The sequence below is a fragment of the Zea mays genome, chromosome 1 (genome assembly GCF_902167145.1).
Source record: "Zea mays cultivar B73 chromosome 1, Zm-B73-REFERENCE-NAM-5.0, whole genome shotgun sequence".
In the NCBI taxonomy this organism is placed as follows: domain Eukaryota; kingdom Viridiplantae; phylum Streptophyta; class Magnoliopsida; order Poales; family Poaceae; genus Zea; species Zea mays.
In genome coordinates this window covers 216,957,396-217,028,742 of record NC_050096.1, presented here as the reverse complement: position 1 = coordinate 217,028,742, position 71,347 = coordinate 216,957,396, and the positions used below count along the sequence as shown (strand labels likewise).

The 71,347-nt window shown below is 44.6% G+C and overlaps 4 protein-coding genes across 16 annotated transcripts; 3 read left to right on the top strand and 1 right to left on the bottom strand.

Moving 5' to 3' along the window:
- The first annotated feature begins 8,652 nt into the window (after nt 1-8,652).
- LOC100283419 (DCN1-like protein 4) lies at nt 8,653-13,474 on the top strand. Of its 13 annotated transcripts, none has more exons than XR_564985.4 (11): nt 8,653-8,994; nt 10,111-10,191; nt 10,694-10,778; nt 11,527-11,601; nt 11,676-11,712; nt 11,827-11,910; nt 12,089-12,149; nt 12,238-12,344; nt 12,439-12,504; nt 12,644-12,793; nt 13,206-13,474. XR_564985.4 is itself a non-coding variant. In XM_020551988.3 (10 exons), exons 1-10 carry the CDS (start codon nt 8,943-8,945, stop codon nt 12,737-12,739), a joined length of 669 nt encoding a protein of 222 aa, XP_020407577.1. In that variant the 5' UTR covers nt 8,715-8,942; the 3' UTR covers nt 12,740-12,999. The 13 variants fall into 13 exon arrangements, 7 of the variants coding, with proteins under 7 accessions (XP_020407577.1, XP_008677383.1, XP_008677385.1 ...); XR_004857883.1 differs by having other exon boundaries at nt 8,715-8,994; nt 12,238-12,317; nt 13,206-13,469; XR_004857885.1 differs by lacking the exon at nt 10,111-10,191 and having other exon boundaries at nt 8,715-8,994; nt 12,238-12,317; nt 13,206-13,469.
- A 23,546-nt stretch (nt 13,475-37,020) lies between these two features.
- LOC100275190 (uncharacterized) lies at nt 37,021-38,648 on the top strand. The gene has a single exon (NM_001149339.2). The coding sequence runs from the start codon at nt 37,196-37,198 to the stop codon at nt 38,408-38,410; it is 1,215 nt and encodes a 404-aa protein (NP_001142811.2). The 5' UTR covers nt 37,021-37,195; the 3' UTR covers nt 38,411-38,648.
- Nucleotides 38,649-39,796: 1,148 nt separating this feature from the next.
- On the top strand, nt 39,797-43,392 carry LOC103643268 (uncharacterized). The gene is made up of 4 exons (XM_008666429.3): nt 39,797-40,582; nt 40,738-41,235; nt 41,318-42,894; nt 42,965-43,392. Exons 1-4 carry the CDS (start codon nt 40,358-40,360, stop codon nt 43,173-43,175), a joined length of 2,511 nt encoding a protein of 836 aa, XP_008664651.2. The 5' UTR covers nt 39,797-40,357; the 3' UTR covers nt 43,176-43,392.
- Nucleotides 43,393-44,101: 709 nt separating this feature from the next.
- LOC103643267 (uncharacterized) lies at nt 44,102-45,844 on the bottom strand. Its single transcript, XM_008666428.2, has 3 exons — nt 45,467-45,844; nt 44,847-45,053; nt 44,102-44,754 (listed from the first exon to the last, which is right to left on the bottom strand). Exons 2-3 carry the CDS (start codon nt 45,024-45,026, stop codon nt 44,368-44,370), a joined length of 567 nt encoding a protein of 188 aa, XP_008664650.1. The 5' UTR covers nt 45,027-45,053; nt 45,467-45,844; the 3' UTR covers nt 44,102-44,367.
- Nucleotides 45,845-71,347: the final 25,503 nt, after the last annotated feature.

The window sequence follows — 71,347 nt, the reverse complement described above, 5'->3', positions numbered from 1 at the left end:
ACTTGGGGAATCTCCACCCCTTATGCACTGTGCTAGGGTTTTCCTTGGATGAGTTGAACCCAAGCCCCCTTCTTCCATTGTTGGGCTTAAGGGACTTGTACTTGGGTTCAACTTTCTTTAACCCATCATTGCTAGAGCATATTTTCAAAATTTCTTTGACCTTCACCTGTGGGCTATGCTTCCTTGCATGGTTAGTTAGACAACAAGAAGCATGATATTTGGCACAATGCTTGCAAGAATCATCATTAGAGCTAGACTTAGATTCAAATACTAAAGAGGGGGCATTGATGTTCTTGCAATTTTCAAGTTGCACTTGAAGTTCTTGATTTTGAACATTCAAGCTTAACATGCTTGATTCAAGTGCATTCTTTTCATTTGCAAGATTATCAATAGAGGTTTTCATGTTAATTACTTCTTTATCTTTATTGTGAATCAACTCTTGAAGCTCTAGGTTTCTTTCCTTTTCAAGGATAAGCAAGTCTTCTTGAGCATCAAGAGTTGCTTTTCTTTTATCTAGCTTTTCCATTAATTTGGTGATAACATTGTATCCATTTAAGCCAAATTCTTTAATCATTTTATTTTTCATAGCAATTTGATCATCATCATCATCATTTGAAAAATCATTACTAAATAAGGTTACCTTATCTCCCTTTGCCATGAGGCAAGTTTGAGTGTAGGAGTCGTCTTGAAGGTTGGTGAAGAGTTGTGCGCTTGATGTAGATTGGATGGCCACATTTGCCACCACTTCCTCTTCCTCGGAGCTAGAACTCTCTTCATCGGAGTTCCATTCTTCACCAATATGAGCTTGACCATACTTCTTCTTCTTGAAGTATCCCTTGGTCTTGCCTCCCTTTTTAAACTTGTCCTTCTTGTATTCCTTCTTGGCTTCTTGTTCCTTCTTGTTAGGACAATCCGCTATGAAATGACCGGTTTGGCCACATTCATAGCATGCCCTCTTCTTTCCTTTCCTTTGGAACTTGTCATTCTTCCTTACAAATTTCTTGAATGTTTTGATGAACATAGTTGTGTCTTCATCACTTGAGCTATCTTCATCACTTGAGGTCTCGACCACTTTCTTTGCTTTGTGGTCTTTGTTCTTCTTGAGGTTGTCTTGTTCATTTGTGATCAAGGCATGAGAGTCTCTTGTCTTGATGGGGGCTTCTTCGGACTCGTGTTGTTGAATTTTTGCAAATAATTGATGAGGCATCATATCCTCATAGTCATCACGATCCCTTATCATCCTTGCAAGACTTTTATCCTTCTCTTTATAGGCTCTCATGAACAATCTTGTGACCTTGGAGTCACTCCAATCTTCACTCCCAAGAACTCTTATTTTGTTGACCAATACCATCAACCGATCAAAGAGTGATTGGAGCGACTCACCCTTTGTCCAATCATATCTTGCAAGCTCACTTTCCAAAGCTTCAACTCTATGTCTTTTAGCTTTGGGATCTCCTTCATGTGACATTTTAAGAATATTCCAAATGTCACGGGCATCTTCTCTTCCTTGAACTTTCCGGTATTCTTCCGGACAAAGACTTCCTTTAATTATGCTCACTGCTTGAGCATTTCGATGAACCTCTTGCATCATTTCCGGAGTCATCTCTTCTCCTTGGGCGGGCTTATACATACCTACATTAACAATCTCCCAAAGACTAGGATGCACACCGATTAAATGCGGCTTCATCTTGTCGGCCCACTCATCATAGTTTAACTCACTAAGAGTTGGTAACTTTCCGAGTGGGGCGGAAGAGAAGTTGGGAATATAATTTCTAGAGTAATCGAATTGAACTTTGCTAAAGTCATTACCTTTGCTTTTGGTAGATGATCCTTCGGTATTGAGACTTACCTTGCTCAATACCTTAGACACCAAAAGGTCCACTAGATCGTCATTATAATCAAATGTTCCCTTACCTTTATCTTCTTCGGCCTTTCTTCTTGATTCTTCTTCTTCGGCCTTTTTCTTTGCATCTTCCTCTTTCATTTTGAGGAACATTCTCTCGGCAATCTTCATGGCGAGGTCGAGGACCTTGGGGTCCACTTCCTCACCGGAAGATGTGACGGGGATTTCCTCGAGGAGAGGATCCACATGGTCCCGTTGTGTAGACATGATCGTTTCCTCACGCGGTTAAGCGTAGAACGAGGCACGTAGTTCTGATACCAATTGAAAGTAGCCTAGAGGGGGGGGGGTGAATAGGCTACACCTGAAAATTTTCACTAAAAACTTCGAAATAGGTTAAATTAAAGTTGCACAGGTGCAAACCGGTTCAGTCGATTTTAATCACAACTGAACAAGTTTGAACCCGCTCAACTTAAATTTGATAATCTATTGAACAAATGCGAAGTAGTGAAGAATATAGCTAAAGATTTGTCCTACACAAAAAAACTACTTAAATGAGTAATATGAACCAACCACAGAATGTAAAGCGCTTGACAAGAGCACACAAGAACACGCGATATAACCCGAGGTTCGGCAACCACCACAAAGGTGTCCTACTCCTCGTTGAGGAACCCACAAAGGGCCGGGTCTTTTCCAACCCTAATCCTCCATAAGCCGACCACAAAGGTCAAGGCAATCTCTTCTCAAATCAGCTCAAGGAGCGGGTGATACAAACTTCTTGGGGTCGTCCACAAATTTGGAGACTCCCAAGCAACCTCTAACCGTTAAGGAACACGAGGTTCCAAGAGTAACAAATCCGCACACGGTTAAGTTTGCAACGAGCTCAAGAACAAGAGAATGGGAGAATCGAGATGAAATTGACAGCGAGTTCGATCGAGTTCACCTCACACCAAGGGTCCTTCAAATGATTGAAGGAGATGCGATTGCGGGTGTGAAAGGTGAAGTGAATGCTCTTGTTTGAAGGTTGGTCAGCCAAGGATTCGTGGGAGAGGCAGGAGTTAATGAGAGAGAGAGTGTGAGGGGGTATATAAAGGATCCCCCAAAAGCTGGCAGCCGTTGGGAGAAAATGGCCAAAAACCGGTTGAACCGGTTTTCAAACCGGTTGAACCGGTTTCTGCCAGGGGGATCCCGGTCCACTGATCTACTCAGCCGGACACTCGACCGGTTTCAAAACCGGCTGAGTAGGTACAAAATTCGGCTCAACCGGTTTCTGAAAAATATCTGCTGCGACTTTCTCTGACAGCTCTGACTGTCAGATAGGTCAGAGCAGAGGTGGCAGGTGAACAGTACTGAAACCGGTTGAACCGGTTTCAGGACCGGTTGAACCGGTTTTGGGGGCTGAAACCAAACTTTGAGAATTTTGAAAAGAACAAAAGGGGAGTCTTTGTGAGAAGTAAAATTTGTTTTTCTCAAGGGCATTCATGATCTGGGAAAATGATCTCCAAGGAGTTTTAAAAGATTTTGAACTTGGCTCGTTTCACAACTTACTTAACCGTCGCGGATCCCTCTTAATTGTACGGCGATTCCTATGACTCAAGAATTATAAATTTAGCACCGTCGTTGTTTCTTAGCACTTGGAGCACGCCATTTGATGTGGAATTTTAAATCCGCTGTGCTTTATACTTTTATGCTTGTAAGATCTGTGCTTCTCCTGTCTGTAGAAATACTGTGTACATACTAGGAGCAAACTTGTTAGAATCTTAGTTTGTTTTGTCATTAATCACCAAAACCCTCAATTAGGGTTGATTGCACTTACACGTCGCCCGTGCGGTGGATGGACAACCACGCCCTGTCCAAGCGGCAGGAGGCAGCGCCGGAGGCGGCACCAAAGCCACCCAGGCTGAGGAGCCAGACACGCGGCAGCTGACGGCGCCGCAGACGATCGACCCCGCGTACCCGGAGTTTGCCTCCTTCGCAAGGCTAGCGAACGCCCTTCTCCCCCGAATGCTAGAGGAAGAAGCGGGCCTCCAACCCACGCGGAAGGCGGAACCCCAACTCGGCTCGCCCTCCTCCCCAGCGCGGATGATGAACATCCTTGAAGCTGAGGGCAAGGGGAGGCCGCAGCCCGGCTCACTTGTCTCCACCACAAGGCTGGTAGTCATCCTTGTGGATGACCACCGGCCGGAGGTTGCGACCGGGCTACGTGATGAAAATCCTTGAAGCCGAAGGATGATGGAAGAGCGCCAACCCCCGTGAGGTTGCACTCCTCCAACAGCAGCAAGAAGAAGACAAGATCGGCGACACCACCACGAGCGCAAGCTCTCCGGTGGTGAGGTCACCGGAAGGGATGACCTTGACGCGAATCCCTCCAGAGAACACCGGCGCACCCCATCTGGAGGCTCAGAAGGCGGAAGGACGCGATGGTCGCAGGAGAAGCGAGGCATGTCTACTGCCCGGGAGATTGACTCCTTTTTAAAGGTAGATCTCCCCACTCGCGCCCTCGAAGCGTCACGGGCAAAGTCTCCCCCAACGTGTACCAAGGTTCCCACCTTGTGACACGGGGGCCAGGCCCCACATGTCGTACAGACTGACCCGAAGAAGGAGCGTGCAACTGCCCCGCGGTTACGCGCCCCTTCATTTTCGGGGCAATCAGCGGTCAGGAAGGCGAACCGCCGCGCAAGAGGCATGCAACCGCCCCACGGTTAAGCGCCCCTTCATCTTCGCCATAACCAGCGGCCAAAGGGGCGAACCGCCGCGCAAGAAGCGTACAACCGCCCCGCGGCTGTGCGCCCTCTCAGCTTCGCTGTAACCGGCGGTCCAACAGGGGGGCCCAGGCCCACATGTCATGCAACCGGCGTGCTGGTTACCGGGTGCAAAAAAACTACACCGCCGCTTGCGCCAATGCCATGTCTTCTCGGGGCCGTCACAGAAGTCTGAAAAGGTAAATTTTTCAGAACCAGTGCAGCGACTCGAGGCACCCCCGCGCATGGGCCAATAGTGACATTAAGTACGATGGTCACGGGTAAGTTAGCCGTGGGAATAGGCGTAGCAGTTGGCATGACCATAGGCGGGCCGGCAGTAATTGCATCAACAGGCGCGCAGGAGCAGCAGCCCAACCACCAATCAGACTCTGGTCCCACCTGTAGGCTCGCATCCTCCCCTGAGGCGGGCCCGGGGGCCACTGTCGGTACCCTAAATAAGGGGTACCCTCTTCTACGGTATGAAGGCGCTGCACCCGTGCGACACCCCCAGGTCACACGAAGAGCAGCACCCGACCCCACCACATGGGCAGGTCTAGGAAGCACCACGTGGCAAGGAAAGATAATACTCCCCAGGGTGCATTGATAGGTCCGGACCTCCGTACAAGTCCGAAGCTCTCAAGAGGGCATGCCGGGTCCCTCGGGTAAGCCCCAGGTCCCTCCGAGTAAGGTCCGGGCCTTGGCAAGGTCCCGGGACCAGGATGACCCCGACACGAGTAGGGGTCCGATGCCGGCACGTGTCTAGTCCTTGCCCTACGCTTCCCGCTCAAGCAGAGACCCGCTGCTGCCGTTTGGCTTGTGGCCCGTGACATAAGCCAACGGGTCGAGCCTGACGTAAGGCCCATACAGCCGTGCAGCCTCTGCATTTATTGCGGAGAGGGTGCGCCGCCTGACACCATGCTGACAGGCGACGTGCCCTCTCGGCATTTAATGCGCCCTGTCCAATCCGCTGGCAGTCGGCGTCAGAGTCGTCCAGCAGACGGCGCGCCTGACCAGTCTGTTGGCGAACAGTGCGCCTGTGCCGAGCGGCGCACTGTGCTCATCATCCCTTCTACAAGAAGCTTCCCCTGCACGCCGAGGATACGCAGATCTTGGGCGTCAGGACGCAAGAAGATTGCCCCAGCAGCAAACATTTGTGGCTCCAAGTGCTATATTCTTTATGTCCCTGGGCCCACATGTCGAAGCCCAGTACCTTTGTGCATGCCCCACTTCAGCTATAAAAGGGGAGGCATGCGACGTTACATACAAGCTCAACTTTTAGATCCAACCTTAGACTCGCAAGCTCATCCAAGCTCACAAGCAATACATCACACAGTGGAGTAGGGTGTTACGCTCCGGTGGCTCGAACCACTCTAAATCCTTGTGTGTTCTTGTGTTCTTCCGGTTTTCCAAACTAACAAGCAAAACGCCTAAGCCCCTCCTCATCTAGGATTTAGGGAGGGTGCAGTCCGCCACCCGGTCGGAGATTTCCTCTCCGACAGTACTCATATTGGTTTTTGCCAAAACGCTCACTGATCAACCCACCAAATTCAGACCATGTGAGGCTGGGTAATTTGTGCTCTATAGACTGGAGCCAGCGAGCGGCTAAACCCGAAAAATGCATAGTAGCGACTTGGATCCAGACCATGGGGTCAACTCCGTACATGGCAAAATATTTTTCACATCTAGATTGCCAAAGTTTGGGAAATTCGCCATCAAATGCAGGGAAGTTGAGCTGTGGAAGTTTTCCTAAATGGGCTATAAACTGGGTACCGAATGCTCTACCCCCAAAAGCTGTATGAGGAGGTGGATAAGTGGACCCATGAAACTGGGTTCCAACATGGTACTGAGGTTGCTCAAATTCATGATGAGGAAAAGTACCGGGTGGCATACCATTGGTCGGGAGAAGGTTATGGGGATAGAAACCCCCAAAACCCTGCTCCCGGTTGTAGTTGTCGAAGTGGTGCCCGTACAGGCCGTCGGCGTGTGGAGCAGCAGCGTGGAATTGGTCCAGCGCTGTCCACTGGTGCCCTTGGATGCCCGGTGGTTGTTGTGGGTCAGTGGGAACGCCGCGCTCGAGCAACTGGGACACCTTGGCCAACTCCTCGCGCATGGTGGTGATGGAATCCTGGACGCCCTCGACCGAGCGCTCGATCCGAGGTCGCCAGGACTCGAAGAAGGAAGTCACACTCTCCAGGGCCGCTACTCGCGTGGAGGCGTCGACGACGATTGATCCGATCCGCTCCCGCGCGACCTCCTCGAACGCCACCGTCTGCGACGCGAGGTGCGCGTCGAGGTTGCGGCTGAGATCTTCACGGTCGCGATCCAGTCGGTGATGAATCGAGTTGATATCCTCGGTGTTGTTGGCGACAGACTGCTTCAAGGAACCCCACTGGAGATCCTGAGCTTCGAGTCGATCGCAGAGTTGTTGGAGCAGCTTGGACTGCGCTGCCAGATGCTTGGATTGGGATTCGATTTGCTTGGATTGAGCGACGAGAGCCGTGGATACGCGGGGATCTGATGCCCCAGCCATCTTCGTCGCTCGCGTGAAGTATGGAGCGCTGTCCGCCTCCAGGATCGGTTGTTCTGATACCAGTTGTTAGGGTCCGGCACCAGGGGAGACTCCGATAGAGGTAGGAGACGATACGATACGATACTATTACCAGTAGCGTATTTCTTACAGCCTGAGTATCTCTTACAATTTCGTTCCTTAAGTATTCACACCCACTCTGGGCCCGTGTATCTTACATTGGGCTTCTTCCATCGCCGGCCCAACACCGGAGCTTCCAGCGGAGGTGTATCTGTTGCCGCGGCGTAGTTCTTGTGCTCTCTGTCATGCTGAATGCTGACACTCAAGCACCTACGCACCAGAGACAACAGGAGCCAACGCTGATTTACAACCATCTACAGACCGTGGAAGCAGAAGGCCCAACAGGCGCTACGCCGACCGAGAATGGGTGCAGTAACCCTGGCCCATGCGGCTTGTAATAGGATATGAGGTACTCCCTCCGTCCCAGGATATAAGGCGTAACCACCTCTGGTTCAAAGACCAAGAAATGCATTTAATTGTCTCTATACCACTGCATCGATATACGTATGCATAGAGAGAGCACGCCTTATATTGTGGGACAAGAATAAAAAGTAGTTACGCCTTATATCCTGGGACGGAGGGAGTAGAAGCGAGAGAGGAATTGAGCTCAGCGAATAACAGAACTGCGGTACTCTCCCTGTAACCTCTCCTTCTTCCTTCTCCCTTACCCAAGTTTGCGGCGGCTGCTAACACGACGACGATGACCAGTGGTGAAGGACAAAATAATAGTAAGATATGGCTGAAGAAGGACAAAAAAGAGAAAAACATGATGTAGCACAAAGGACTTGAACCTGAAACATGTTGATTAAAAATAATATGAACTTACCACTACACTAAACATGATTTTTAGGTATGGCTCAAGCCATAATATTCTATAATGGGTGCTCCGCCACTTACGATGACGTCGCTGGCCCCCGCTGTGGGTACGAATTGGGCACTGACGACGAAGTGGAGGCTGCCGGAAAGACCAGGGAGAGGCAGTGGTACTTCTTCGTGCTGCGCGACCTCAAGGGCGGCAGCTGTGGGCGGCCGATCGAACCGAAGGACGGAGCACAGGTTCTGGAAAGCCATCCGTACCTCTGTCGACGCCGAGTAGCTAGCTGATCGGGCTGAAGAAGACGCTCGTCTTCTACTAGCGCCGTTCCTTGCGCGACGCCAAGACGGACGGGACGGACTGGCCGAGTACGAGTTTCGAGAAAGCAACAACAACATGTATTTTGGTCCAGCCACAACTATTAATCTTGTGTTAAGTTATTCGATGCTATGCGTTCAAAGCATGACCTTATTATAATGTTATTTTTTAATTGACGTATGAAATCCTTTCTTACGGGTTCCATGGCTGTTAAAAAATTTGGGTGCCGGGGATACGAGCGGCAAGGCTTGTATAGAGGACGAAGGGTCGGTGAAAGACCGAAAGGAATGAATAGGTAAGTTGTGTAAGTGATAAACAGTAGGTATTTTTTTAACTCTACGAATCTTATTTTCGGTGCATCTTTGGAAAAAATTAACTAATTATGGAAGTGGATGACAATTTTCTTCTGGCCCCATGGCTATGGTGTGAGTGACACAAATTAAATAGGTGCTATAGTAGAGTGGCAAAAAAATAAAATCGAATGCCCCTCCGTCTTCCTCCCCTTTTGTTCTCCCACAACGAACTCGGGGCTCGCACCCAGAAGGGAGAGAACTCGTCGCGACGAGGAGAGAAGAACCTGAGGTGGTCCCGAATCAGACGCGGAAGAGGGTGGGTTCAGGAGCAAGCCAGCCTGCCGCCACCATGAGGCGCGCCTCGAAGAAATCCTTGTCGTCTGCCGCGACCGCTAGCGCTGGTACCGCCCCCACCGCTGGGCCACTCCCTTCTTCCCTTAGTTCCTTGATCGCGCTCACTAGTTCCCAGGCAGTGCGGATGGGTTCCTGTTTCTCCAGATTGGATGCTGGTGTTATTTCCTCTGGAAGATCTGTGCTGGAGCGCACTCGATTGGTCAATATTTCGATTGTCGAATTCGGTATATGGGAGCTATGCATCGTCTTTTTCGTGATTGGAAGGGTGTGGAGGTTTTTTTTTGGCGATTTGGCGTTGTGGTCGTAAAGAGAAGTGTGTTTGAATCTTGGACTGAATTTGATGTGGAATCTGCTGTGGATTCCTTCATCTGATGATAACAGATTTGTCTTCGTTGTAAAGAGGATGCAATCTGCAGGTCTATTCTTTGCCAACCTAGGTGAATTTTATTTGTATGTGAAGATAAAGAGCAAAAAATTGCACTAATGGCCCAATTTACTGTGTCTCTTGTGATATCTGGACTACGAGTACCATAGATCACTGTTTTAGGTGTGAGTTGTATGCTTTTTTTTTCTCAACTTAAGAACGTATGTGTTAGTTGATATCACTGTGGTAGCCATATAACCTCCTATTGATAGGTTGATAACTGCAGGAAGTTAAATTTCATGATTGAGTCTTACATCTCTCTGTAATTTTGTGTCGTGGTAAGGGACCATCAGAATGGCCTTCTTTCCATAATTATGATTAACCTAATTTGTATTTGATTGCAATTAACACTAGCTCGACATTGTGCTCTCTTTTTTTTGTGTTTCACTTAATTATGCCCCTTATGCTGGCTCCTCTCCCAATTGGCTACTTTTGTTTTTCCCATTGTGCATGGGCATTTAATTAGCTCTCATGATTTTAAAGGGACTTTCTCCATGAATCCTTGAATTCGAGAAGCTTAATCGAGCTCTTATCATGTAAATACAAATTATTTAATTAATTCGACTAATCTACCCATCGGCTGATCTTGTGTATTGGGTAGTTTTAATTTCAATTTTATTTGTACTAGATTTACCATTACAGCATACTGTTTTTCAAATGCATTGGGGTAGGGAATCCTGTGCTCTCTATTTTAGGGTATGAATATATGAATGAATACTAAGCAAACAATTATATTTAGGTGCGGAACAAGTAAATGAAAAACAAAACAGAAAAAGAAAAGGAGTCAGTACAAACCTGACCAGCAGGAAAGCACAACGTGGTGAGCTGCACTGATTTCTTTTCTTCAATTAATTTTCAAATTGCTTGTGCTTATCTGTCCTAGTGTCCTAACAGTGTGCATGTTTGTATTTCTACATGCATGGATTTGTGTGTCCCTACAAAAGATGACCAGATCCATTGTTGTGTTCCTATTTCCATGTTATGTTCTTAGGTTAACCTTAAGCCATTACACAGTGCTATAATGTCTTCTAGCCAAATTGACCCCACAAATACACTGTGCACATGACTAAAAAAATGATATTGCTTTGTTTTATTGTTTGGCAATGGATGTATGGGATCTAATATGATATTTAAAATCTTGGACTGTTATTTCATTTATGTCAAGCTGTTACTTTCTTTCTGCAATCTCTGTTTCTTTCATGAGCTGTCATCTATAAACTGGAATTGTCTAATGTACATATTACTGCCATCAACTTAATTTTGTCATCTATATTTGTGCTTTCTATTTAGCTGTTTGTGAACATTTTCACTATTATTTGCAGGCCCTACTAAAGCAGTTTCCAAGGAAGTAGAACGGATTGATCAATTTTTCTATACTTATGCCGATAACTCATCTGTCATGATTGAGTAAGTTTTTGTCTAGTGATTCTCAATGCTCTGCCACTTTATGTTTGCTGCTCATGAATATCCTTTTTTTATCATATGGGTGATGTGTGGGTTCTTTTTCTCGTTAATGAGCTTAGCTAATAGCTCCGATTTTGTGGCAACCATATTGTTCCAAATGTTTACACTACAGAAACATTGAAATGATTTTTGATATTGTACCATGCACCAAATTTGGCAAATCAAGATAGAGTTTGCATATTTGTTCGCAATTATAAAGTAAACCCAACAGAGAAGCTTTAACTATGATTCTACTGTAGGAAGGGCCACATTGTGGTGTGTACTAAGTTGTCAATCAAGGGCAGTACCCTGTTGGTCAGTTAACTATTGGCTTCGGAGTTCTAGCTGGTAGTACTTCTTGTGTTCATATGATAATTGTATTCAGATCCATCATGCCAACCAGTTGGAGGTGTTGTCTACCAAAGTAGCACATAGTGGTTGTCTTCTATAGGCTCATTTATATAGCAATCTATGTCCTTGATAGATATCACAAGATCGATGTGTTTTTTGCAAGCAATTAGATATGTTGTTTTTTCAAGTCCTATATGCTGTCTGACCTCCCCCCTCCCTCGCCCCCTCATTGCTCACTTCATACAACTGCCTGCCCTTAAAGTTGCATGCAGCCATGCGCTACAGAGTTTGGAGAGGCATGTCTATTATACTAAATTACTAATGCAACCTTACTGGTCGTATTTTTCTCCTGCTGGGACAGCCCAGAAGGCATTGAAACACTCTGTTCTCACCTTGAAGTTCCCCACACCGACGTTAGGATTCTAATGTTAGCATGGTATGTCATCTGTTTTCTGAAATTTCCAATTTTGTTTATTTCTTTCACAAATATCTAACAAATCCTATTTACAGGAAAATGGGCTGTGAGAAGCAAGGTTATTTTACCTTGGTATGCATTGCATACTGTTATTCAAGTGTTCATTTAAGAACTTGTTTTAGTTCTAATAGTAAAGGTTTGTTCTATGCTTTCAAGTGTTGACTAATACATGTTTTATGTTACCAGGATGAATGGAGAGCTGGTTTGAAAGCTCTTCGAGCAGACAGCATCAGTAAACTGAAGAAAGCATTTCCTGAACTGGTTCAAGAGGTGATTCTGTCTCCCCAAATAATATCTTATGTTCAAGTGAGCTATGCATGTCAGATTTAATTTATGGAGTGAAGAATTTACTTTGTAATCAAGAACTTCCATCTAACATTAACTGTTGATATTTTTTTATGTTCAAGTGTAACCTTGCTTACCACTTTCATGTGTTCTATAAATCCAGGTTACAAGGCCGTCAAATTTCCAGGATTTCTACATATATGCATTTCGTTATTGCCTCACAGGTATTGTTGCATGCTATTGTATGTTGTAACTCCAAAGCAAAGTGATTAAGGTGGCTGCTTTTCATAACTAATGATTATGTTTCCTCAGAGGATAAGAAGAAGTGTATAGAAATACCAGTTGCTTGTGAGTTGCTGAATCTAGTATTAGGCTTGCAGTTCCGCCCTCAGGTTGACAAGCTTAGTAATTACCTCAAGGCAATGGATTCTACTTTTTTATGTGGTTCTACTCATCCTTTCTTCATGAAGACTCGGTGCTCAATTGACATGCTATATTTGGACTGTGTTTCAGTACCAAAATGACTACAAGGTGATAAACATGGATCAGTGGATGGGATTTATGCGGTTCTGTAATGAGGTCATGTTTTAAATATTACATATGTTGCAGCATTTCATTTGTTTTAAATTTAAAACAATAGCTCAACCTTGTAATCCTCTTTGCAATATTTAATATTTTTTTATTCTGTCATTGACACTTGGCATTTGCTTTTTCGCAGATAAACTTCCCATCACTTGACAATTATGATTCAGACCTTGCTTGGCCTTTGATTCTAGACAATTTTGTTGAGTGGCTAAGAGAAAATAAAAGCTAGATCTTCTATTCATGTGGTGGTGAAGTTGTCATTCAAAATGTAATATTCAAGAATGTAGGTGACTATATATATCATTGTTTACATTTGTAAGACCATTTTTTGCCCACCTACTTGTATATACTGTCAGTAATGCAAACTTAGGCTCCAATAAACCTACTATTTCACCTCTTATTTTAATCTCCACTCTGTAAATAGTGTACAGTGCAAAACAATATTTTGTACAATCATATGCATGATCTGGTGAGCACGGTCTTACTGAATTATGTGTTTAGTAGCAGTTTTGGCAGCCACCGAGCCACGTTCCATTCCACTTGACTGTTCAAGAGTTTTAGCCTGATTTACAATTATGTCAACTAGTAAAAAACAACTTAAGTTTGCAAGCATGCATAGTATGAACGGGGAATTCTCCTTTTCTTTCTTTCTATGTAGAAATTCTCTATGCTCATTACGATTTGCTATGCTGTAGTTTCTGCACCCTGGAGGATGCCGATTCGGCTTGTTTCCGGTTGCTTCGGTGGAGGCTGCTCCCAGAAAATTTAAAGCCTTCTCATGTCATCTTTTGATTTTGCATATTTTTAAAACTGGAAACGGTCTGCATCTGTCTGTAAAATTTGTATCAGGATGCTATATTTAATGGCCATGTCATGTTAATCAGTCTTGGTAGAGTTTTAAGATCTTGCAAGTTGCAAATATTTCCATAGATTATAAATAAAAAGAAATTAACTGGCGAGTTCATCCATCTTGTGTTGTGCATTGGTACATGCTGATTGTTAGGGTTCGAAGCAGAATGGGTATTCCAAGCTGAACATGGACTGGAGCTTCGCTTTGGCATTATTTCAAACGATGGAAACTCTAGTGCCTCAAAAAAAGTGTCACAAATTTGAGTATTGCACGCACAGCTTTTCCCGGGCCAGGGCCAGCACACAAAAGCCCTTAGTGGAAACTAAATAAGCAGGGCTAACTCTTTCCGTTATTTTTTGAGCGAAAAAATGAATTGTAACCCTAGAAAACAAACCAAATGTAGGGGTGTTTAGAACTAACTGCTCATCTCCTTGTTTTCTACTCTTACTCTACAAACAAACCAAATGTAGGGGTGTTTAGAACTGCTCCTCTCGTTTTCTACTCCACAATGTGGAGTTGAGACCAACTCCACTAATTTAGACATTTAGTGGAGCAACAAAATAGGTGCTCTAGAAATTATTGTTCACGTGGAGTTGAGGGATAATTACCCGTATGTGCCATCAATTGCATAAAAACGGTTCGCTTTGTATTTTATTTCCTTCTGGGTGTTGGCCAAGCTATCACTCCCCTCTTCCTTGTGCCCCGAAGTGTGAGGGCGATGGACCTCACACTATGCTACATGGTGGGCACATCCCAAGGAGAGCTCTTGAGGCCACTACAGCCGGAGCGCGGCACCGTCGAGGTTGATAGTCACCTAGAGGGGATAAATAAGTGATGCCTAAAATTCACAACTTTAAAACAAACTTGATCTAAATTAGATGTTAGCACAAAAATATAGATCGCGTTAGAGTGAGAAGAAACAAAGTTCTTGCACTTGATTGCTCTTTAGCATGCGGAAATATAACTACAACAACAACACAAGTGAAGATCAAGAACTTAGAATAAGAGAGGAAAAATAAATCACAATAGATCAAACACACATGGCATGATGATTTTAACGTGGTTTGGTCAAGCCTCAAATGCTTTCCTATTCCACATTGTGGTGTCCCAAAGGATGAGGATTACACTCAACCCTTCTCAAGTGATCTAATGATCAACTTGAGGCCACAGTTCTTCCTTATAGTTTCTTCTCGCAAGGATCTCCACAGATCAGAGTCTCTTGCAGCCGTACACAATTGACGGGAGTTACAACTCTAAAGAACAGAAAGAGGGAGGAGTAGAACACACACAAGAGCAAAACACAGCAACACAACACAAGATAGATCTAAAAAACACACACACTAGAATGACTAACACAGCTCATATCAGTGCTCAGATCTCTCTAGAATGGAATCGGGGTGTTGCGCAGGAGTATGAGAATGATCACTAGCTCTTGTGATGCTTGGGTACTAGTAGAGGCCGGCTAGGGGCTCTATTTATAGCCCAAATGGCCAAAAGATTCGTTGCTTGATTGCTGAAAGCTGCCATCTGCGGTCGCACTGGACTAGGAATAGTAGCAGACACTCTGGGATCTTGATTGGGCCCTTCCATCTTAGGCTGGCACCAAACCGCCATGTGTCTCCTGAACGTTGAAGTAGTCGTTACGTGCCTGAAGTAGCTGTTATTGTGAGGTCTGGTGCACCATCGGACCACTACTTTGAAGGTCCAAGGATTTTTAGAGTAAAATCCTGAGAGTAGCTTCTTCCCTGTAGCCGAGGTCCGATGCATCGGCCCAGGGTCTGATGTGCTAGCTGTCGAGCCAGCCTGAAGAGCTCTTTGGTAAAGTAGGTCGTTGCACCACCTGACCGATCTAGTGCCCAGGCCACCCAGACTGCTCTGTAGGGCTCTCTCGTAAACTGGTCGAGTGCCCCACCAGACTGGTCCGATGACTGCTAGAGAGCTGAGCTTAAGTGCTTTTCAACCAAAACTTCTTCTCTTTGAATTGGCTAGTCTTGGGAGCTTTTCTATGACATTGGCAAACATATTTAAAGTATGTTTGACATGGCTAAGTCATAGATACATACCTTTTAGCTCATATCCCTTTTAGATTTCCTGTTTCAACTTAAATACAAGTCTAAAAACAATATTTGCTAGAAACTGAGTTAGAGAGAAAATCAAAGTGCTAGAAACATTCTAATTTCTAATAGGTGTCTTCTGAGCTAGATGTATCATATCTCACTGCTACTCTCTGGACTCTTTATTTTGATGGATCAGTTTGCAATGAAGGGCAAGGGATTGACATCGTGCTTGTTTCACCAAGGAATGCCACTTTTGACTTCTCTAGTCGATTAAAAACTCATTGCACTAACAATCAAGCCGAATAGGAAGCTCTCTTATCCAACTTAGAACTTTTGAGTTACATGGGAGTGACACATGTAAAGATATTCGATGATTCTTAGCTAGTTGTCCAACAAATTTTGGGAGACTGTCAATGCTTAGACAATATGCTAAATGATTACTTTGAGAGATGTTGGGACATAATACACTCTTTTAACGAATTTGGCATTCAGTATATATAGCGCAAAAATCCTCAGGTTATCGGATAACACGAGGGAAATTTCATATTTTTGAAAATTTGATAATTAGAGATGCGTTGACTTCCTAGGTCGCGGACCGTCCGCAATAGCGTCGGACTGTCTAGCCCTAAGTCACGGACCATTCGACGCCAGCAGGGACATCTCCCTAATCGATTTGGTTAATGACACAGTCAATACAGTTGATTGGAGGACACCTTTAATTACATACCTGCGTGACCCATGTGTCAAGACAGATAGGGGTGTTCGACGGACGACCCTTAAGTACGTTCTTATCGATGATGAACTGTATCACCGAACTCCTAGTGATATTTTGCTAAGTGGTTGGGCCCTGATGATGCTACATTAGCTATGGCCGAAGTACATGAAGGCATGTGTGGTACCCACCAGTCGGCTCCTAAGACGAAGTGGCTTCTAAGAAGGTCTGGCTTCTATTGTCCTGACATGATAGCCGATTGTTTTAAGTACTACAAAGGTTGTCAAGTATGTCAAAAATTCGGTGATCTATAGCTAGCCTACCGCCGAACTGCACCCTATTATTAAACTTTGGCTTTTTAGTGGGTGGGGTTTAGACTTTATCGGAGAGATCCATCCTTCATCATCAAAAGGGCATCGGTTTGTGCTAGTTGCCACAGACTATTTCACTAAATGGATGGAAGTTGTTGCTCTGAAAACATGACACACAAAATGGTAATTGAGTTTGTGACTGAGCATAATATTCATATATTTGGCATTCCCCATACTCTGACCACAGATCAAGGAATTTCTTTCATGTCAAAAGAGGTACGTGAGTTTGCTCAATTCTTCTCCATATTACTCTCAGGCCAATGGTCAGGCCGAGTCGAGTAATAGGACGTTGATCAACCTTATTAGAAGAAAGATAGCCGACCATCCTAGACACTGGCACATGGTGTTATCTGAGGCTTTGTGGGCCCATAGAATATCTAAACACCGTGCTAACTAAGCATCTCCTTTTGAGCTTGTACATGGATAGGAAGTAGTTTTGTTTGTGGAGATAAGCCTAAACACTATCAGATTTGCTAGGCCGAATGATCTAGTTGTTCGTGACTATCACGATCTAATGATGGACAACATCAATGAGGTGATCGATAAGATGGTGGTGGCTATGAGGGAGAACGAGAGGGACAATGTCATAGTCACCAAAGCATACAACAAGAAGGTGAAAGCTAAGTCATTCTAAGTCGGAGACCTTGTTTGGAAAACAATCTTGCCACTAAGGAGCAGGGACCGGAGGTTTGGCGAGTGGTCCCCAAGCTGGGAAGGGCCTTACAGAATCACACAGGTAATATCTGCTAATGCATATATGTTGCAGACTTTGCAAGGTGATGAACTACCTAAAGCATTAAATGGTCGTTTCCTAAAGCGTTATCATCCAAGTGTGTGGCAGGATGCTTAGAGAATCGATGTTTACACATCAGGATGCTAATGCCTTGTACTAGGTGTTTTTGGTTCGCTAACTTTCCCAAAAGGCAGGGGCATGCGTTGAGCACCATATCTGCCACCTGGAAAAGGTCGAATAGTCCAGCTCTGTGCCCGGACAGTCCAGGTCACAGATGGTCCGCCCCTAGGCACGAACGGTCTACGAGTTCATTAGATCAGGCGTGATTAACCCCCTTTCTGTGCGTGTTTATCCATCTAAACTCAGATTCTGTTGGAGGGCACCTAAGAACGGGTCCAGACCACCCCCTTATATATATGAAGGTGTATGGCCAATTGTAGGCACCAACAATCGAACCAAATCAATATATCTTCAGTTCCTTTACATTTTGTCATAGGAGTAGCCAGTAACGTAGCCTTCTTCATCTCAATCTTCACCTCTCTTCAACTCTACATCATCTGGAGGCGTCTTACCGATCTGTCACACCCACGTTTTGGGGGCACCAAGACCCGAGCGCGAACTTAATCATCAGGTGTGCTAGGACCAAGTCTTACACATATGATGACTCATGGTACAGAAACAAATGTCACAACATTAATATATAATGGAGTTCTGTATAAAATAGTTAAATAATTGCATCATATGAAGACAACGATCTAGCAACCCAAAGTTGACTGGGAGACGACGGTCTAGACCACTCATGAACTCATCACAGTGTCCTTCATGCGCCTCATCCTGCGGTACCTATTCTTGACCTATGGGGATGTGAGACAGCAAGGGTGATCTCACATTCGTTCATCACTCAACAAGTTGTGGGGAATAATGTGCATGAACTCACCAAAGGTGGGAGCTCATGTGAAGTGTAAGGCTTACCAAAGAGGATGGTTGAAGCTAAGCATTGCTTTTAAAGTTGGTCAAACTTTTATTAGCAGTTACTAAGTATAAATAGATACCAACCCAAATAAGTAATAGATCAAAATTAATAACAACACCCGCGATGCAATGCATATGAAAAATTAAGTTTAGCTCCATAAATTAATCATGTGAGGGTCCGAGCCGCTCATGACCGTGAACACGGCTGATATACCAATTTTACACTCTGTAGAGGTTACATATCTTTACCCACAAGTCATGTTACCCATCTGCCAAGGGGTCATGAATCCCATACACCTCTGCCGAGGAGGCGAGGCAGGGTGACACTACGAGGCCTTTACAAAGTTCCACTAGCTTCAGAAAACTCGCTACAATTTCTAGGAAGCTTCAATGCAGGGATCCCTCGCCTAACCGCCATCGCAGCAAAGCCAACCCAAGGACCTCCCTACACTGACCATTCCCCTACTGCCCTTGCTCCTTTCGGGTAAGGTAGTCCTCCACTAGCTTTCCTAATTAGTTAGCCAAGGGTGTCCCATACCACCCTTGTGGTAGCACTGTTTTCTCGGGTGGTCGCTCCATGTTCCAATTAACAATATGATCTTATCATGAATAATAAATAAACAACAACATAATTGGAATAGGATCATAATAAAACATTAGCTTCCCAAAACCAGGTAGAGCAATAGCAAAGCTACCCAGTTATTCATCTGCTTGCAAGGTGAGGGATAAACAATGCTAGGGGAAACCTATTAGGTCCCATCAAATTAACCTGAGCATATCACAGTGATTAACATCGAACATTATTAGGTAAAAAGGAGTGATCAAGGGCACAACTTGTCTGGGACTCAAGATTTTAGGTACCAACTTGCTCTTCAGGTGACTCGTGACCTCATTGCTAAACGTAGCAATACAAACAAACATGGTATAGGCAAAATTAACATCACACCAAACATAAGTACAAACCATATGATAATAATCTACGCGTCGTAATGAGATCGTAGGTTTGAGAACCACTAAGATCGGAGTTACGGTTAAGGAGTTATGATTTATGGAAGATCTATGATTAAATAAGTAAAACTAGACCTCAGATCGATTCTATAAATCATGTGAGATATACCTTAAGGATTGACTTTAATATGGGTCCTATCTTAGTTAAAGTTCATCACATTATAATTATGAACATATTACTTTAATTAGATAGATTAATCTACCATACATAGGTTAAACGATTTTCCCATTATAAAAGTATGGGATATGGCATAAATCAGTGTTATATTACATAGACAAAATTATTATGGATCTAGTGCAATTTGAACGGATCAAATCGGAGTTAAAATAAGGGAGTTATGAATTTTACAAGTTTCTGGACATATAAATATTATTTTTATTCCTAAAATAGTTTCCAGGGGCTAAACTGAAAAAACCCAGGGACTTGTTTGTAATTTAAACATTAAATAGAGAGCCCTACTATACCATATAGGACGACAGGTGGAATAGGGACAAAGTCAGGGGTCTTTTGCACTAATCTGAGGCCGAAGGGGTATCGGTGATCCCAGGTCGCCCAATCTGATCTCAAGGGTCCAGATTAGACTGATCCTTTTAAGCGAACCGATATCAGATGATGGTCGCTGGATCGAGATCCGTCGGTCTGAATCTAATCGACTGAAATGGTATCCAAAATCTAATCTCGACCGCTCCTATAGGGATCAATGGTCCACGACAAACCGTTACGCTACGCCCTAATCGTAGCCACACGCATGGAGATCTACGGTCCAGATCGCTCTTCCCTACGCCAATGCAGAGCAACGGCGGTGCCGCCCGTAAGCGACGGTGATGGCATGCCATAGCTCCACACCGCGAAGCCCCAGTGACCACGTCGAACTACCCCGTGCAAAATGTAATTGGAATATGGGCGGAATAGAGGAGGTATCCCATACCAGCTATGATGAAGTCGCGGAGGCCGACCACGGTGGGGGATGGTTTAACGGTGGGGCTCCAACTCTAGTGATGATTTGTCGAACCCACCGCCGATGTCCTTGCCAGTAAGAGCACGCCCGCGCTCGATGATCACCGACGAAGTCCCCCGATTACCCAGCACGGCCAAAATGTTGGTGCAATCCGAGATTCCACCACGGTGGCAGATCTCCTTGCCTTTCTCCCCTTCTCCACGATGAAGCAGCTTCCGCGGCGTGGTGCAAGCGTGAAGGTCACGGGGCACCAGGCACACGCTTTTATAGTCCTGCGAAGTCGACCCCAGGCTCCCGAGATTCGCGGCAACAAGTACGCCCCATTCGTGCGACGGGGAATTCTGCCGAGGTAGATGATGACCCTGACTACCTGGACCCACGTGTAGGTGAGTCAGGCGGGAACACGCGAGGTGCGGAGGAGGTGGTTGCCGGGGTCCCACTCATCAGTGGTGGCGTGAGGTAGGTAGGCCACTGGACGAGCGGGCCCGAGCGTCAGCGTCTGGTGCTCCCAACCTGAGCCGATGGTGAGAAGTGGGACGACGGCTCGCGCGGCCCATGAAGACAAGGTAAAGTCTGGTGCGCGCGTAATGGGCTGGTGGAGGAGAGAAGAATGGCCTAGCGCGAGGTTTGTTCTCTCTTTTTTTTTCTTTTTTTTCAAATTCAAACATTCAAATCAAACTCAATTTTATACTCCTGTTTTAAATTTCAGATTTTTCGATTGTCTCAATTGAAATCCAAATGTGAATATAAACCATATTATTTTAAATATTACTATTTTATCCTTCCATATTTGACTCTAACAATAATTGACTTTATTACAAATTTCTTTTCTCATTCCCTAATTCCTAAAGCACTATAATAACTATATTTGTTTATTTATTTTATTATTATTAACATTTTTTCTACCAATTTTTGGGCTTTACACGATCCCAAGATAAACCCTAGGATCACTCCTCCCAGATAGGGTCCCTCTCAAGAGGCGAGATCCAGGTGCTGTTGGTGAATGTCGTCGCCCCTGCGCACACGCGAATTGTCCGGCTCGATGCAAGGAAATCCGCTCCTGCTGCCAGGTCACGGACTGTTCAGCCCTAGGCCGCGGACCGCCCGCGTCGCCGTAGAGAGCCCGACAAGCGCAATAACTCCTAGTGATTGACGTCCAGATCCGCGCCAACACCATGTTTGCTTTGCATCGGTTGTATCAATCATGCATTGGCTTCACCAACCTGGTGTTGTCCATGGCTATCCCTGTTGTAGCCTACAGCTTAGCTTGACTGCATCAGTGCCTCCTAGAGCTCACCCTAAAGCTTTAGGGGCACCCTAAAGCGGAAGCGAAGGTCCCTAAAAACACCTTAGTGCTTGTTTGGGAGTAAGGGTAATAGAGGGGATTGGAGGGGTTAGAATCCCCCACTATTTAATTTTAAATAGTGAGGAATTATAGCTCACTCAATCCCCTTTATTTCATTTGCTCCCAAACAAGCCCTTAAATTTAGGGGTAGGTTCTTCCACCCTAATCTAGGGTATTCTCTCTTTTTCCCTCTAAATATTTATACTTTAAATTATGAATTAAACACATAATTAATATGCAGTACCATTTAGACAACGAATGATGTAGAAAAAACTAATTTAAAATATATTCGGCATGCGATGTATTATCTATAGAGGATAAATTTAGACGGAACGGTTGTGAGAGCTGGGATTTTGATGAAATATTTTAGAGGTTGATGATAAAGTCAAATCTAGGAGATGAATAGAGAGAAGCTCCACAGATAGTCTTAGGGCCTATTTGAAAGCACCCACTTTCTAAAAATCTGGTTTATAGAAACTAAAGTTATTCTAAATATATCAATTTATGTTCTAATTTATAGGAACTGGACTCCTAGTTTCTTAAAAACCAAGAAGCTAGCCTTTCCTAGTTAAAACCAGTTTCTGTCCATTTAATTGCGTCATATTTTTATTAATTTCGTAGAATTTACATCTATTGCTACCACTTTTAAAGATAAAGGAAGAGTAGACTAGTCACTGTGTATTAAAAAAACTAGAAACTGATTTGTTATAAACCAGGCTCCAAACACCCTCACATAGTTTTTTTATAATCCAATTTTTAGAAAACTGGAGATAGAAACTGTTTCATTAAAAATTACATTGCTTCCAAACGGTGCCTTAGGCTGCCCGCAGTGGGGCACTGCACGTAGCACCCTATCGAGATAGCGTAAGAAAATATTCTGCAGCGGCGTACTGTAAAGGCTACTCTATTTTAACGTTCAGGTTTGGCAACGGTAAATCGAGCGCTCGTACGGCCACATACGCTATGCACTGTGTCGGGGTTAAATCGAGCGCTCGTTCGGGTTTGGCAACTCGCACGCTCACTGGCAGCAGTGAAGTGAAAAAAAATATTGATAAAAAATGTGGTGGTTTGTATAGAGTTGAGATATAGAGTAGTTATGGATGCGGAAGTTTGGCGACTGTATTTCAAAATGTTGATGACTAAGATGGAATATTCTTTTTAGAGTAGAAATTTAGAGTAGTATGAGTGCGGATAGCCTTAGACCCGGATCTACCGCTCTGTTGATGCATATGGTGGCTCAACGAATGGAAAGGTCGAGCTCCTCGTTGTGGCTGAGGTCATCCCATCTTTGCAGCAGCAAAGCTCCGCGGCTCATACCCTCATACGTAGTGCTCGAAATTGAGCTGGCTCCATCGTGCTTCGTGTCAAACGGGTTCGGATCAGGAAAGCTCAACAAACTTTTGGGCCATTCCGTGCCAGCCCAAAGTGCAAAAACAGTGGCCCAGCCTGGCCCTAAACCACGTCGTGCCTTCGTTGGGCCGTATCGGCCAAGCCCGGCCCGAATATTTGACCGCATAATATCAAAATATTACAACCACATGAAGTACATAACTTACTAAATTAAAGATATTAAACAATCCTAACATCATTTGACCACATAAAGTCCAAATATCACAACAATATAAAGTCGATATCTTACTAAATTAAACAAATTAAACAAATTGGGTCGTATCGGCCTAAGCCCGGCCCATCTGTGTGGGCCATGCTGGGGGCCCGACGAGTCGGAATTTGAGGCTCGGCCCAGACCCGCCTTCGGGCCGTGCTAGCCCAGCCCATATTATTTCATGCCGGGCCGTGCTTTGGGCTCCTGTTTTCGGACTGTGCTCGTGCTGGCCCAAAAAGCGCGTCCCATATTCCCAGCACTACTCATACGGTTCCACATTGTGCGTTACAGTGGCTAAGGCCACCATTGCCTTCTGTCCTGCTTTCTGTGCCCCGAGTTATTTCTATTTCATATGAATAGGATAAGATTAGAAAAAATTAATTCTTTTTGACTCATTAGAGATTTAAACCTACTTAATCATGTCCAATACTCATATTTTGAGATTAAAACGAATAAATCCTAAGTGGGATCATATGGTCCTAAAATGGAGACATACCCATCCCAAACCAAATGTAAAATTGTAAACTAAAACACCGCGGTGCTAATTATTAATCAACTAAATTTCTGCTCTAGCTCACTAAGCACGGAGCTAATAAATTGGCTCATTTGTTAGTTAACTTTATATCTAGATACTCCCTCTGCATAGCTGACTTTTTTTAAAAGAAATACAATCATTCGTCTTATTCAAAAAAATTATAAGTTATGATCTAATTTTTGTTATTTGTTTTATCGTTAAGATTAGTTTGAGCATGTATTGTATAAACTTTTTGAATAAGACGAGTGATCGAAGTTTTGAAAAAAAAAAGTGAACCATGTTGAGTTAAATAAAAAAGAAGAAGGTAGTAAAGAAGAAGGTAGTATTAGCTAACTAGTTAGTGAACCCACAATTTAAGCTAGTTTTTACCTCTACTGTGTTCCTGGAAAAAAATGCAGTTTTAGTAGCTTTAACTATAAGATATAATAAAATAAATCTTATTAAGTTAATTACAAAATATATTTTCATAAAAAAGCTGATTCGGAGTATAAATGTAAATACTATTTGGTAGAAATTTAATCAATCGTGAACTGTTTTAATTGGCACGTAACATATAGCTATATATTTTTTAACAGAGGGACTAAACTAGCTCATCAAATATACCCGGACATTGTCCTCTCACATGGCATTTTCTGTGCTGGGTACGCGGCTCACTTCAAATTTATGAGCGCAATCAGTAGGGGGTCTGGCAAAGTGGCCTCCACTGGTCAAAGATGATGCAGAATGGCCAGCAGCACTCATCCTGTCAATCCATCTCGTCAGGCAGCCTGGCTAGGCTGGGCCTGGCCCACGGGCATTGAAACGCCTGGATCTGCCGTCCGTCAGCCAGGCACGTCACGTACGACCGGCGCAAGCGCAACCCGATGTGTTCGATCGCATCTTACCTGCCTCGCTGCGCCCCACGGCGTACGCGCGTTTATGCCCGTGCCGGTCGCCTGCCGGCAGCGGGGCACCAGTGCACCACCCCCACCACTCGGCTGCTGCCCCAGCTCCTCGTTTTGCAGCAAGCCGCTACTCGGCTCGAGGATCCTTGTGAATCGAAGACTCCGTCGAATAGAATGTGTTTGTGGGGTCCCGTCCCTTTCTACTTTTGGCCGTCAAGGCTGTCAAAAAGGGTCGGAGGCACGGTCGCGTCGCCGGCCGGTCGATCAACCTCGATCCCGGTCTCGGCACCAACCAACTTTGACCGCGGGTCGTCGTTTAATCGTGCCCGTGCCGCGATGGCTCGATCGTGACATGGACATGCCGGTCCTCGGTCACCATTTCAAAGATCGCCTGCTGTCCACCTCACGCGCATACAGGCCGCAAAGTTTGGAGTTCGTACGGTATTGTCCGAAACAATCCATGATTTTTTTATGGTTTGTTTGAGGAATGAGATGGAGAGAGCGTTACATTTTTGTATTTACCTTAATCCACATGTATTGTGATATATTGGAGTAGAACTTAAATTAATTTACACTCTAATACACCTCAATACATGTGGATTGAGGTGAATACGAGAGTATCCAAACAAGGACTTATTATTAAAATATTTTAGTCCCTTCAATTTAAAATAGTAAGGGCTTGTTCCGTTAGGGGCGGATTAAGAGGATTAGCGGAGGTTAAATCCCTTGCTATTCAAAATTAAATAGGAGATGATTTAATCCCCTTCAATCCTCTCAAATCCCCATGCAACTGAACAAGTCTAAAGGCTAGTTTGGTGACCAGGAAATTGGAGAGTATTAATGGGGAGAAATGTTCTTGCTATTGGTTTGGAGACCAAGAAATCGGAGATTATCCATGGGGAGATCTCCTTCCTATTTAATTTGAATAGCAAGGAGAGGATCCATTGTTGGATTACGGGGAGGCTACACTAGCGCAAAACAAAATTTTCAACCCCATAATACCAAGAACTACTGCGGTTATAGGTCATAGAATTACCACTAGACGCGCAGAGCAGCGGAAGACGTCTCGATGTAGACGAACGCGTCGAGCAGTGCCGTGCAGTCGTCGGCGTCCTTCATGTCCTCGCACGGTTCGTCCTAGTGCTCCAGATGTAGCACCTCCGAGGTATCCACACGTACAGGGAGGAAGCGCCGCGTACCGAACTGCTAGGTTCGCGACGGCGGCTTGGCGAGGGCGGGAGGCGAGCGGTTACTCGTTTGCTGGTGGCGAATTAGGTTAAGCCTAACTGCGCCCCTGCCCCTCATTATATAGGCGTTATGGTGGGCTTCTGACACCGAGGCCCATCAGTAACCCTAAAGCCCAGTCTAATCTCGGATCTAATCCGAGTTAGGCTTCCTTCCGCTTAAGTGTGTGACCCTATAGGTTCACGTATAAATAGACATAGCCCGAGTACTATTACTTGGCCCAATAATTGACAGCGGCCTCTAGCAAGACATGTCAACTCCTATGCGCACGTAAAGATCATATCAGACGAACCATTGCAACATTACGTACATGCTGTTCCCTTTGTCTCACGATATTTGGTCTGCCTCTAAGCTGACCTCTCTTTCTCGATACTGTGAATTGGAATCCTTTCAATGGTTAACTCTTAACCCTAGCACGACCATGCATTTCTTGATCCAATCACTCGAGGGGCCCAGAGATATCTCTCTCACAAAGAAAGGGACAAATTCCATCTTGACTGACCATGCCTCACAACATGCTTCCTGACAAACCCAAAACTACCTTTATAACTACCCAGTTACGGAATAGCGTTTGATAGTCCCTAAGTAAGTCAATTCACATCTTGAGAACATGCGACAATCTCAGGTCTAAGGATACAGTATTCATGTTGCAAAAAGAGAACTATATTACAATATCTCACGTTGGGTCGGTCCAGCCTCATGTCATACATGCGCCCACATTACCAGTTTAACATCTCCATGTTCATGACTTGTGAAATGTAGTCATCAACTAATACATGTGCTAGTCATCGACTCTGACTAGGGACATCATTTAGAATAACCATATAAGTAAAGAATCTCACAAACAATTCACATAATTGCTAATCAATACAAGGTGCCTTCCATGGATATTCAATTAAGCAATATATATATATCATGGATACAAAGAAATATGCTCATCTCTATGATTATCTCTAGGGCATATTTCTAACAGTCTCCCACTTGCACTAGAGTTAATCTAGAAGATATCTAATACCCATAGATCTCATGTGTGCCTCATGCTTACGTTGTGGAAGAGGTTTTGTCAAAGGATCAACAACATTCAAATCCGTATGTATTTTGCATATCTTTATCTCACCCCGCCTAACGAATTCCCGTATGAGGTGAAACTTCCGCAGTACGTGTTTGTTTTTCTGGTGGTTCCTTGGCTCCTTAGCTTGCGCAATAGCCCCATTGTTGTCACAGTAGAGGTTCAATGGGCTAGATGCATTAGGAAACACACCAAGCTCGATGAGGAACTTTCTTATCCAAACACCTTCCTTCGCAGATTCAGAAGCTGCAATGTACTCGGCTTCTGTTGTAGAATCAGTCACAGTCTCGTGTTTGGAACTCTTCCAACTAACAGCACCACCATTTATTGTGAACACAAAACCTGATTGCGATTTTAACTCGTCTGGGTCAGTTTGGAAGCTAGCATCGGTGTAACCAGTTACAATGAGCTCCTCCTTACCCCCATATACCAGGAACATATCTTTAGTCCTTCTTAAGTACTTAAGAATGCCTTTTACCGCTGTCCAGTGACCCTCACCTGGATCAGCCTGGTACCTACTCGTAGCACTTATAGCGTATGAAACATCTGGGCGTGTACTTATCATGGCATACATGATTGATCCAATGGCTGAGGCGAATGGTACCTTACTCATGCGCTCCCGCTCATTAGCCGTCGCAGGACATTGCATCTGGCTAAGGTGTATACCATGTGACATAGGTAAGAACCCTTTCTTGGACTGTTCCATGTTGAACCGTTTCAAAACCTTGTCAATGTACGTATCTTGACTTAATCCTATAAGCCTCTTCGACCTATCTCTATAGATCCTTATGCCCAAAATATATGCTGCTTCCCCTAAGTCCTTCATAGAAAAACTCTTTTTCTGTGAAGCCTTGACGGACTCCAGCATAGGAATGTCATTCCCAATCAATAATATGTCATCCACATACAAGATCAGAAATACAACAGCGCTCCCACTTTCCTTCTTGTAAACACAAGCTTCTTCTTCATTCTGATGAAAACCAAGCCCTTTGATCACTTCATCAAAACGAATGTTCCAACTCCGAGATGCTTGCTTCAACCCATAAATGGATTTCTGAAGTTTACATATCTTTCCAGCATTGATCGGATCGACAAAACCCTCGGGATGTATCATATACACGTCGTCATCTAGGTTTCCATTAAGGAAAGCTGTTTTGACATCCATCTGCCAAATCTCATAATCGAAATATGCGGCAATAGCTAGAATGATCCGAATAGATTTAAGCATCGCTACTGGCGAGAATGTCTCGTCATAGTCAACTCCTTGAACTTGTCGAAAACTCTTTGCAACAAGTCGAGCCTTATAGATGTGAACATTTCCATCCATGTCTTTCTTCTTCTTATAGATCCATTTGCATTCTATGGGTCTAACCCCATCAGGCGGGTCAACCAAGTTCCAAACTTGATTTTCTCCCGTGAAATCTATCTCGGATCTCATGGCGACTTGCCATTTCTCGGAATCTGGGTCCATCATCGCTTCTGCATATGTTGCAGGTTCGTCGTTGTCTAACAACAACACTTCCCCATTGCCCAACAATAGCACTTCTCCTCGTGCCTCGCGAAGCCTTGCTGACCTTCATGGTTGTGGTGGTGATTCTCTTGCCATAGACGTCTCAACTTGTTCTGCTACATTAGCATCACTTGTTGAATCTTGTCCCACTGGCTCATCCTGAACTTCTTCAAGATACACCTTTTGTTTACTTTTCTCTCTTTTGAGAAACTCTTTCTCTAAGAACACACTGTTCCAGGCGACAAACACTTTGCCCTCTGACCGGTGGTAAAAGTGATATCCTAAAGTTTCCTTTGGATATCCCACGAACATGCACTTGTCCGATTTTGGAGTGAGTTTATCCGACTGAAGTCGCTTGACGTAAACCTCACAACCCCAAATCTTCAGAAAAGACAAACTGGGAGTCTTCCTAGTCCACATCTCATATGGTGTCTTAACTACGGACTTAGACGGTACCCTATTTAGTGTGAAAGCTGTTGTTTCTAGAGCGTATCCCCAAAACGACAAAGGTAGGTCTGACTGGCTCATCATTGATCGAACCATATCCAATAAAGTCCGATTACGTCGCTCAGACACGCCATTCCTCTGAGGCGTTCTAGGCGGCGTAAGCTGTGGAACAATTCCACAACTCCTTAGATGATTGCTAAACTCATGACTTAAATATTCACCTCCACGATCCGATCGCAGTGCTTTAATTTTCTTGCCACGCTGATTTTCTACTTCATTCTGAAACTCTTTGAACTTTTCTAAGGATTCAGACTTGTGTTTCATTAAGTAGACATACTCATATCTACTAAAATCATCAGTGAAGGTTATGAAGTATTGGAATCCTCCCCTAGCTGTCGTACTCATTGGTCCGCACACATCAGTATGTATGAGTTCCAATAAATCTAATGTCCTCTCCGGTAAACCCGTGAAGGGCGCCTTGGTCATCTTACCAAGTAAGCAAGCTTCACATGTCTCGTATGATTCAAAATCAAACGAAGTTAAAAGCCCATCAGAATGAAGCTTCTTCATGTGATTCTCACTTATATGACCCAAACGATAGTGCCACATGTAGGTAGGACTTAAATCATTAGGCCGAGGCCTTTTAGCACTAATATTACAGATAGGTGCATCATCAAGATTTAAAATGAATAACCCATTCATAATGGATGCAAAAGCCACAAACATGCCATTCTTAGAGATCACACAACCATTGTTTTCACTCGCAAATGAATAACCATCCTTCATCAAACATGAAGGAGACATAATGTTTCGACTCATACTAGGAACTAGATAACAATTATTTAACTCCAAAATAAATCCTGATGGGAGGTGGAGTTGCATCGTCCCGACGGTCAATGCAGCAACTCTTGCATTATTGCCTACCCGGAAATCAACTTCTCCTCTTTTCACGCTTCTACTTCTTATCATTCCCTGCACCGAATTGCAAATATGGGCAACCGATCCGGTATCAAATACCCAAGAATTAATATAAGAATCAGCAAGAAAAATTTCTGTAATGTGAATAGCAAGTGTACCTGCTGCGGCTGTACCCTTACCGCCGCGATCCTTAATAGAGGCCAAGTACTGCTTGCAATTCCTTTTCCAGTGACCAAGTTCTTTGCAATAAAAGCACTCTGCATCTGCAGCTGGTCCAGCCTTGGGCTTTTGATTTGGCTTGGATACTGTATCCTTTGCCTTGCCCTTCTTCTTTTGAGATTTACCCTTCTTAAAGTTGGGTTTGTTTTGGACCGCCATCACATGGCCGCTGCTGCCAGCGCTTTTCTTTATGTCCCCCTCTGTTGTTTTCAGCATGCCACATAGTTCATTGAGGCCCCTCTCCGCCCCATGCATATGGTAGTTCGTAATGAAGTTTCCATAGCTGGGCGGAAGAGATGCCAAAATGAAGTCAGTGGCCAACTCTTGGCTTATTGAGAAGCCTAGCTTCTCCAACCTCTGACTGTAACCAACCATTTTGATTACGTGTGGCCCAACCGCTGCGCCTTCTGCTAGCTTGCATTCCAGAAAGGCTTTGGACACATTGAACCTTTCAGTCCTAGCCTGAGTCTGGAACATATCCTTGAGTGCCACGATCATATCGTGCACCTCATGGTTTGTCTCAAACTGCATCTGTAACTCAGGCTCCATGCAAGCAAGCATTAGGCAACTCACTTCAAGATTAGCATCCATTGCTTTCTTGTAAGCGGTTTTAGCTACATCAGTTGCATTTTCACCAGGATCCTCTGGCAGTGGGGTGTCTAGAACGTCTTCCTTTTTTCAGCCCTGAGAACAATTCTCAGGTTACGGATCCAATCCGTATAGTTTGTTCCATTTAACTTATCCTTTTCAAGAATTGATCGCAAAGTAAATGTTGGTGTGCTAGGTGCCATTTATCTACAACAAAATAATGCAAAATACTAAGACAAAAATATCCATGACAGAGTAAATCATATTAAACATTTAATAGTCTACTCCCACTAAAATCAATATCCCTCGATTGATACTTAGTGATTCAGAACCCACAACTAACAAGTCTACTAGTGAGCTTTAGCATCACCGCTAGAAGACAAGGTAGATCGGTAAGCAACTCCTTGCTAATCATATCATATATATGACTCCTGTTGTTGGGTGACATCTCTATGTCTCGGCTCCCAACCTTATGCCCCAAAGTCCTTAACCATTAAGCTGACTTTGTTTAAGTTAACCAACCCTTTCTGCAGTTCGTATCCGATACAAACCTATCTAGTCAAGGAAAACTGGTGGCACCCTAATTTCATAGACCCACCACCAATTGTACAAGACTTATGATAGTGCAAGGTTTGGAGAGGCATTTAAGCTTAAACATTTATGAGGGATCGTCCTACTTTTATCATCGCACGCAAGGACATATATGCAATATGAACAAGTAGAACATTAAGAATGGCATTCACACAACAGTTGTGATTCGGTATGGCTAGTTGTCACATGGTGATCCCCATCTCCAATAATCTGTCCATCACGATGATCTCCATCTCCATGATATAGGTATGCCATCCTTCAGGTGATGAGTCCTTCAAGACCTATCTAACGTATGCTGGTAAACAAATTACATATACGCTTTGGATCATCACATGTTGACACACAGGTCATTACATTAAATTTGGACAATACATGAGGCTCCAGCCGTATTGCCTTGGTCACGACACGCAGGTCATGAATAATTCATTAATATGCATCATATACACACAATAGCCATACCGATCACAAGATGTCCTGCAAAAACAGGTTAGACAAACACGTTTCTATATGTTCGCCACTACAGCAGATAGCCACGGCGGACGGGGGGTCGAGGGGGGAGCCGCCCCCGCGGGTCTCAGGGCAGCGCCCTGAAAACCTCACAGGATTCCATGCATCGTATGTATGGAAATTCTACTGAAAATCTCATGCGGTTGATCAAATCAACCCAAATCCGAGACTTTCGACCCGAAGAAGATTACACTCATGACGTCGATCTGTTACGTCAATCTGCTGGTTGTGTGCGCAGTTAGCCCCGATGGTGATTCCAACCGGTAGGGGCAAGTCGCGCACATAACAGAGAAGGACGAACTAATCTCTTCAGTCATATCCGATGTAATCTACTTCAACCCTTTATAACCAATTGATCTAATCAAACCGTGCATCAAGTAGATCCATCTCATGAACCTAGATCCAGACCTAAAACTACGCACAACCTGGCTCCGATACCACTATTGGATTACGGGGAGGCTACACTAGCGCAAAACAAAATTTTCAACCCCATAATACCAAGAACTACTACGGTTATAGGTCATAGAATTACCACTAGATGCGCAGAGCAGCGGAAGACGTCTCGATGTAGACGAACGTGTCGACCAGTGCCGTGTAGTCGTCGGCGTCCTTCACGTCCTCACACGGTTCGTCCTAGTGCTCCAGATGTAGCACCTCCGAGGTATCCACACGTACAGGGAGGAAGCGCCGCGTACCGAACTGCTAGGTTTGCGACGGCGGCTTGGCGAGGGCGGGAGGCGAGCGGTTACTCGTTTGCTGGTGGCGAATTAGGTTTAGCCTAACTGCGCCCCGCCTCTCATTATATAGGCGTTATGGTGGGCTTCTGACACCGAGGCCCATCAGTAACCCTAAAGCCCAGTCTAATCTCAGATCTAATCCGAGTTAGGCTTCCTTCCCCTTAAGTGTGTGACCCTATAGGTTCACGTACAAATAGACATAGCCCGAGTACTATTACTTGTCCCAATAATTGACAGCGGCCTCTAGCAAGACATGTCAACTCCTATGCGCACGTAAAGATCATATCAGACGAACCATTGCAACATTACGTATATGTTGTTCCCTTTGTCTCACGATATTTGGTCTGGCTCTAAGCTAACCTCTCTTTCTCGATACTGTGAATTGGAATCCTTTCAATGGTTAACTCTTAACCCTAACATGGCCATGCATTTCTTGATCCAATCACTCGAGGGGCCCAGAGATATCTCTCTCACAAAGAAAGGGACAAATTCCATCTTGACTGACCATGCCTCACAACATGCTTCCTGACAAACCCAAAACTACCTTTATAACTACCCAGTTACGGAATAGCGTTTGATAGTCCCTAAGTAAGTCAATTCACATCTTGAGAACATGCGACAATCTCAGGTCTAAGGATACAGTATTCATGTTGCAAAAAGAGAACTATATTACAATATCTCACGTTGGGTCGGTCCAGCCTCATGTCATACATGCGCCCACATTATTAGTTTAACATCTCCATGTTCATGACTTGTGAAATGTAGTCATCAACTAATACATGTGCTAGTCATCGACTCTGACTAGGGACATCATTTAGAATAACAATATAAGTAAAGAATCTCACAAACAATTCACATAATTGCTAATCAATACAAGGTGCCTTCCATGGATATTCAATTAAGCAATATATATATCATGGATACAAAGAAATATGCTCATCTCTATGATTATCTCTAGGGCATATTTCTAGCATCCATGGGATCTCCTTGCCATTTAATTTGAATTGCAAGGAGATACACCATGGATTCTCTCCAATTCCCTCGTATTTGGGAATCCAAAAACCGAAGGGTATTGAAGGGGCTAAAATCTCCCCTTTGGTTTTGTAGCTCCCAAACTAGCCCTAAAAGATTTTACCCCCTTTCATCCCCTTCTCCCAAATAATTAGAGCTTGTATTGTATGGTCTGAAACCATCCATGTCTTTTAAGTAACATTTTGATAACAAAAATACAATGGGATAGTTCTAAAAAATTATGTCATCATATTATTAAAATCCAGCTAATATCATAGTTTGTGCATTATGAATACCTATGTTAAAAGAGTATAAATAGAAATTTATCTATAATTGTTACATCATCATAATGACGTAATCACACATCACACACACGTGTAAAACAATATCAGAGTAGACATAACACTTCAATGGTGAATACTACACCTTCACAGGCAACTCGAGCGTAGGATAGACCCTCTAATCCTCCCATCCATCGGCGATAATGTCATACTCGGTCTCCTCAACTAGTAAACAACTTTCAGTACATTTTGTACCGGTCCTGTTTCCCACCCTAGACTTCCCGCTTTACTACGTGGAAATAGTATGCAAGGGTAAAAGAAGAACATATCTAACAATAAGGTGTAATATCCACAAGGTAACATCACATCCATCCCATCCCATCCCATCCCATATCACAACACACTCTCACATCTCATCATAATGATTTATAGTTGATAAGGATGACATTCTCTCGTCTTGCATCAATGATCTCATGATGGATCCTTATCCAAACCTAGGGGGAGAGAAGAAGACACCACTCTCTAGTCAAGCTAAAGCGAGAAACATATAAATATCCATAACCACGTACACGACTATATGTATAGATCGATCGACACTATAGAGCGTGTATACTTGTACCCACAAGATCACCATCATCGATGGTGGCCCCTATCTATGCTAATACTAGGCTGTCACAAATTGGTATGATACCACTACTCAACCCTATGTCACCCTGGAGTACCACCTGCATGTTGAGACTGAAACATAGTATCGACCCTTAGTGGTCACAGCACGATCTAAGGAGGGTTAGAGGATACACCCTTACCTCCACACATTGTCAATTAAATCCTATGTAGTAGTGGTATTGTCCTAGCTAGATCACATATGTCTCCCATCCATTCAAAAGCGGTGGTGTGTACAAAGGATTTCTATGGACCGGTTCTACCAACTCAATCCTTAGAAGGACTACACAAGACATCTCCTCAAGTGGAGATTTCATGCCCTCAACAACACTACCTTCCTATGGAGTTGTCCCATGGCGACTCTCACTGTTGGAGATCAAATACTTAGCTCACACGTATACTTACCTCACATGTATCTACCACATGAACCTCTCAAATAGACCTGAATCAAACTCGACCGACAATACTCATCCAAGACTCATTGTTGTAACACCCTAGGTGTTTAACTCACATTCGACGACGAGTGTCGACTTAAGCACAGGATATCAGTGAGTATATCAGTCTTTATGTCCTAATCATCTTCGCATATCATGATTTTCAATATCGCATATGTCTTCATCTATCCGAACTGTCCAAAATGTTTTGTAAAGTTTGGGCCTTATGTCGATTAAAAAAATCAATTGATGAAGCGAATATGAATTTGGTAGTGCTTGACTTTTAAATTTGGACCCCGTGCGATAACCGGGAAATTATGTCCATGGATAATTATTAGAATTCTATCGAAGTATTCAAGGCGAAGGAAGCAGGTGTCCGTATTGCAGGTGAAATTTGTCTGATTTCGATTAAATATAACATCATTCAAAATATCATGGTCTGATAATTTTTTAGGTCCGGTCCAATTGCACCTTGCTCAAACCCTAATCCAAAAACCTAGAGATATTTTCGTGTTTGCATTTTCCAAAAAATCTGAAGAGAAATATCCTCTCGACGCTTATCCACACCACCTACTCCTCCACGTGTCTCTCTCTCCCTGGCCTCAATCTCTAGTCGCCACTCAATAGGAGATCTTCTCCTTCATGCCACCTGACGTGTCGTCGTCTTCACCCGGTCGTCGTCCTCCCTGTCCTCTCTAGCTAACGCACATGCGTGCGCTCTTTGCGCCGCCTCCATGACCTCCCCTGCTCGGCCATGGACGTCCCACAGTTGGGCCGCCCTCCTCCCATCTCCCTGCTCGACCCTGCCTCCGCTTCCTTGAGCCACACCTGGGCTCTATGGATGTGCGCCCTCCGAGCCCCAGCACGCTCCCTCCCTTGCCCGTGAATGTGGGCAGCCATGCCCTACTCTAGCATCCATGCTTGCCGAAACACGTCCTCTCTCTATGTGTTGGCCACAGGCTCGCCTCTACCCGCCCCCAAGCGCAGTGAGCCGCCTAGACTCTAGCACGCGCGGGGCTCCCCTGCTCGGTCGTCGTCACTGTAGACTGCCGCCTCGAGCTCCCTGTGCCGCGTGCTCTGCTCGCTAGGACCGGAGTTCACCGGTGCGTCCCCTATGTTGTGCCTCCTTGAAGCTCCCTGGCGCTCATCCTCAAGTCCTAGCCGCGCTGGTCGACCCTGACCCCTGCATTGGCGCAGTGCCGACATCCGCCATGGCATTGTCGTCTGGAAGCTCTGGTTCTCCTACGTCGTCCCTGCACGTCCCCGTTGACCTTGCCTCCATCCTCGTCACGATCGTGATCATGCTGGAGTTCCTCGTGTCTGTACGCATGTCGTTGTGTAGCACCTCTAGGTGCTCGACGACCTCTCACCTAAGCGTTCACTCCTTGGAGCGCGACATCTCAACGGAAGTCCACTTGACCTTGCAGACGTAGGTGCACTTCTGGGTGGGTGGGGGCGCAGGGCGGCGACGCACGGTGGCTACGGTGACCTCGAGTGCATCGACACGGTTGGTGAGGCCGCAGATGATGAGAGGGGTGGGGGTGAAGCGAAGAAGGGGTCAAGCGCCAACGAGGCGGGTGGGGGAGGGGAGGGGGAGGGAGGAGGATGTCGTGTAGGTCGAGGAACCGGGAGGTGGCGTGTAACAAGAATGAGTAGTCAGAGACACCGTCAAGAAGGAATGGGCAGGTTGCAAAATGGCGAAATTATATTGGGGCTGGGGCACGGCGGGCTGGTGAGCTACGACTTTGGGGAGAGGCAGTTTTGGAGGTCGACAGCGAGAGGAGCAAGGCGTGTGTGCGTTTGTTTTGGAGGCCGTGAGTTGTGGAACTCTCACTCGAAGGTTGCTGGGGCGACAGGCGGGCCAGCTGGGGCGTTGGCGACGCACGAAAAAAGACGACGCGCGAAACTCTCCTAGTAGAGATTACATTACTAGTTTCAAATTTTATTATAGAATAATTGGTATTTCCATTTTAATGCAAATTCTATTTTTCACTATATTTTTTCTTAATATATCTTTATTTCTATCATATCTTTTCATTTCTTTTTATATTCGTGTGTCCACACTTAAAACATTAATTGTTTTTGGAACTGAGGATACTGCCCAATTTAAAACATGAATTCTCATTTCTTTTTTCCTTAATTCCTACGGAAATCGACAAATCCGTATGAGGACGTCGATCGGTACAAGATCCAAAATGGGGGACACACCTTGGACCTACATATGTTTGCCGAAGCGAACCGTGCAGCGGCAAGCCGGCGAACCCAGCAGTGCTGGGCTGTGCTTCATCTCACTTCACCGCGCCCGGACGGCGACGCCTTGGATTCGCACTGCAAGTCTGCTGTCTGCAGCACATCGCACGCATCATTCCAATCGACTCCCGTCTCGTCTCGTAGCGTCCGAAGCGCCACGCCAGCACCGCGGCGCCCTCGCTTGCGATGCCCAGCCCGATCGCCGCTTGCTTCCGCTGCGCCGCGGCGCCTTCGTCGGGCGCCGGCGCGGCGGGGCCCAGCCTGACGACCTCCGTCTACGAGACCCACCTCGGCCTCGTCGCGCTCTCCTGGTCCCGCACCTCGCTCGGCCTCTCCCTCCGCGCCGTACTCCGCCTGTCGCCCCCGCCATCGCCCGGCTTCTCTTCGGCGTCGGGAGCGGGCTACCTCGACGACGACGCGGACGAGGAGACTCTCGCCTTCCGCGTCCGCCCATGGCTCCTCTGGCGCTGGCGCGGCTCCAAGCGGTTCCGCGCTGACGACCGCATCGTCGACTTGGCGTGGGACCTCTCGCGCGCGCGCTTCCCGGGCTCCGGGTCCCCCGAGCCGTCGTCCGGCTTCTTCGTCGCCGTCATCATCGACGGCGAGATGGTCCTCGCGGTCGGGGACCTTTCCGATGCTGCCTACCGGAGGACCCGGGCCCGGCGCCCATCCGGGCCCCGCCCAGTCCTCCTCTCCCGGAGGGAGCACGTTTCGCTACGCGACGCGGGCGCCGGCCGAGGCCGCAGCCACACCACCTGCGTGACCGTCCAGGGTAAGGAACGGGAGATCTCCGTGGATCTCGTGGCCCGCGGCCTTGGCACGGACAGGGTCGCCGCCGGCAGGGAGAAGGCGAAGGACCGGGCTGACGTAGGCATGTCGGTCTCTGTCGACGGCGAGCGAGTGCTCCACGTCCGGCGCCTGCGCTGGAAGTTCCGCGGCAGCGAGCGTGTCGACCTTGGGGGCGGCAACGGCGTCCAGGTCTCCTGGGACCTCCACAACTGGCTCTTCCGTCCGCGCGAGCCAGGTCCCGCGGAGGCATCGACGCACGCCCACGCCCACGCGGTGTTCGTTTTCCGCTTCGATGTCTCCAGCGGCGGCGAGGATTTGGGTAAGGATCCCTGCCCGGACAATGCCACAGGGAGGAACACGGACGTCGTTTGGGGAGGCTACCTCGCGCGGTGGAGACAACGGGACTGGAGCGAGACGGGCAGCAACGCCGAGAGGAGGAAGGGCAGGGGGCGGAGGCTGGCCAAGGAGAGCTCGTCGTCGTCGGCGTCCGTGGCATCCTCGACGGCGTCGTGGGCCAGTGGCTCCACGGTGATGGACTGGGGCAGCCCCGAGGAGGCCGAGATGCAGCGCGGCGATGGCTTGACGCTGCTGATCTACGCCTGGAAGAGCTAACACCGGCGACGGCGGCATAGTTCCGATCAATTGGCGGTGATTATAAATTTTCTCTGGATTGTTGTAGTTTGCAGTGTTCTTGTGCAGTTAGAGTGAACTGAGCTTGAATTACAGTAGCGCAACTGCTGAGTGGAACGAACAATTAGTGTTGATTTTTTTTCCATTACAACAACAATTTCTTCCATGTATTAGCAATTAATGAATGAAACGAACCAAACAGCAAATCTATTTGCCTATCAATCAGGGCAATGGCTCAGGATATTTTGAGCAGCTTGGAATCAGTCCACCGTAGCGATCAATGTCGACCACTCCAGTACCTTATTATTCTGTGTATCTCTTGTGTCGCCTGCTCAAAAGGGAATCTATGCGTCAAATCAATTAGCTGTTGCTCCAGTGGCCGTTCTACTAATTGTCTAGACATTAATCATGGGTGTTAGATCCTAAAGACCGGTGGTTACGATCGTGACGTTCACATTCGTAGGAAGACGCTCTTCAGTCTCAGTTTGTGATCGGTGGCTTGTTTTACGGACTCCGTGCTAAGTGAATGACAGTGTTACCTAGTACAGTACTACATTATTATGAAGTCAGAATTCCTAACCCCAGTCAGTTCCACTTCAGTTTTGACTGCAACTGGGTGCGACCAATTCTGGTGATTCCCCATTGGTTCACCTAGCGACCAATACGCGTCTGCCTTGGTTGTCTTTGTTTTACAGGAATAACTAGGATGGTTGATGCCGGAATGATTGACCGAAGTCACTGAACCACTATGCTTAGTGCCTAGTCTACCGACTTTCAGTATAGAATAACCTTACAATCAAAGTCACTTAAGAATGATGACTTGAATAACTCGGATTCAGTTCGACAGTTCCCTTTCCCGTAACGTAAGCATCAGCCTGCTGCCATTGCTATTCCCTTGCCCTCCGGCTTCGCCAAAAATGCAGCTAGAGCTACTACTTGCGTCATTTGGGACTTGCTCTGAGACTGCCCGCAGCGGCTGGCGCTCGCGCGCCCTCTCCCCTTGCATGGGGCTACAGCGCACGCGACAGCCCGCAGCGCGGCTTCCTACCGCGCACTCCAAGCCGCGGTACTCCTCTCTCTCCCCCCAGCTGCAGCGCGCGTCCGAGTGCTCCCTTCTACTGTTTCTGTGGGCCCGCCTTCAATTAATAGTAGAAGAAAAATTGATACTAAATGAAAAGTAAGTATAGAAAATGATATTTTATATTGTAGTGGGATATAGGAGGAGTATTTAGGGGGAACCACTGCGAGAGATGAAAAAGTAGGGGTTAAACTATTGATGATGTGATCCAGAAAAGTAATATAAGGGAAAAAATTTAGAGGAAACCGCTTTGGATAGCCTGATGGCAAAGGCTGAAATGGTTCTGAAGCTGAGTTATTTGGAGCTGAGGTATCCCGAACGGCGGGCTTCGGAAGTTTGGTACCCCCAACCTTGCAATTGGAATCTTAGTATTATAATAGGCTTCCGTTTGGAAATTTGTCATCGTGGGCACTTTAATCCGTCGCCAGCTGCTGTTACGTTGAAGATTTGGATTTCCCGTTCGTCAAAACGGATCGGCCTTCCAACCTCCTTCAGAACGGATCGCGAGCTGAGTTCGCTCCTTTCTTCCTCTCGCTCTCTGTCCGGCTGCCCGACGGCTCCTCCCCGACTGCTCCTAGCGCCCCGGCGCTCGTCGAGCTCGCCAGTTTGCGGTGCTCCTCGTCGAGCTCGCGAGTCTCCTACCGAAAGGTCTTGGTCCCTCTGCCCGGCGCTCCAGGTGAGTAGCAGCCCTGCAAACTGTCGGCTATATCTTGCTTTCTTTTCTGCAACTGCTGAAGAAAATCCAGCAATAATTCTTGTCCCAATGGAAACTCCTGCAGACTGATTCCGGCGCTCCCCTCGCCGGACTGATTCCTCTCCGTCTCTCCGTCTCCGTCTCTTTCTTCGTCCCAATGGAAACTCCGACAGTCCCCTCGCCGGACGAACTCTCGCCGGACCTCGCAGTCCAATCAGCCGGCGAGTTAGCCTCGTCGTTGCCTCCAGGCGATGTCGTAGGCAGCGACACAGGGCTGAGCCTCAATCCGTCGCCGTTCGTCGATGCTGCTTTGACGATCGCCGACGTTGACAACTTTTGGTTGGAGGCACCACCAGATTGTCGTGAAGATCCTGTTGAAACGGTAACTGATTTGTGCCCAGTGGTCAACAATTTCTGTTTGTGAATGACATGAAAATGTAGTCAACATTTTCTGTTTGTGCCCATGCGATGTCAACTTGACTGGGCCAAAATTATTCAGTTAACAGTTAACTTGACTGCTCCTCATAATTTTTGTAGGGCACTGTCAATTTTCAGTTAACAGTGTTTGACCCATCGCAAGTATTTGATTTTGAGGGTATTGGACCTGATCTTCGATGGGATGAAGAAGGGCCTCAACATGTACCCAGTGAGTTAGCTATGTATTCGAAACTTGGATTGGCGGCTGAAGATGAACGAGAAAACAAAGAGAGAGAGGAGGCTTCTAATCATTGTGGTCATTCAAATAATCCAAATGAGTTTGGAGTTGATTCTTCATCCTCCATGCCCTGTGTTGATTTTTTGCCAAACGAGAGTAGAGTTTTGTATGATTCTAACCATCCAGTCATGGCGGTTGGCTGCATGTATCCATCTATGGCTGAATTCAGACTTGCTATGAGACAGTATGCCATAGAAAAAGAGTTTGAGTTAGGCATTGAGGCTAGTACCCCGAAGAAATACAGAGGATTTTGTCGAGGTGGTGATTGTCCTTGGAGCATACATGCAAGAATTGAGAGGGCTGGGTCACCTACCATAATTGTACGGTTTTGTCAAAGTTTTAATTTTGTTGAAGTTTTTTTATGCCTTAGTAGTAATGTGCATTTCATTTATACATCTGTAGGTGACTGTGATGAATGATCATCACACTTGCACTTCTAGTGGCCGGAGGAGGACAAGCACACCGACCAGTGCTTGGGTTGCTGCTAAAGCTTTACCTATCCTTGCGAAGAAACCACACACAGGTGCAAAGGATTTACAGACTTTCCTTCAAGATACGTACAAGTGCACCATTTCTTATGATACAGTTTGGTATGGAAAAGAGAAAGCCTTGAAGGAGTTGTTTGGGACTTGGGAAGAGAGTTTCCAACTTCTATTCTCTTGGAAGGAGGCTGTATTGCAGAGGTCACCTGACAGTGTCATTGAAATTGATGTACTTGTTGAGGATGGCAGAGTTTATTTTAGTAGGTTCTTCTGTGCACTTGGCCCTTGTATTAGTGGTTTCTTACATGGATGCAGACCTTACTTGAGTGTTGATTCGACAGCTTTGAATGGTAGATGGAATGGTCACCTACCATCTGCAACAGCCGTCGACGGCCACAACTGGATGTTCCCTGTTGCATATGGATTCTTTGAGTCCGAAACAGAGGACAACTGGCATTGGTTCCTTCTACAGTTACGCAAGGCCATCGGGGATTTACCTAACCTAGCATTGTGTTCTGATGCTTGCAAAGGGCTAACAAATGCAATGAAGGATGTTTTTCCAGAAGCTGAGAAAAGAGAGTGTTTCCGGCACCTAATGAACAATTATGTCAAGCAATATGCTGGATCAGAATACATGTACCCTGCTGCTAGGGCGTACAAGGCAGAAGTATATGACATGTACATTGCAAATGTCAGAAGCAATCCTGATATTGCTGCTTGGTTAGATAGGTTCCATTCCTTGTTGTGGTACCGAAGTGCATTCAACCCTACTATCAAATGCGACTATGTAACAAATAACATTGCTGAGGTGTTCAATAACTGGATAAAGGACTACAAGGACCTCCCTGTTTGTGACCTGGCTGACAAAATTAGGATAATGATCATGCAACTATTCTACAAGAGGAGGCGGATAGGAAGGAGGTTGGAGGGAAAGATTTTACCTTCTATCATAGCACAACTAAATGCAAGAACTAGAGGACTTGGACACTTGGAGGTCATAAAAGGCGATGACTATGTTGCAGAGGTGAGAGACAATGGTGATTGTTTTTCTAGATATGTGGTGAAGGCTCATCTTAGAGAATGTTCATGTAAGGAATGGCAACATACAGGGAAGCCCTGCCACCATGCATTATGTCTAATTACCGCACAGCAATATAGAAATGTAATGATGGAGGAGTTTGTCGACGATTACTACTCAGTTGACATGTTTAGGAAAGCTTATGAGAGATTGGTGGAGCCAATTGAAAGCAAATTATTTTGGCCAAAGGTGGATTTTGCAAAGGAGGTTGGTGCTCCACTAGGCAAGAGAGGCGTGGGACGTCAAAGGAAAAATAGGTTCAAGAGTTGTCTAGAAGGTGGGAGTAGTAAGAAAAAGCCTGCCAACGAAAGTGAGAAAGCTAAGAAGATTATTCGAGGCAAATTCAAGTGCCCTAATTGTGGGGAGTTAGGGCATAGGAAGACTAGCTACAAATGCCCCCTAAATGGAACGAAGAAAAGGTACTCTTATAATCTCATATTTGTTTTTATAAATTAATTTTGGTTGTTTATCTAATAATCATTTGCACAGGAAAAGGAAACCAAGAAAGAACTCAACAAAGAAATGGTTTCCTAAGGAGCCAGCTGAAGCTTCTTCATCACAGCCAGAACTAGGGGATTCTGGTCAACACCAACTTGTCTCCACTGATGTTCCAGAAGAAATAGTTGGTACTACCCCACAGAGGAGAGTGAGGTGTGCTGTCAAAAAGAAGATTACTCCGAAGAAGAAGATCTGCTTCTGAGTAGCTGCTTAAGTATGGCAGTTGTGTCTATATTTTAAGTATGAATTATGGCAGTTGTGTTTGTATTTTAAGTATGAATTATGGGTATTGTTTCTGGCAGCTGGCAACAATTTCTGTTTGTGCCTGAGATGAAAATGTAGTACTGGGTGTGTTTAGAAATGTGACAGGCAACAGCCCAGTAGTGATTGAAGTAGTGAACTATTTCTGTTTGTGCCCAGTGGTCAACAATTTCTGTTTGTGAATGACATGAAAATGTAGTCAACATTTTTCTGTTTGTGCCCAGCTGTCAACAATTTCTGCCAACTGCTGTTTCTGTTTGTGCCCAGGTGAACTGCTGTTTCTGGCAGCTGTTTCTGGTAGCTCTTACATTGCAGTTAGCTTCACATATTCATGCTTGTTGTGGCAAATGCAGTTAGACAAATGCAGTTAGACAAACAGCTGTTTCTGGCAGCTGAACTGGAGCACGAACAGACAAACAGCTGTTTCTGGCAACAGTTAGACAAACAGTTAGGCAAATGCAGTTAGACAAATGCAGTTAGACCAAGAACAATTTATGCTTGTATTCTCTGAACAAATCTTATATGGTGTGAACAATTTCAGTGCTCAATTCTGTTCGTGCTCCAGTTTAGTTAGCTTATTGGCTGCCAGATTTGGTATGGCTGCCATATTTGTGCTCCAGTTGAGTTAGCTCATTTCTGTTTGTGCTGCAGTCCAGTTCAGTTCAGTTAGCTCATTTCTGAAAATGCACATAAATTGACTGAACACAAGCTGAACTAAAAGTTCAGTTCAGTTAGTTCAGTTCAGTTCAGTCCAGTGCAGTCCAGTCCAGTTCAGTGCAGTGCAGTCCAGTTCAGTTAGTTCAGTTACCGACGACTGAACACAAGCTGAACACAAGTTGAACACAAGCTGAAAATGCACAGATGACTGAACACAAGCTGAACTAAAAGTTCAAGATACATTATGGCCGAAACAGAAATTGTACAAGCTGAACTAAAAGTTCACAGATAGTACAAGCTGCCAGTCAAGCTTAGATAAATGAACTACAAGTTCAAGATACATTATGGCCGAAACCAAGTTGAACTAAAAATACATCATCAACTACAAGTCTCACAAAATACATTGCCAATAGAATACTACATCAAATTAAAACATGGCTATTGTCCACGAGACAACTCTCTCACAGACAAATAGGTCAGATAGGCTCATTCATATGTGATAAACGGCGATCATTGATCTCATCCGAGTCAAAAGAAGAGTTGTCTTCATCTGAACCACACTGCTCATAACAATCACAATGAACATCAGATTTGAAATCATCATACATTCCAAGGGCTTCGTAATCCTCAATTAGAGGTTGCGGACCAATAAGAACTTCCTCCAAATCCCTGCTCATAGTGTCTAGACCTTTTGCAATTTCACTAACATCACTCATGGCATTAATCAAGCAATTCTTGTGCACCATATCATAATACTCAGGCACATGATTGCGGCGGCTCAACTTTCTCAACTCATCGGCAGATAACTGCATTTGTCTAATGGCGTCTAAAAGACCATCCCAAACTCGATTATATCTCTGCGCCTACAACCAAATGAATAATGACATTTAATATCACATTATATTATTGACTGTTACTATAATAAGACATTATGTTAGTTACAGTAAAAACATACCGGATCATGTGTGGTACATAATCGATGGCGCGGACGTAATCTACTAGTGCCATAATCAATGTTGCTCGTGTCGACGATGCATGTGCGCCTAATCCCATCTGCAGCTTCTGCGACATCTTTGCGTGTGTCGGCCCTAGCAGGTCCAGATCCGATACGAATTGATCTTGGTGATTTATCCATGGCCACGGTGAAGGATCCTACGACGAGCTGCTCAAGGGGCGCCAGGAGAAAGGTTAGCACCTGATAATTCCCTAGGTCTGAACTGAACACCTGATAATTCTCCCTGTCTGAAACCAAGATTTTATATGGAAAAGTGCAGCAAACAATCTAAAAGTTGTAGCAACCAACCATCCTACAATGCACTTGCGGGACAGTTCTGCCTATTTGTGAAAGTCAGATGTATCATTTATCTTATAATATTTCGGTTTTGAACTTTTGATATTATTCATAGTTCATGTTCATTTCGAATCTTCAATAGAAAAATATGGTTGTATTACAGCTGATGAAAGTGCCAGCACACTTCTTTTCGTTCTAGGCGTTCCTCAGTGGACTGTGGATCTTTATCTTTGGCTAGAAAAGAAAGCAAGATATAGCCGACAGTTTGCAGGGCTGCTACTCACCTGGAGCGCCGGGCAGAGGGACCAAGACCTTTCGGTAGGAGACTCGCGAGCTCGACGAGGAGCACCGCAAACTGGCGAGCTCGACGAGCGCCGGGGCGCTGGGAGCAGTCGGGGAGGAGCCGTCGGGCAGCCGGACAGAGAGCGAGAGGAAGAAAGGAGCGAACTCAGCTCGCGATCCGTTCTGAAGGAGGTTGGAAGGCCGATCCGTTTTGACGAACGGGAAATCCAAATCTTCAACGTAACAGCAGCTGGCGACGAATAAAAGTGCCCACGATGACAAATTTCCAAACGGAAGCCTATTATAATACTAAGATTCCAATTGTAAGGTTGGGGGTACCAAACTTCCGAAGCCCGCCGTTCGGGATACCTCAGCTCCAAATAACTCTCTGAAGCTATACGCATCGGTTACCGTCGCCCGCCCCTCCCCTCCAACTGGAGGCTACAGGAGCACAAAAACGCTGTAGCGGGCCGCTCCCCTCCAACTCTGCGGCTACAGGAGCACGGAAACGCCTCAGCGATGTCCCCACGAGAGCGAACCATTTAACTAGTTTCTGTTGAACATAGAAAATGTTCTCGTGGACGATCCAGGCCCGATGATTCGTGGTCCGAACGGTCTGCACGTGTGCCGAATCCGTTAGAATTCCGAGTTGCGTAATTTGTTAGCTAAATCTATAAGATTATATCGAAAAACGATTTGTAACGAGTTTAGACCTCCCCTTTATATAAATAAAGGGATACGGCTGATTAAACCCCCACAATCGATCAAATCAAATCTATTTATTGTTTTTACCTTATGCATTAGTAGTAGCTCTAGTTTAGCTTTAGTTTAGCCTTCCTCTACCTTAAATCTTAACCTCTCTTCGGCTCTACGTCGACTAGAGATATCTTGGCTCTACCTCCAAGACACACCCTAGTATCTCTCCTCCCCGACGGGGTCCCTCCCGAGAGGCAAGATCTAGGCCTGCTGCAAAAAAAAGACTGTCTGCGCCATCGCGGACCGTCCAAGCCCTAGGATCGGACCGTCCGGACGTATGCAGAGGAGGAGACGCTCCTGCACCAGGTCACGGACCGTCCGGCCCAGGGCCACGGACCATCCTCGTCTCTGCAGAGAGCACCACCAGGCGATCCGTTCTAGTGTTTGGCGACTCCGCCGAGGATAGGTGTCTAGACCTACTAAAATCAGGCCCTCAAATGGTTGGTTCTAAAGATCACACTGATATCTCCTCAGACAATATCCATAGGTCGGTTGTAGAGAGCCTGTCGGCCGATGAACAACAGCAATATGAAGACTTCATGCGTCAAGCGAAGGAGAGATTCTTGTCACAATTCACGGTGGATCGTCACCATAAGGTTGTAAAAAATGGAGAGATCGAGGTCGCATCTCTTCTACCTTCGCTTCAAATCTCCAATGTAAGCAAATCCGACGACATTCAATCTATTAAACAGTATGTAGATCAGCAGCAAGATCAAATGAAACAACAGATTGGAGGGTCAGAGGAATCAATTAGAAAATTAACACGTTCGTTGGAGAAGTCAGTTGCTCCTAGTTTTCCATCATTTAAAACTAGTAACAGAATGTCTGTGTCTAATATATCGGCAACAAATGGGGATTCGTAGCCTCAGCCATTATATGGTATGCCGATAAACTCATATCTAGGGCAAATACCACCACCGACGTTCCTACTTGGTAGATCGATGGCCCTGGACACGGCCAGATCGTCCGAGCTTTTGCCTAAACAGTCTGACCCTTACGTGGACTGTAATACCTAATTTGTAAGAGATAATATAAAAGGAGAAAAAAATATTTCCCTTATTTATATGTGTTGTATCTATTTACCATCACATGTGAACCCCATATTTAAAAGCAAATAAGTAAGAAAAGATATGCCACTAAATTGTGCATCATGCTGGACTTTATTTTGTGTGCATTTTGTGACAATATAAAAATAGTGTAAAAGAAATATATTAAAAATCCAAATTTGGACATTTAATCCTAACTTGCAAATTAAGGTTTAGAGAAGAGAAGGAAAATGCTATACAAAAATAAAGAAAAATATATAAAACTAATTGGATCTTCCATATTATTGGGTTCAATATGTACATTTAAAATACGTACAAGCTCACAAATAGAATTGAATTCAAATTTGAATTCTATAAATTAAAAGAGAAAAGAAAATGGAAAGTAAAAATATAAAAGAAAAAGAAAAATGAAGGAAGAGCCTAACTGGGCCCCGACCTCATTTTCGGCCCAGTATACATATTCCTCCATGCGGACCAGTTTTCCTTCCACCCAGCGCTGACATGTGGGCCCCCACTGTCATAAGACTTCCGCTTCTTCTGCGCTACTCGCGTGTCACTGCTTCGCGGGGCCCATCGGGCAGTCTCTTGACCGCTGTGGCGACTCTGTCTTCCCCGTGCTCCCCACCTCTGCAACGGAGCGCGCAGAGCTCGCCGTCATCGCCGGGATCGTGGGCGCGCTCCCCTTGTTCCAGATCGAGACCCCGGAGGATAAGAGGGAACCCCTGCGCCCCTGCATTTTTATCCACGACTCTCTCTCACACGAACTCGACCTATCCGCCACCGCCGCCACGCGCAGTTAGTTAAGTCGGTACCCACCGCCGTTGCTGCGCGCCGTGTGGTCGTCTGAGGCCTGCAGATCGGGTCTGGGGTGATCGTCAAACCACATGCGTGCCATACGTGCGCTCGGGTCGGAAAACCAATCATCGGAGCTCCTGAAATTTCTCGCCGCGCAAGGACGACCGCCGTGCTACCCCACTCGCCGTGAGCTGGGAGTTTCGGGCCGTATCAGCCGGTAATATCCCCTCTCCGCGTCTCGCTTTTCCACTGGCAGCGTATAGATGCATATTAATTGGAATTAGGAGTGTTGGGTAGCTAGATTTAGCGTACCCCAGTGATACGCCGCCGCGCTTCGGGCGGCGGTGCCGCAGTTGGCCGCGGGTGGAAGACGGGGACTGTGGGCCGTTTATCACGGGATGAACGACATAGATGAGGCGTCGCATACCCCTTCGCGCGATCATATCGCGGCCGTAGGATCACTGGCAGACGGCCCGGATCAGACCTAGAATACCCTTTTATGTGATCGAATCCGATCCGTAGGATTTGGATCCGATGACCGAGATTATGTACCGATTCGCGCGGGCGTTGTTTTAATCTGGTGCGCACATCTCAGATCGGGCGACCGATATTAAGCGATACCCCTTCGACCGTGTCAAATTCTAAAAGAGTCCCTGTGTTCTAACAAAATCAACCCGCAGTCCACTCTGGTGGGAACCTGAGTCTGTGGGGGTTTTTGCAAGGAAGCCCCTGCGCTTTCTGAATTTGACGCCCAGTCTAGAAAACTCGAAAAACCAGAGAAAATAAAATAGAAATAGATTTTTAATGTATAAATAAATGTTAGAACTTGTTTAATTTGTAGAAAATTCATATGAACTCCAAATTGGTCCATTCCAATTTCTAAAATTTTGTAATATTAAAGTCTATCACCTAGTGCTTCTATTTTGACATGAAAGACACATTAAAATTTATCTTTTACTTAGGCTTGTATTAAATACATAAAACCTTGGGAAATTCATAACTTAAAATCTACAACTCCAAATTTAATGATTCCTGTTCCTAGAATCTTATTTTAATGTGTAGATTATTATTATGTATTTTGTTTACATGTTTGGTGTGATGTAAATTTTCTCTATATACTATGTATGTTTGTGTTGATGCGAGTAGACGAGCAAACCACAGAGGATCCAGGGCTTCAGCTGGTAGAGACTGTTGAGCAGGAGCTCATTGAAGGCAAGTTGTGCCCTTGATCACTTCCTTTTTACCCAGTCATGTTCTTAATAATCATAATGATCTGCATAGGTTAATTTTGATGGGATCCAATAGGTTACCCTAGTTTTGGCTATCTTTATACCTTATTTTACCACTGAATATTTTTGGGTAGTATATGCTATTGCTTTATGTGGTTTTGGGTATGGAGATATACATCACTCATTGTTACACTTTTATTATCAGTTATTATTTACTGTTCATGATAAGATCATTATGTTAATGGGAACATGGAGAACCACCCGGGAAAACAGTGCTACCATAAGGGTGGTATGGGACGTCCTTGGCTGATTAACTAGGAAAGCTAGTGGATGACTACCTTACCCGAAAGGGGCAAGGGCAGTAGGGAGTGGTTAGTGTAGAGAGGTCCTTGGGTTGATTTTGCTGCGATGGCGGTCAGGCGAGGGATTCCTGCACTGGAGCTTCCTAGAAACTGTAGCGGATTTTCTGAAGCTAGTGGAACTTTGTAAAGGCCTCGTAGTGGTACCCTGCCTCGCTTCCTTGGTAGAGGTGTATGGGTTCCAATCAACCCCGTGGCAAATGGGTAACACGACTTGTGGGTAAAGATGTGCAACCTCTGCAGAGTGTAAAACTGGTATACTAGTCGTGCTCATGGACATGAGCGGCTCAGACACTCACATGATTAATTTATGGATTTAAATTCAATTTGTCATTTCATTGCATCTAGGATTATTTTATTATTACTTTTATTTATTATTACTAAGGTTTGGTATTTACTTACACCTAGTAATTGCTATTAAAATGTTGACCAACTTATAAAAGCATTGCTCAGCTGTAACCTTTATTTTATTGATTAGCCTTACACTTCACATGAACTCCCACCTTTGGTGAGTTCATGCACATTATTCCCCACAACTTGTTGAGGGATGAACATGTGTGAGCTCACCCTTGCTGTCTCACACCCCCCACAGGAGAAGAACAGGTGGTCGAAGAGGAGCCGACTAACATTGAGACTTTCGACTTGATCTAGGTGGCGTCTCCTAGTCAGCTTTGTGGCGCTAGGGAATAATATTTAGTTCGCTTTATTTTATCATTTATTTTTGTAAGACTTTCGCTATGTAATAAGCACATTTATGATATTTATGACATTTATCTCTATGCACTCTGTTATTATATGTGTTGTCTTCTCTGGCGCATATTTGAGATGCACCCGGCTTTGTTCCTTAAATTTGGGTGTGACAGAAGTGGTATCAGAGGAATGTTGACTGTAGGACGAAACCTAGATAGAACTGGACAACACCATTACCTACTTACCTTACTCTGATTCATTCTATGCTTATCTTATCTTGATCCTGTCTCACCTTTTGCTGTCATACTCTGATTACTCTTATCTTTTCCACTCTAAGACAAGATGGGTTTCACACCTTGGAATCCTACATTTATGACATTCTTAAGAGATAGGGAATCTAAGATGAAATTAATACTATTTTCTCTATTTAAAATTGTTGGTTGATTGTTCTGATGATAAATGTCTGATTTGCTTCTTTGATTGATTGAGATAGTATAGATGGACATCTTAGCATGTACCACCATAAGGTAATGAAATAACTTTAGTAGGTAAAACACCAATCTGCTTAGTTAATAAATCCCCCAAAGTAGCATGATTCGTAATCACCTGCCTTGTCTACTGTTCTTTCTTACCATATGTTTCTAACTCAGATGGTTAATACCAGGAAGGGTGGTGGAATCGATCTACCTCCCAATCGACACACTCGGAGGATATTTAGACAACCACAATAACAACCTGAGATGGATCCTCCACATCCTCCATTAGCCGGAGCTGACCCAGTTGTTGCAGCACAGATGAGGATAATGCAGCAGATGGCTGACACCATGGCGGATATGCATGCGCAGATGCGGCAGGAACGCTAGGAGATGCGCCAAGAGCGAGAGGATATACGCCAGGAGATGCGCCAAGAGCGAGAAGAGATACTGAGAGCACCTAGAGGGGGGGGGGGTGAATAGGTGATCCTGTAAAAACTTCAAACTTAAGCCACAAAAACTTGTTAAGTGTTAGCACGATTATTTCCAAGTAGCTAAGGTGAAGTCTCAACAATCTCAACAAAACACAGTACCACAAGAGAATCAGGCACAGAGTGACACAGTGGTTTTATCCCGTGGTTCGGCCAAGACCAACGCTTGCCTACTCCACGTTGTGGCGTCCCAACGGACGAGGGTTGCAATCAACCCCTCTCAAGCGGTCCAAAGACCCACTTGAATACCACGGTGTTTTGTTTTCCTTTCACTATCCCGTTTGCAAGGAATCTCCACAAATTGGAGTCTCTTGCCCTTACAAGTATATGATCACAAATGAAACACAGAGTAAGGGGGGAAGCAACACACACAAATCCACAGCAAAAGCGCACACACACGCCCAAGAATCGAGCTCACAAGACTATCTCAGAGTTCTCACTTAGAACAGAGCTCGAATCACTTAGAAACACAAACGAATGCGCAGAGACTTAGTGTGGATGATCAAGAATGCTCAAAGGTTGCTTGTGTGTCTCCTCCATGCGCCTAGGGGCTCCTTTTATAGCCCCAAGGCAGCTAGGAGCCGTTGAGAGCAAATCCGGAAGGCCATCCTTGCCTTCTGTCGTCGGGGGCACCGGACAGTCCGGTGCACACCGGACACTGTCCGGTGCCCGATTTGTTTCCTTAAACGGCGAAGACGACCGTTGCAGATCGTTGGCAGATCTGGCGCTGTTGGCGCACCGGACATGTCCGGTGCACACCGGACAGTCCGGTGCCGTCTTCCGACCGTTGGCTCGGCCACGTGTCCCGCGCGGATTGCGCGGCCGACCGTTGGCCCTGGCCGACCGTTGGCTCACCGGACAGTCCGGTGCACACCGGACAGTCCGGTGAATTTTAGCCGTACGCCGCCGGCCAATTTCCCGAGAGCGGCCAGTTCGAGTCGTGCCAGCCTGGCGCACCGGACACTGTCCGGTGCACACCGGACAGTCCGGTGCTCCAGACCGAGCTGGGTCTTGGCAGCACACAGCCAAGTCCCTTCTCCTTTTCTTTATTCTTCTTCTTTCTGTTTCTAACACTTAGACAAATATATTAGTACTTAAAACCAATGTACTAAGGCTTAGAAACATACCTTTACTTGTGATTTACACTTTGTTCATCCATGAGCATATTTTCACATTTAGGCCCTTGTGTTTGCACTCAATCACCAAAATACTTAGAAATGGCCCAAGGGCACATTTCCCTTTCAATCTCCCCCTTTTTGGTGATTTATGCCAACACAACATAAAGCAAGTGGAACAAGTGCAAAATCACTTCAAATAAAAACTCAAATTGGTTTTGATTCAATTTTGGCATATATGGATCATCCTTTGCCACCACTTGGTTTGTTTTTGCAAATCAAACTCAAATCTCTATCTCTAAGTCAAACACACATGTTGAAGTTTAAAGAGAGTCATTCCAAAAGAGATTGATCAAAGATTGCAAAAACTCCCCCTATTTCCCATACTCAATACTTCTCCCCACAAGAAGCCAACTTTTGACAATAGAGACAATAAGAGACAATAAAAGCTTTTGACAAAAACAAAAACTCTATCCTACTCTTTTCAAAATCTCTCAAGTGGTAGCTGATCCATTTATCGCTTTGGCCTTTATTTTCTCCCCCTTTGGCATCAAGCACCAAAACGGGATCAATCTTGGCCTCTTAACCCCATTGCCTCACCAAAGTCTTCAATTAAGAGCAAATGGCAATAAGATTTCATGAGATGAACTTGGAATTAGTTACCCTCTCATCGGAGTGCAGTGGAAGTCTTTCATGGTCCAAGTCCACCTTTTCCCTTTCAATCCTCCTTCGAGACTAAATTATCAAACTCAAGCACAAGGTTAGTCTCAAAGGGTCAAGTTGTAACACATCTCCCCCTAAACATGTGCATCACTTTGCAACGGACTTGTGAGGTCCAGGGAGTGTTGGTACAACTTGAGCACCACAATAAGCAACAAAATGCAGAATGAACCTGATCAAATGCATAAACACATGTATGCTACAATTCAATCCAAGTTCCGCGAATCTAAGACATTTAGCTCACTACGCAGCCTGCAAAAGGTCTTCTCATCTAGAGGCTTGGTAAAGATATCGGCTAGCTGGTTCTCGGTGCTAACATGAAACACTTCGATATCTCCCTTTTGCTGGTGGTCTCTCAAAAAGTGATGCCGGATGTCTATGTGCTTTGTGCGGCTGTGTTCAACAGGATTTTCCGCCATGCGGATAGCACTCTCATTATCACATAGGAGTGGGACTTTGCTCAGATTGTAGCCAAAGTCCCTGAGGGTTTGCCTCATCCAAAGTAGTTGCGCGCAACATTGTCCTGCGGCAACATACTCGGCCTCAGCGGTGGATAGGGCAACGGAAGTTTGTTTCTTAGAGTTCCATGACACCAGGGACCTTCCTAAGAATTGGCACGTCCCCGATGTACTCTTCCTATCGACCTTACATCCAGCATAGTCGGAGTCTGAGTATCCAACTAAGTCAAAGGTAGACCCCTTTGGATACCAGAGCCCGAAGCAAGGCGTAGCAACCAAATATCTAAGAATTCGCTTCACCGCCACTAAGTGACACTCCTTAGGATCGGATTGAAATCTAGCACACATGCATACGCTAAGCATAATATCCGGTCTACTAGCACATAAGTAAAGCAAAGAACCTATCATTGACCGGTATGCTTTTTGATCAACGGACTTACCTCCTTTGTTGAGGTCGGTGTGTCCGTCGGTCCCCATCGGAGTCTTTGCGGGCTTGGCGTCCTTCATCCCAAACCGCTTTAGCAGATCTTGCGTGTACTTCGTTTGGGAGATGAACGTGCCGTCCTTGAGTTGCTTCACTTGGAACCCAAGGAAGTAGTTCAACTCGCCCATCATCGACATTTCGAATTTCTGCGTCATCACCCTGCTAAACTCTTCACAAGACTTTTGGTTAGTAGAACCAAATATTATGTCATCGACATAAATTTGGCACACAAACAAATCACCATTACAAGTCTTAGTAAAAAGAGTTGGATCGGCTTTCCCAACCTTGAAAGCATTAGCAATTAAGAAATCTCTAAGGCATTCATACCATGCTCTTGGGGCTTGCTTAAGTCCATAGAGCGCCTTAGAGAGCTTACACACATGGTCGGGGTACCGTTCATCCTCGAAGCCAGGGGGTTGCTCCACGTACACCTCCTCCTTGATTGGCCCGTTGAGGAAGGCGCTCTTCACATCCATTTGAAACAACCTGAAAGAATGGTGAGCGGCATATGCTAGCAAGATACGAATTGATTCTAGCCTAGCCACAGGAGCAAAAGTCTCCTCAAAGTCCAAACCTGCGACTTGGGCATAACCTTTTGCCACAAGTCGAGCTTTGTTCCTTGTCACCACCCCGTGCTCGTCTTGTTTGTTGCGGAACACCCACTTGGTTCCCACAACATTTTGCTTCGGACGAGGCACCAGTGTCCAAACTTCATTGCGCTTGAAGTTGTTTAACTCCTCTTGCATGGCCAACACCCAGTCCGGATCTAGCAAGGCCTCTTCTACCCTGAAAGGCTCAATAGAAGAGACAAAGGAGTAATGCTCACAAAAATTAACTAATCGAGATCGAGTAGTTACTCCCTTGCTAATGTCACCCAGAATTTGGTCGACGGGATGATCCCTTTGAATCATCGCTCGAACTTGGGTTGGAGGTGCCGGTTGCGCTTCTTCCTCCATCACTTGATTATCTTGTGCTCCCCCTTGATCACACGCCTCCTTATGATGAACCTGTTCATCGTCTTGAGTCGGGGGATGCACCATAATTGAGGAAGAGGGTTGATCTTGCTCATCTTGTTCCTGTGGCCGAACTTCTCCAATCGCCATGGTTCGTATAGCGGCTGTCGGAACATCTTCTTCATCTACATCATCACAATCAACAACTTGCTCTCTTGAAGAGCCATTAGTCTCATCAAATACAACGTCGCTAGAGACTTCAACCAAACCCGATGATTTGTTGAAGACTCTATACGCCTTTGTATTTGAGTCATAACCTAACAAAAACCCTTCTACAGCTTTGGGAGCAAACTTAGAATTTCTACCTTTCTTCACTAGAATGTAGCATTTACTCCCAAATACACGAAAGTACGATACATTGGGTTTGTTACCGGTTAGTAGCTCATACGACGTCTTCTTGAGGAGGCGATGAAGGTAGACCCTGTTGATGGCGTGGCACGCCGTGTTCACGGCTTCCGTCCAAAAGCACTCGGGGGTCTTGAACTCTCCTAGCATCGTCCTCGCCATGTCAATGAGCGTCCTGTTCTTCCTCTCTACCACACCATTTTGCTGTGGTGTGTAGGGAGCGGAGAACTCGTGCTTGATCCCTTCCTCTTCAAGGAACTCCTCCACTTGAAGGTTCTTGAACTCGGACCCGTTGTCGCTCCTTATCTTTTTCACTTTGAGCTCAAACTCATTTTGAGCCCTCCTGAGGAAGCGCTTGAGGGTCCCTTGGGTTTCAGACTTATCCTGCAAAAAGAACACCCAAGTGAAGCGGGAAAAGTCATCAACAATAACTAGACCATACTTACTTCCCCCTATGCTTAGATAGGCGACGGGTCCGAAGAGATCCATATGCAGCAGCTCCAGGGGTCTTGAAGTGGTCATCACATTCTTGCTGTGATGTGCTCCTCCCACCTGTTTCCCTGCTTGACAAGCTGCACAAGGTCTATCTTTTTCGAAATGAACATTGGTTAGACCTATCACATGTTCTCCCTTTAGAAGCTTGTGGAGGTTCTTCATCCCCACATGTGCTAAGCGGCGATGCCACAGCCAGCCCATGCAAGTCTTAGCCATTAAGCATGCATCTAGACCGGCCTCTTCTTTTGCAAAATCAACTAAATAAAGTTTGTCGTCTAATACACCCTTAAAAGCTAGTGAACCATCACTTCTTCTAAAGACAGACACATCTACATTTGTAAATAGACAATTATATCCCATTTGACATAATTGACTGACAGATAGCAAATTATATCCAAGACTCTCCACTAAGAATACATTTGATATAGAATGCTCATTAGAAATTGCAATTTTACCTAGCCCTTTTACCTTGCCTTGATTCCCATCACCGAATATGATTGAATCTTGGGAATCCTTATTCTTGACGTAGGAGGTGAACATCTTCTTCTCCCCCGTCATATGGTTTGTGCATCCGCTATCAATAATCCAGCTTGAACCCCCGGATGCATAAATCTGCAAGGCAAATTTAGGCTTGGGTCTTAGGTACCCAACTCATGTTGGGTCCTACAAGGTTAGTGCAAATATCCTTAGGGACCCAAATGCAAGTCCTGTCTCCCTTGCATTTTGCCCCTAACTTCCTAGCAACTATTTTCCTATCCTTTCTACAAATAGCAAAGGAAGTGTTTAAAGCACAATAAATTATAGAAGGTTCATTCACTACTTTCCTAGGAGCATGAATAACATTCTTTCTAGGCACATGAGCAATATTTCTCCTAGGCATATCCCTATCATGCTTATAAGAAGAACTAGAGGCAAGCATGGCATGAGAATCATAAACATGTGAATCAAAATCATTATAAGCATTTCTAGCATTTCTCCTATCATAATACATAAAAGCATGGTTCTTTTTAGCATTACTAGCCATAGGGGCCTTCCCTTTCTCCTTGACGAAGATGGGAGCCTTATGGCTTGTTAAGTTCTTGGCCTCTCTCTTGAAGCCAAGACCATCCTTAATTGAGGGGTGTCTACCAACCGTATAGGCATCCCTTGCAAATTTTATTTTATCAACTTCATTCTTGCTAGTCTTAAGTTGGGCATTAAGACTAGCCACTTCCTTATTTAATTTGGAAATTAAAACTAGATTTTCACTACAGGCATCAACATCGAAATCCTTACACCTAGTGCAAATCTTAACATGTTCTACACAGGAATTAGATTTATTTGCTACTTCTAACTTAGCATTTAAATCATTGTTAACACCTTGTAAAGTAGAAATGGTTTCATGACAAGTAGATAGTTCATAAGAAAGCATTTCATTTCTCTTTACTTCTAAAGCATATGATTTTTGTGCCTCTACAAATTTATCATGTTCATCATACAATAAATCCTCCTGCTTTTCTAAAAGCCTATCCTTTTCATTCAATGCATCAATCAATTCATTTATTTTATCTATCTTAGATCTATCTAAGCCCTTGAACAAGTATGAATAATCTATGTCATTATCACTAGACTCACTATCACTAGAAGAAGCATAAGTGGAGTCTTGAGTACTCACCTTCTTCTCCCTTGCCATAAGACATGTGAGACGCTCGTTGGGGAAGAGAGCCGATTTGTTGAAGGCAGTGGCGGCGAGTCCTTCGTTGTCGGAGTCGGAGGAGGAGCAATCCGAGTCCCACTCCTTTCCTAGATGCGCCTCGCCCTTTGCCTTCTTGTATTGCTTCTTCTTTTCTCTTTTGTTCCCCTTTTCCTGGTCACTTTCATTATCGGGACAGTTAGCGATAAAATGACCAAGCTTACCGCATTTGAAGCATGAGCGCTTCCCCTTGGTCTTGGTCTTGCTTGGCTGCCCCTTGCGACCATTTAGCGCCGTCTTGAATCTCTTGATGATGAGAGCCATCTCTTCATCGTTGAGTCCGGCCGCCTCAATTTGTGCCACCTTGCTAGGTAGCGCCTCCTTGCTTCGTGTTGCCTTGAGAGCGAGAGGCTGCGGCTCGTTGATCGGACCATTCAAGGCGTCGTCCACATATCTCGCCTCCTTGATCATCATTCGCCCGCTAACAAATTTCCCAAGAACTTCTTCGGGCGACATCTTGGTGTACCTGGGATTTTCACGTATATTGTTCACCAAGTGAGGATCAAGAACGGTAAATGACCTTAGCATTAGGCGGACGACGTCGTGGTCCGTCCATCGCGTGCTCCCGTAGCTTCTTATCTTGTTGATAAGGGTCTTGAGCCGATTGCATGTTTGCGTTGGCTCCTCGCCCCTTATCATTGCGAACCGTCCAAGCTCGCCCTCCACCAACTCCATCTTGGTGAGTAAGGTGACGTCGTTCCCCTCATGAGAAATCTTGAGGGTGTCCCAGATTTGCTTGGCGTTATCCAAGCCGCTCACCTTATGGTATTCATCCCTGCACAAGGAAGCTAGAAGAACAGTAGTAGCTTGTGCATTCTTATGAATTTGTTCATTAATGAACATGGGACTATCCGAACTATCAAAATGCATTCCACTCTCTACAATCTCCCATATACTAGGATGGAGAGAGAATAGGTGACTACGCATTTTGTGGCTCCAAAATCCGTAGTCCTCTCCATCAAAGTGTGGGGGCTTGCCGAGTGGAATGGAAAGCAAATGTGAATTTGAACTATGCGGAATACGAGAGTAGTCAAAAGAAAAGTTAGAATTAACCGGTTTCCTTTGTTTGTCGTAGTCGTCGTCCTTTTGGGAAGAAGAGGACTCATCGCTGTCGTAGTAGACGATCTCCTTGATGCGTCTTGTCTTCTTCTTCTTCCCCTCTCTTCGCTTGTGGCCCGAGCCCGAGTCATTTGACTTGTCATCCCTTGGCTCGTTGACGAAGGACTCCTTCTCCTTGTCGTTGATCACAATTCCCTTCCCCTTAGGATCCATCTCTTCGGGCGGTTAGTCCCTTTCTTGAAGAGAATGGCTCTGATACCAATTGAGAGCACCTAGAGGGGGGGGGTGAATAGGTGATCCTGTAAAAACTTCAAACTTAAGCCACAAAAACTTGTTAAGTGTTAGCACGATTATTTCCAAGTAGCTAAGGTGAAGTCTCAACAATCTCAACAAAACACAGTACCACAAGAGAATCAGGCACAGAGTGACACAGTGGTTTTATCCCGTGGTTCGGCCAAGACCAACGCTTGCCTACTCCACGTTGTGGCGTCCCAACGGACGAGGGTTGCAATCAACCCCTCTCAAGCGGTCCAAAGACCCACTTGAATACCACGGTGTTTTGTTTTCCTTTCACTATCCCGTTTGCAAGGAATCTCCACAAATTGGAGTCTCTTGCCCTTACAAGTATATGATCACAAATGAAACACAGAGTAAGGGGGGAAGCAACACACACAAATCCACAGCAAAAGCGCACACACACGCCCAAGAATCGAGCTCACAAGACTATCTCAGAGTTCTCACTTAGAACAGAGCTCGAATCACTTAGAAACACAAACGAATGCGCAGAGACTTAGTGTGGATGATCAAGAATGCTCAAAGGTTGCTTGTGTGTCTCCTCCATGCGCCTAGGGGCTCCTTTTATAGCCCCAAGGCAGCTAGGAGCCGTTGAGAGCAAATCCGGAAGGCCATCCTTGCCTTCTGTCGTCGGGGGCACCGGACAGTCCGGTGCACACCGGACACTGTCCGGTGCCCGATTTGTTTCCTTAAACGGCGAAGACGACCGTTGCAGATCGTTGGCAGATCTGGCGCTGTTGGCGCACCGGACATGTCCGGTGCACACCGGACAGTCCGGTGCCGTCTTCCGACCGTTGGCTCGGCCACGTGTCCCGCGCGGATTGCGCGGCCGACCGTTGGCCCTGGCCGACCGTTGGCTCACCGGACAGTCCGGTGCACACCGGACAGTCCGGTGAATTTTAGCCGTACGCCGCCGGCCAATTTCCCGAGAGCGGCCAGTTCGAGTCGTGCCAGCCTGGCGCACCGGACACTGTCCGGTGCACACCGGACAGTCCGGTGCTCCAGACCGAGCTGGGTCTTGGCAGCACACAGCCAAGTCCCTTCTCCTTTTCTTTATTCTTCTTCTTTCTGTTTCTAACACTTAGACAAATATATTAGTACTTAAAACCAATGTACTAAGGCTTAGAAACATACCTTTACTTGTGATTTACACTTTGTTCATCCATGAGCATATTTTCACATTTAGGCCCTTGTGTTTGCACTCAATCACCAAAATACTTAGAAATGGCCCAAGGGCACATTTCCCTTTCAGATACGCCAGGAGAGAAGGGCGCAACAGCAACAACAACAAGTACCACTGCCTCCACCACCACCTCCACTTCCACCCCAGGACAAGCACCGAGAATTTATGAGTCACAGGCCGCCAACCTTCGCCAGTTCGCCAGATCCACTAGATGATGATGATTGGTTGAAGTCGATTGACAAGATGCTCAACATCGTCCAATGCTCTGACCGGGAGAAGGTTCTTTATGCTTCTGATCGTCTGACAGGTCCTGCTGCTGACTAGTGGGATTCTTATATTGCTGCCCATGATGCTGCTGACACTATTACTTGGGCAGAATTCACAACTCAGTTTAGAAACTACCACATTCCTGCTGGATTGATGAAGATCAAGAAGAAGGAGTTTTTGTCATTGAAGCAAGGCAACATGTCTGTCAGCGAGTACCGTGACAAATTCATCCAGTTGTCAAGATATGCTCCTGATGAGGTGGCAGATGATGAAAGGAAGCAAGAGCACTTCACAGAAGGACTCAATGGGCCCCTATAGTATGCACTGGTTGCTCACACATTCCCATCATTTCAGAAGCTGCTGGATAAGGCTCTTGCTATTGAACACAAGCGTGTTCAATTGGGATATTTGAAGAGGAAGGCCATTACCTAGGGGAAGGGTAGCAGCAGTGTTCGTCCTCGCTACGTGCCGCCCTAGGGTACACCAACTCGTCCAGGAGGAGGACCACGCCCAGCTTAGTACACTCCACAGGGGTCTCCACGGACACCTCCAACTCGTCAGGCTGCCCCCACTAGCACCCCGACGAGGCCTATAGGACAGAAGACAGGCCCTACATGCTTCAAGTGTAGTCAGGTTGGCATTATGCTAATGCTTGTCTGGCGGGGAATTCTAGTGCATCAGCTCAGAACAAGCAATAGACTCCTGATAAGGGATTCAGCATTGCTAGGGTGAATCAAGTCAGTGCTGAGGCCACTGCTGACGGTGCAGACATCGCTATCGATATGTTTTACATTAATGCAATTCCAGTAGCATTATTATTTGATTCTGGAGCTATGCATTTGTTTATGTCTGCTCGATTTGCCACCACCAATGAATTACCACTACAAAACATGAAAACACCTATGGTAGTAATTACACCTAAAGGGCCTGTTGAAGCAAACTATATGACACAAAGATTACAATTATGGGAAGGGAATTCTAGTCTACACCCATAGTACTAGAAGAAAACAGTATAGATCTGATACTCGGGATGTCCTGGTTAAGGAAAGCTAAGGCAGTTATACACTGTGATAAGAGAACCGTAGAACTTACCAGTTCCAAAGGGGAAAGATTTGAAGTTGAGATTACTATAACCGCCTCTACCAGACCAGCCATATTCCTAGTAGACGGAAAATTTGTGGGTAGTAACATCCGAGTTGTTAGAGACTTTCCAAACGTTTTTCCTGAAGAGTTACCCGGAATGCCACCAGATAGGGAAGTCAAATTCGTTATTGATCTCTTACCTGGTACTGCTTCCATTTGAAAAAGGCCATATAGGATGTCAGTGGAAGAGTTAAAAGAACTGAAGAAACAGTTAACAGAGTTCCAGGAAGCAGGGTACATTTGTCCGAGTTCCTCACCTTGGGGAGCACCGGTACTGTTTGTACAGAAGAAGGATGGTTCGTAACGGATGTGTGTGGACTATAGATCACTTAATGATGTTACTGTGAAGAACAAATATCCGTTACCTCGCATTGAGGATTTATTTGATCAGATGAGAGGTGCAAGGGTGTTCTCGAAGATTTATCTCCGATCGGGTTATCATCAAATGAAGATTAGGCCATCCGATATTCCCAAGACGACTTTCTCGACCCCATATGGTTTATATGAGTTCATGGTTATTTCATTTGGACTAACTAATGCACCATCTTATTTTATGAATCTGATGAATAAGGTGTTTATGGAGTATCTGGACAGATTCGTCGTGGTATTCATCGATGATATTCTTATTTATTCCAAGAGTGATAGCGATCATGAGGAACATCTGAGATTGGTGCTACAGAAGCTACGAGATAACCAACTCTACGCCAAGTACAGTAAATGCGAGTTCTAGATTGATGAGGTGCCATTCTTGGGACATATCATTTCCAATGGTGGGATATCAGTGGATCCTGCTAAAGTCAAGGAGATAGTGGCGTGGAGCATACCCAATATAGTTACTGAAGTCCGAAGTTTCTTAGGACTTGCAGGCTATTATCGGCGATTCATTGAAGGATTATCTAAGATTGCTAAGCCTATGACCTCGCTTCTGGAGAAGGGAAGAGTTTAAGTGGGACTCGAAGTGCCAAGATAGCTTTAATCAACTGAAGTTTAGGTTGATGTCACCCCCAGTGTTGGTTATGCCAGATCTACAGAAGGGATTTGACATTTATTGTGATGCATGTGGCCAAGGCTTGGGATGTGTGCTTATGCAAGAAGGACACGTGATTGCCTACGCGTCTCGTCAGTTGCAGAAACATGAGTTGAACTACCCCACTCATGACTTAGAACTGGCAGCCGTTGTGCACGCACTTAAGATATGGAGACATTACATTATGGGAACCAAGTGCCAAGTGTACACGAATCATAAGAGTTTGAAGTATATATTCACTCAGAAGGATCTCAACCTTAGGCAACGCCGTTGGTTGGAGCTTATTAAGGATTATGATTTGGAGATTCACTATCACCCGGGCAAGGTGAATCTAGTTGCTGATGCCTTGAGTCGGAAAGAGCACGTTGATTCCGCTATTGTTGCCCAGCTACCCAATGAGATTGTTGAGGATTTTAGGAGACTCAACCTAGGAATTGTTGCACACACTGAAGGAGTCACCATCGAATTGGAACCTACCTTGGAGCAAGAAATTCATAAGGGTCAGGTTGGTGATGCTAAAATTCAAGAGATTAAGGATCTGATTACTGAAGGTAGAGGTCCAGAATTCACGGAGGATGAGCAAGGCACTGTATGGTTCAAGGATCGGATATGTGTTCTTGAGATAGATAACCTTCGTGAGGCTATGTTGAAGGAAGTCCATGATTCTGATTACTCTATCCACCCTGGTAGCACTAAGATGTATCAGGATTTGAAGCAGAAGTACTGGTGGTATGGGTTGAAAAAAGATGTTGCTGCACATGTGGCTAAGTGTGATGTGTGTCAAAGAGTCAAGGCTGAACATCAAAGACTAGCTGGACTAATGCACCCGCTTAAGATACCCGAGTGGAAATGGGAAGAAATTGGCATGGATTTCATTGTTGGACTACCCCGCACTCCTGTAGGGTATGACTCTATTTGGGTAATTGTGGATAGACTGACAAAAGTGGCTCACTTCATACCTGTGAGGACTAATTACACGGGAGCCAAGTGTGACACCCCAGGTGTCAATTTCGCGTTATGTCGGGAGATTTATCCTAATCTCGGATGCTCAGTGAAAATTTCTATTTCTCGATCACATCTATCTCCATTTATCAAGTTACTCATGAAAGTTTCACCAAGTTCGGAATTATTCGATCTCAAGAACAGCCAAATTTGGAGCCTGTTAAAACTTTTTATTTCTTGAAGCAAACGCAAATTCGAAAGTCAATCTCGTCTCGCAACTCCCGTCTAGACTCATTTATTCGGACTCTCGATAGTTGTTACGTTATCCAATCGGTGTCCGAATCCGCTTTCTCGATATTCGGTCTATGTCCAAATACATAGTCCGAATCCGCATTCTCCAGCGGAATCTCTGTTGTGCCAATCTCTAATTAATTCTTATGCAAATCAACTTCTTATCTCTATATCATCATTCATCTCTATCTATCAAGTGTATTCTAAAGATTTCTCAAAGTTTGAACCAAATGCTCACATCAAAACATAAATCATATACTTGCTTTAAACTTCTCGTTTGAACATGTGCGAATTTTGAAATTCAACCAAGCCTTGTAATCTTGCTCAAACAACTCTAGATTAACTCTACAACAAATGTTATTAAGGGTTCATGTAGAGAAAATGCCAAGAAAATATCGAGAAAATACCCCGATTGCCTTAAAAATATAATTTGAAGCCTTATAATGATGCTACCTTGACAAAAGTGAAACTTTAATTTATATTCAAGATATGAGGTTTGACCTTTAATAAAAGTTGTAGAACCTGTGTTATACAACAAATATTATATTTAAACCAAGCCTTGATTCAACCTCTAAGTATCCCAAACAGTGCCATCAGGACAGAATAAAAAAATCTGATTTCAGGATTCGAATTCTTCTAAGTCCGAAATCAGCATTGTTCGGGTCGACGTCCCGCGTTCCCAAATTTTTGTTGAACACCTCAAGTTTTTCCAAATATAAAAGTTGTTAATAACTAATAGGGGCACAACATATTAAAAGATGGCATTCATCCGATTCCGTTTGACATGCTTTGACATTCAGTTTTCACGAGTTTCCACTGTTTTCTAACCCACTGACAAACCAATTTTCGTGGGTCTTTATCTCTCTAACCAGTGCTCAAATCATCTCAAGTGCTGTACAAGTTTTGTAGAGTGTACATCAAGGAAGATATTTTCTACAGTAACCTTGATCCGATTCCAAGGGGAAAACGACGAAAATGGGCGCCCAAAGTCGCTCTGCCATCACCTGCAACCTGCTGGTGCAGTCTGACATGTCCAGAGCTCTGCTCTATAAATGGCAGCACCAGCCCTCCTCCTCCTCTCCACGCCACTTTCCCCCTCCCCTCTGGTTCAGCGCAGGAGCACCCTCTCCTCCCATGGTACCGCCTCCTCGCTGCTTGGCCCCCTCCATAGATGAACCAGCCCCGCAAGCAGCCCCATCGTTTTTTCTGTGGCTCTCTGTTGTTCACGTGATGGCTGGAGGTAGAAGAAGACCCCCTTGAGTCTATGACAGGTGGGCCCAAGGCGAGATTTGTGTACAGAAGTTGCAGATTTTTGTGTTGTGTTCAAAAATTCATATCTCGAGTTTTAGAGCTCCTAAAATCATGAAACTTGTTTTGTTGGCTTCCTTATGAAATGCTCTAACTATTGGATCTATATGTTGGTATGGTTTAGTGGAAAAGTTTTTCTGTAGAAATTCGTATTTAAAAACTGGTTTACAAAATAAATGAACTTGCTTCTCTTCATAGTTTTATTTATAAAAATCCAAAAATGATAAAACTTGTTTTGTTAGTTAGATGCTGTCATACTCCATCTAAGAAAAATATAAAACTTGTAGGTTGTTTACTGTTTTCTTGGTGTGTTAATTAAAACATGTTAAATAGGAAAAAGATGATTGTTTTGCTTGTTATTTTTAGATCTGTAGCTCTAGTGCTCCAAATGGATTCAAATTTTTACAGTAGACTCTCGTTGTGATGCTTGGTGACTGGTAAAAATTTCATGAATTGTTGTGCATGTATGATTAAGTTAGTGATTTAACTTGTTTAATGCACCTTAAGTAGTTTTAAATGATTTATAAAAAATTATATGGATGTAAAAATGGAAAATGATGTTCCACTGTCCTTGTATGATATTATAGTAGCCTAAGAAAACTTAATATGGTCATGCATCCACAGAAAATAATTAGTTTTAGATTTAACCTTGTCTCACCTGCTTTATTGCATCAAGAATTTGTTATCTTTGTAGTAAATAAAATATAAAACCTGGGCATGTGAAATTTATATATTAATCATAATTTGTTATTAACTATGCCTCATAAAAATTCCAGCCCCAAATTAGATAGTTTCATATGGTACTAAAATAACACCCCTTTTATAATTACACGAGTTAGTGAAAATTAGGAGAAAACAAAATCATGCATTTTCATGGAATGCTTGAGTTACACCTTAATACCAATTAGAGTTTAAATGGTTATGTCATGATGGTCTAAAGTTAAATATTAGTATTTCATCACAATTTTGTGTGATGTCGGACATATGTGCCGAAGTACTTTATTTTGGTGCATGTGTTTGTTAATTGTGTGGTAATAACTCTAGCGCACGAAATGACTCGGATAAAATTTGTAAGTGACTTGTTGGTCCTATTTTATTTGTTTCAACTCTAATAAATAGTAAAGTGTTAGAGAAATTTCAGTCTCTAGAACATGACAATTCTTGAAGTAAATAGGAGCTAAAATTTATAGTTGTTGTTTTGGACTGCACGCACTATTTTATTTGTGTTGTTTGTTTGATGAACCAAATTGTGTTTTCTGTAGATATGTGCTATAGAAAAGTGGTAGATAAATTTATTATCTTGCTGGTGTTAAAATTTGACAGCCATAGGTCTGACAGTTTAGGAGTTATGCTTTTTACAAATTCAGTAACTGAATCTGTCCAATTTCTGTACAGATTTCAGAGACTGTACTGTTTGCTTAAGTTAATGTTTGAATCAGTCCTTGTAGATTATAAGAAAGTTGTAGATGCTTTTCTTATCTTGCTTTTGCTAAAATTTCATAACAAAAGGCCTGACGGTTTAAGAGTTAAGAATTTTACAACTTGGTTGATGTGTTCTATCCACTGACAGAACAGATTTCAAAAATCTGAATTGTTTGATTCAGTTCAACATAGAATCAATTCTTGGTGATTATAAAAGTTATGTAGTGCTTTTTCCAAGCTTTCCAAAAAGTCTTGGATCACTCTTTTTGGTGATCTGAAGATTAAGTTATGGATGTTTAAAGTCTGAAGACTGAATCTGTCCAATTCTGGACAGCAAAGCCTTCTAGTGTATTTTGTCCTTAGTTAAATATTGAATCACCTTGAGATGTTTATAAATGATATGTAGAAAATTTAATTAGCTTTCCAGAAAGTCTAGGATCACTTTGTTTGGATGTCTGAATCTGTGGTTGTGAATTTTTGAAGTTGCAAGTCTGAATCTGTCCAAATCTAGACAGATCTATTGTGTTAGCACTTTTAACCTTGCTAAGTGTTGAATCTTGTTTAGGTGAAAATACCAAAGTTGTAGAGCACATTTTAAGCTTTCCAGAAAGTTCTAGTTTGCTATGTTTGGATTAATATTTGAAGAGTTATGAATGAAACAAGTAGCTACTGTGCTGCTGTCCTAATTTTGTTATGTTTGGTGGATTGCTCTACTTTGTGGTGTATTTCTTGAGTCGACTGTTTTCTCGTTTTGGTTTTGGTTGAACACACAGTAATGATAATATAACTAACATAATTGAGCCTAAGTATATAGGTAATTAGTACACGTCTCGCTAAATTAGTAAACTAAATTGGTTAAGGTCTAATAAGTGTTTGCCTAGTAAATAATTGTAAAGCACAAATTAAGTGTCTAATTCCTTTTCAACTAAGTCTATCTACATATCAGTCGTAGCAAACTTAGGTACTTAACTAACTTGATGATTAAGTAACTAATGGATGAGTAAAGTGAACGTGGTAAATGTGGTTACTTGTGATGTCGTAGTTGTGTGCGTAAATAAATAAAATGGTGTTGTCTTTTTAAAGGTGTTAATGTTGGACGCCGATAACGTGTAGATAACGAATGCTAGCGTATGGTTGTCTACGGTGTCTTCCAAATTAATGTTTAGTTCGCCACTGTGTCTTTGTATATCTTGTGCTACTTTTGTGCTACTTTCAGTATATTCATACATATGCATCTTGCATCTCATTTAGGACCGAGAGATGACGATCGTGCAAGTGATGTGGTGCCAACCACAAGATGCAGTTGGTGGACGACCTGAAGAATGATGGACTTGACTAGTGGATGCTCGCCAAGCGAGTGCCACCCCAGCAAACACAATCTAAGTGTTAAATTAAAGGCAAGCCCCGGTTTTATGCATAACCGTTTATATATACTATTTTACTGCACTTAATGTTTGTAGGCTTGTACTGTGCACTTAAGTGTAGGAGTTGTTTGGGACCTTAGTTGCATGAACTCAGGATTCCCTTTGAGATGGATACTAGTATGCTAAGTCGAGTAGCTGCTTTATTAATTAGGGATCTCGGTAGAAGTCGAGTGATTTTTCTAGCACTCGCGCGAGGTCAGGAATTGGTTGTATCCATTTTGATATCATAACGATGGTGGTCTGTGGACAACGGTCCATGGGGATGCGTTGTCTACGAGACGGAAATTGGAATAAGGATTAAGGTGTGGTACCGTGAGTCAAGCGTTTGAACGTACTAAACATATGCCGAGAAATATGGTAAATCGGTAAGCCTAGTACCTGAGTGAACCTGGCAGTGGACATATCCCCTCACGCGACCTGAGACGTGGTCTCCCATTCCGGTTATGGTGGGTACAAGTGCGGTCACTGCACGACGGCAGTCGGGGTCAGTGAGGCATTGTACGCCAAGGCGGTGAGCCCTGATCTGCTGACGGGGAATCGATGGGGACGGTTGATGTGTGTGGGGACGGAGTGCCTCGCCACGTCGTGTGTTTAGGTTTACCTTGCAAGGATAAAAACTCGATTCGAATCGTCTGCTTCTCGCAGCTAATGAGACTGCTTGATCCATGCTGCTACATTGAGTAATAAGTGGAAATGAGTTGACTGGCAAAAAGGTTGATTGCTTAAAAATGTTTGATATCATGTATGAGTAGCTAGGTACTCATCTAGTTTAAAAGGATCATACTAAAACTTGAAAAGCTAAAACTTGATTTTAGACTCAGCTAGTGCTTTTGGCAAACCAAACCCCTCAGCCAAACAGCTGCATGTCTAGAGGTAGAGGAGTAGACTCCTCACACCGGGTAAGTCTAGCTGAGTATTAGTATACTCAGCCTTGCTTGTGGCACAATTTTTGCAGGTACCTCCTTGTTTTGGTTGATGGTGTGATTGGGCCTTCATCCCTGCCACCAGGATAGACGGTCAAGTGGGTTATTGCTTCCGCAGGAGAGGACCAGGAGGAGTAGCGTGGCCAGGCTTCGCCATGTTACTCGGTTCTTCCCCGTTAGTTATTTCCGCTACATTAAAATTTATGGTTATTATTTCTGAAACTTCGATAATGTAATCACTAATGATTCTTATTAAATTTGTGGTATTATGTTTTATTGTATTTCTCTGTGCCTCACTTTCGAGTGAGCTAGTGGTATTCGATCCTGGATAAGTGGCCTTGTCGGACTAGATCTGAGGGACTGACGGTTTATTCCTATTTAAGTGTGGTCCAGTCTTTAAGGCGAGACTTAGGCACTTAAGTTGGAATAATTCGGGCGGTTCCGCCACAGCTGGTATCGGAGCGAATACCATTACAGAGAAGTCAATAAGTCATGATTACCAACCTTTTCAAAAGTAAAACTTGCTTAAAAACCCAGTTGGATAGATGTCAGGACGATCAGGATAGACCTAGGACGTGAAGCCTTAGGAAATAGATGGGTAGTTAGGTGGCTATTTATATAGGCCATAAAGGCTACTAATATTATTAATAAGGATGCTGTAGCAAGCACCCGAAAAATTAGTTAGGTCTGAGAAGACGACTAGAATGAGCATGCATCATGATTGTCGCATTATAATTGTCTCTTGTGCATCAACACACTTCTCTCACCTTTATTCCAATAATAAGAAATTTTGAATAATGTGATGTATTGCTATGTTATGAAATATAAGAAATACCTTATCTCTTGCCTACTTAGTAAGTCTCGCTAGGTTGTGTTATGTGTTTCTCTTGCCTTGTTATCTAGGTGGTATTGTAAATGTTCAAACCTTTTCGCAAAAGAAATGTTGTCCATCTTGCTCATGAGAAGACCGCCCCCCAACCTTGAGCTTAGCAAGTGAAACCTTAAAAAAATTTCATGTGCTTGTTTTGATGTTTCTAGCCCTTGTGTGTTTTACACTTGAATTTACACATGCGCAGTTTATAGAACCTCATAGCTTGACCGCTAGACCAACCCAAGTCTCCTTGTGCACTTGTAGTGTCAAAAAAATTGTTGTTGGTGTCTAGTCGCGCAAACCCTATCAAGGCCATGTTTCTTTCCATAAATCCTTGTCCCTAAAGCTTCATAACATTTCTGTTGATCATCCTAGCTGATCATGTTTGCCTACCTCTCCTTTGTCCGAATTAGGTAATCATTTTCCTTGTGAATCATGTTGTGGCCTTGTCATCCAAATCTCTAGATCATCCAATGATTATGCCCCATCATCTGGTTATCTGCTATAACCCGTTCTCAAGTATCGGATGTCGATCTCATGCTCTTCCTCCAAGCCTCATGACGCCATTTTATCAATTTTATCTCTAAACGGCATATCCATGTGGATTAATGGATGTTGCTGCTATCTTGGGATCTCTCATGTCTCTAAAAGCTTATCAATCTCGATCTCATGGCTGATTCCTCCTCGTATTAAATATTGTATCGATCTTTGGCTGATAATCCCCATGATGATCAAGAAATAGTTCTTGGAGTTGAAGAAAATTCTCAAGTGATGTTCTTTTGCCGATAATCTCTGCTTCAACTTTAGTCATGTTTTCTGAGCCATATTCTCATGGGCTCCATCTAATTATGCCAAGTGAATTTTTCATTGGTTACGTTTGGTAATGGTGTCATGACTAAACGACTGATGGTGCCACGACGAAACCGAGAGCCTACTATGGTGCACACATGGTTGAGCTGCTCGGCACACGCTGGTATCGCGGTTAATAGTCGTGGTCCATTACGAGACTATACTGATGTGCTATCTTTTGTGGATATTCTCTCAAAGTGATCGCTGCATTTTGTCTCAACATGCCACGATATTCTATCCAAATCTATCTTCATTATCTTATCAAATCCCATCTCATGAATTTGCATCTATCTCCAGCCTGGGAGTTACATGCTTCTCCATCCTTAAAGATCCTCATTCGAATCTCGGGACGAGATTCTTTTTAAGGGGGGGAAGGCTGTGACACCCCAGGTGTCAATTTCGCGTTATGTCAGGAGATTTATCCTAATCTCGGATGCTCCATGAAAATTTCTATTTCTCGATCACATCTATCTCCATTTATCAAGTTACTCATGAAAGTTTCACCAAGTTCGGAATTATTCGATCTCAAGAACAGCCAAATTTGGAGCCTGTTAAAACTTTTTGTTTCTTGAAGCAAACGCAAATTCGAAAGTCAATCTCGTCTCGCAACTCCCGTCTAGACTCATTTATTCGGACTCTCGATAGTTGTTACGTTATCCAATCGGTGTCCGAATCCGCT

Excerpts from the sequence above, each read along its gene's own strand:
- LOC103643267 (XM_008666428.2), bottom strand. The coding sequence starts at position 45,026 with ATGGATAAATCACCAAGATCAATTCGTATCGGATCTGGACCTGCTAGG. Across the intron at positions 44,755-44,846 it reads TATGTACCACACATGATCCG|GCGCAGAGATATAATCGAGT; the intron begins GTATGTTTTTAC and ends ATTTGGTTGTAG.
- LOC100283419 (NM_001156320.2), top strand. The coding sequence starts at position 8,943 with ATGAGGCGCGCCTCGAAGAAATCCTTGTCGTCTGCCGCGACCGCTAGC. Across the intron at positions 8,995-10,110 it reads TGCCGCGACCGCTAGCGCTG|GTGCGGAACAAGTAAATGAA; the intron begins GTACCGCCCCCA and ends AATTATATTTAG. Across the intron at positions 11,713-11,826 it reads AGCAAGGTTATTTTACCTTG|GATGAATGGAGAGCTGGTTT; the intron begins GTATGCATTGCA and ends TTATGTTACCAG.
- LOC103643268 (XM_008666429.3), top strand. The coding sequence starts at position 40,358 with ATGGAAACTCCGACAGTCCCCTCGCCGGACGAACTCTCGCCGGACCTC. Across the intron at positions 41,236-41,317 it reads CTGGGTCACCTACCATAATT|GTGACTGTGATGAATGATCA; the intron begins GTACGGTTTTGT and ends ATACATCTGTAG. Across the intron at positions 42,895-42,964 it reads CTAAATGGAACGAAGAAAAG|GAAAAGGAAACCAAGAAAGA; the intron begins GTACTCTTATAA and ends TCATTTGCACAG.
- LOC100275190 (NM_001149339.2), top strand. The coding sequence starts at position 37,196 with ATGCCCAGCCCGATCGCCGCTTGCTTCCGCTGCGCCGCGGCGCCTTCG.